Genomic DNA, 72,089 nt, shown 5'->3' with positions numbered 1-72,089 from the left:
TCTTACATATTTTCCATATGTATGTACATAATTACAAAAGTCATTAAGAAATGAAACAAATGGTGGATTTTGTGCCTCAACAATGTTTTAAACTTCAAGGAAAAGAAAATTTTAAAATATAACAGTACATTTTGATTTCATATTAAGTGTTCAGTACCTCAGGAGGACAATGTGAGAATGTGTTGCTTAAAAGAAATTATAGGGTGATATATTGGGAATAGAAATATAATAAATAGATTTATGGCAACTCCTTACAATATGTTTTTTCCCTAAATGCTCACAACAAATACCAACCAATGGTGTTTAAATTGTTTATTATTGCTTAGCCTATGTTGTGGAAACCCCAAACAGAGCAACTAGCTCCATCAGGAGTAGCTCTGATCTTCCTAGAGGAGAGATATAATACTAGCCGCCCTCTAACTATCACCTACATCTTTGCTACTCAATGTGTGGTCCACGGACCAGCAGCATCACCTGGGATCTCATTAAAAACAGAAAATCTCAGGCATCATCGTAGACAGATCCCTAAGTGCTTCATATTCACATTGAAATCTGAGAAGTACTTACTTGTACCCATCATGGTTAATATCCCTGCCTGCACATCAAAATTAATTGGGGGCATTTAAAAAGTTTTGGTGTCTGGTCCTCACTCCAGAACAATTAAATCAGAATCTCTGAGTTTATAGCCAGACATCATTTTTTTTTTTTTTTAAATTATAGCTACAAGTTTAAGTTCTCTGAGAACTGAGACCAGGTCTATTTAATCTGTTTATTCCATAACATCTGAAACACATTCTTCCTTATTAGCATGTTCAAGAACATTTTTTTAAACTTACATTATACTTCAAATTTATTTTACTCAAATCAAACTCCAAATTTTATTCTTTTTTTTTCCCACCTAACTTTCCTATCCCCATCCCAAAGTCCTGATAGTTTATGTGGATACACATACACATACATACTAACATGTGTTCGTTTCTACTCCTTGTATTTTTAGATGAAATGATTTGGAGCAAACTCCTTAACTAGCCAGAGGGTCATCTATCTCTAACCCAGTGGTTTTGTTTTTCTTAACCTCCAGTTCAGAACGTCTATGAACGTATTTTTATCTGTGGATTATTTTTATGTGAAACTTACAAAGAAACATTTATTTGCATTAGTTCCTTTCTCTATATAGCATAAATTCTTTCTGTATATATGGTGTCTACAGAGAATGGCAGTAACTAAAAATGGTAACTATGTATTGGGAGTGAAATAGTGACCAGAGAGCAAATTATCTGTAATAATAATATCGGAATTTGTCCAGAGAGGACCAAGTTTATAGTGAAAATGGATTGGGAGTGTTGCAGGCAAGTGGATGAGTGGGACACCCAGCTCATGTGAAGATCCAAGTGTTGGAACAGACAGTCTGGACTCCTGATGACACCCCGTAAGAGTTCGTCAAACTGGTACAACCAGAAGTGACTGCAATCCTTGCTTCCAGTCAATAACCAGAAGAAATGGGCATTTTAACACCTGTCCTTCAGTTTCTAGTTTTATTTTTGTTTGTGTCCTTGTTGATTGTGGATAAGAAGAAGAACATTTTAAGGATGCTTCATTTCTGCTTTTTATTCTCCTCCCTAAAAATCAAGCTTTGGGTCAAGAAAATTTTAAAGAATCAGCAGTAGTGATTTAGGGATTCAAACCCTAAAAAAGAAACACTGAAAATCCTATATTTAATTATGATATTGGCATGTAAGTATTACACTCAGTAAATTGTGTAATGATATATTAATTATATGTAGTAATGTTCTCTGCCCCCCCAAAAAAATTTAACTTGGACCATAATAAAATTCAGTATGAGTAATAGATGAATGGAATTGCATCCTCTGTAAATCCACTTTTTTTCAGATTTGTGCTATTGTTTTCAAAAAATAGGGAATAAATATTTTAAGACAGCAAACTATTTCTTTTATTGTGTTTTGGTGTTCCCAAAAGAGGGAGCGTGACTGCCCTCTTTTCTACATCTCAGTGGCTGATCACGTACAAGCTGCATTTTCTAGGCTCCCTACATGCCAGGCTTCTGGTTAGCTGCTGTCAACAAGAAGCACTAGCAGGAGACTAGAGGGTAGGACGAAGGGAGAAGCCCCCACCTCTGTTCTGCTCAGGTGCGTCTCAAGCAGTGACTATATCCCTTACTGCAATGGCCCCAGCTTCTGGGCTCAGGTGACACCCGTATCCTTTCTGTGTCCATCAAGCCTTAGGTGTGGAGATAGCTGTCTGCCATTACTCATCTCTAGCTTACCTGTGTGCCCCTGTTTGGATCTTCAGCTCTTCCTTGTATGGAGTTACACGGCATGGCCAGTGCCTTCCTGACTGTATGCCGTCTGACACACCAGTAGCGTGAGACGGAATGAGAACACTGGCTTTGGAACCTGTCTCTGTTTTATATAGGCTTTCAGATACTGGACATGTTATGTACTTTTTTCTGATAATGTGTCCTTTAGTTATTATGCTTATGTTTGTATTTTTTTTTTCCTTCCCTTAACTCCTCACAGCATTTATTATAGCTGAGATTGTAAGTTTGTGGCTCTTCTTTCTCTAAAATCTCCTGGGAGATACTAAAGAGCATCTGACAGTAGTTCCATTAGGAGCCAATTTTGAGTACTAAACACATACTAGATCCTATGCTAAATATTGTGCATGTATTATCTCTTTACACTTCACAAGAAAACATAATGCTGATATTAATTATTCCTACTTAACAGATGACAAAAATGGAGGTTCAGAGAGTTTAAGTGAGTTTCCCAATATCACACAGCCAGCTCTGATCCTACCCCAGACCCTGTGCCTTACAGAGACTACTTCCCTCATTTAATCTTAGGAAACTCAGATATCTCTGAAGGTTTTACAATTCTCATCTTTGACTGTATAAATGTTTTGGGAGTTCTGCTGTTATTAACTGGTAACATCAATTGTGAATTATTTTCTAAGAGCCATTATCATAGTTGGATCTGATGCAAACTAGATTGGTTTTACATCATTTTCCAATATATACTGCACTTTGAATTATGAATTATAAACAAATATCCACAAGACTATATTCTGTATCTTTTGCAGTAAGGATATTAACAATTAGAATATATTCTACAGCAAAACCCACAATGATTAAATGTGACACAGCAGTAAAATGTCAATGAAAGTGATAACTGAGAAAAACAACTGTGGTGGTTAATCATATGTGTCAACTTGACTGGGCTAAGTGATGCCCATATAGCTGGTAAATGTTATTTCTGAGGGTGTATCTGGGAGATCAGCATTTGAATCAGCAGAGGAGTATGGAAATCTGTCCTCCGATGGGAGGGCACTGTCCAATTCATGGAGGATCTGAACAGAACAACAACAACAACAAAAAATACCTCTCTAAAACTCCATTTCTTCATCTGTTAAGTAAGAATAGTTTAGCATCAGCTTTACATTTGCTTGTGAAGTGTAAAAAGATAATGCATGCAAAGAATTTAGCATAGGACCTAGCATAAGTTTAGTACTCAGAATCAGCTCTTGTCACAACTGCTTTCAAATGTTCGTTAATGTCGCCCATGAGATTTTAGGGAAAGTAGAGCCACAAACTTACAATATCAGCTGTAATAAATGCTGTGAGAAATTAAGGGAAGGAAAAACTATTCAAACATAGGTACAATATCTAAAGGACACATTATCGGAAACAAAAAGATTGAGGAAGTACAAATTCTCTCTCCCTTTCTTCTTGAGCTGGGACATTCATCTCTGCTGACCTGGAACGTTAGAACTTCTGGTTCTTAGGTCTTTGGACTCCCCACCCCACCCCCTAACCTCAGACTGAATTCCATCATCATATTTCCTTGTTCTTCAGCTTGCAGATAGCATATTGTAGGATTTCTCAGTCCCATAATCACATAAGCCAATTCCATAATAAAAATAATATATATAGTATTTGTTTTATTTCATAGGAGAATCCTAACTAATTCAGCAACCAAAACAAAAAGCAATTAACAAGATGCAAATCTACTCTTTTATCATATGTTTAACTACCTAGTATAAGCATCAAGTAGTGCTGGTTTATTTAATTTGGTAACTGTGGTAGGGATGTCAGACTAGATTTGCTCTAAAGTCGACTACTTTTTGTTGGGCTCCTTTGTGCAGAGTAATTGTCGGTGTGCCTGTATCCAGAGACGTGGCTGTGTAGACTCATAGTTCTTATTTATTGACATTTGCTTTAAACCTACCCAGCTCACCCATATTGTTATTGTGCTCTTCCTTCCCAGTTATTATAATTATATAATATAATTATAATGTGTTACATCGGGAGTGACACAGGGAAGAATGAACTATTCTAGCCCCACAACTATTGGATGTCCTGACTCCAACATTCTCCATTGCTACGTCCTTTCCTCGAGAGTGAGTCTATTCAGAAAAACCAAAGCTGGCTGGCTGGAGGATTAGAGGCTGCTTCCGCTTTCTTGCCACTCGGGCCTGAACCAGCTGAGTGTCCCTTTGATATCACTGTAATCCATCTTATTTAAGGTGGAGCATTTGATTTCTTCACCATCAGGCCTCCCTTCCACTTCAGGAAATAATCCTCTTTCAGTCTCCTACTCATTCAAATAAAAATGCCATCTCATATTAATAACATCTTTCCTGAAGAAGCTCAAATCATTTTTCAGATATTTCTCTAATCCTCACAGCATTCCTATAAGGTAGGTAATGTCCATACAACAACTCTTCTTAACCAAGTCAGAATGATTATGCAAGGGTATTAGGTGCCATAGGTATTACTGAGCTGACTTTCATTTCCTCCAAAAATATATTTACTGGGGATTGAAGCAGTGCATTTATTTGAAAAAATATATATATTTGGGTTTAAGGATAAAACTTTGACTTGGAATAATGACTGTGTTGTCCATACTATTTTGACACTGATACAGATACATTGCTTCTAACAAGATACAATATAACTAATTTGAATACAGTGAGTATAAATTTCTAAGTTGGCAGGTTGAAAATATTCAGAACATAATTTATGGATTTCATGTAAGAATATTTTTGGTATAACCATTACATTAAAAAATCATCTTTTTGAAAAAGTTATGATTATTATAAGAGAAAATGAAATTAAAGACATTTAGATTGTTTAGTTTAAAGATAACATTTCTATGTGGTGGCTTAATAATTTGATCTTTATTCATAATACATGTATTTACTAACACTAAATAAAAGGATGTGGTTTAAAATTACACTACAAATATTTGAATTGGCTAAAGAAAAATTATCAATTAAGTAGAACATTTTAAGCATGTCCAATATATATCGTTAGGTAATACCTAGAAGTTAAACAAAAGATACCCTCTCACCACTAGTATAGTATAAAGATAATAGTAGATAACGCATGTAGCACTGCTATGGATTAGTGTCCTCAGCATATTAAATCATTTCTTCTCCAAAACAACAACTATTAATATCATCCCCTGTCCAGATGAGAAAACCAAGGCACAGGTTCCATCACTCACCTCAGGTGGTAGACTGGGATTTGAATCTGTGCTGTCTAGCTCTTAGATTCTTCTTCTGTGTGTAAGTATATATAGAAGAGTACTCTATATATACCATTCTATATATAGGAGACTAATCTTCTATATATACTTATACACCTAAAATCTAAGCCTATCTGTAAGGAATTTTTTTTTTTTTTAAATGAAGAAATGTGAAGAGGTTGTTATGAAGTGTGAACAATTGTTACAATTTCAGGATATCCTTCCTTCTTAAAGAAAACTAGATAAATACAATGTGTATATTATTGTTCAAAGTTGGTGATACTTTCTTAAATGTCCCTTAAAGTGCCATACTCATAGAGTTTCTATTGATGGACAGCTCTCTCCCTCCTCTTGACTCCAGTAAGTGATATAACTGTATTCTCAAAAGGTGGATTAGAGGTTTGGATGGTTGAATGAATAGGATTCAAAACAAACTAATAAAAACTCCAATTGTCTTCTGTGCCACAATACAGAAAATAAAAATTTCTATGAAAGCCAATTTAGAATAGAAGTAGTAATATTGTAAGTCCCCTTTAAAATAATACATCAGTCAGTTAAGATTTTAAAAAAGCACAATGTACCAAATTTAAAATTAAAAATAGAAATATATGTTGACTCACCTATGATTAAAATATAATTTACTTTAATAAAATTAAAATGACAGAAGTACATATATACCAAGTACTGTCTTAGCTCTTCATATGTATGATATGATTTAACTTTAAAAAATTCCCATAAAAGTAGACACAATCATTATGTCCATATTTCAGGTAAGGTAACTGAGGCTAAGAGAAAGAACGCAAATATATCAAGCACATAGAATCAGTAAGTGACAGAGGCAGGATTCACAATAAGTTTATCTAATTCCTAACTTTTAACAACTATATTATGACATAAATGCTCATAAATTTCTGAAGTTACTAAATATTCAATGTAAAGCCACTTAATAGCATTTCAAAAATAGGAACTCCATTCAGGCATTACTATTAATAATTACTTCATTTAAAATAGCTGAATCTCACTCATAAACATAAATTTAAACACTTTAACAAAATATTAACAAAACCATTATAATATTAAAAAAATACATCATGCCCAAGTTTTTTTTTCCCAGAAAGAAATATAGAAATATGTTAACATAGTGACATATAGAAAATATATTAGTTACATTCCATACAGATAGATTAGAGATGGGAAAATATGTGCATATGTCAGTAAGTACTGAAAGATATTCAGTAAGATTTGATATCTATTCATGATTAAATCTGCTTAAAAATCTAAAAGTGGAAGAGTACCTACCTAAAGGATATTTATAAAAATGCTATAGCAAACATTGTATTTAATAGTAAAATGTTTAAATGTATTTCCACCAAACTCAGGATTAAGATACAGCTGCATGCACTGAATAACTTACTCAGAGTAACAAGTCAAGAAACAAAAATAAGCATAAGGATTAGAAAGAAAGAAATAAAAGTTGTAGTTTAAGGTGAAATAACTGTTACTTCCCAAAACGTAAATATCTGCTGTATAATATAATAAAATGGATAAGGAAGCATAACAAAGTGGCTGGGCATAAGGATAAATACAGATATAAAAATAAAGTATATTTGTATAGACTATTGGCAATAAATAACACAATTTATAAAATAGCATTTAAAATAGCAACAATATATACAGTATTTAGAGATGTAGTTGATAAAAATCTCAAAAGACTGTTTCTGAAACTTGGCAAGATGCTTTTAAAATTTATGGAAGAGCAAAGACTCAAAATAGCTGAGACATTTTTGAAGACAAAAAAAGTGTCCATCAGCCATCAAGACCTATTCTAAACTGGGGTAGTTGTAGCAATTAAGGTGACTTGATAAGTAAAATAGATGAACTAGAACAGAATTAAAAGTCCAAAAGCACACTAAGACAAATGAAGTTGTGTTAGATTACTATATAGATCAAGGACGAAACAATGGATTTTTCATAAAAGATGCTTGGACAACTAACTATCTCTATGGAAAAACCAAAATTGGATCCTTACCTCATACCACATACCAAAATCAATTTCAGATGAACTAAAGACTTAAATCTGAATGGTAAAACTTCAAAAAAAAAAAATAGGATAAAATATGCAATGATAGCTTTATGACAGGGTAGGAAAAGAATTCTTCAATATAATACAAGAATCACAAACCAATAAAGGAAGGGAATGATCAAGTTGACTATATGAAAATTAATACTCTATTAACCAAAAGATAATAGAGATGAATTAAAAAACTTACTCATAGTTTGGGAAAAGATATTTTAATTTTAAAACATATAACCATATAATATATATATTTCCTATATATGAAATTTATAGTCAAAAATTTAAAAAAGCCAATGGAAAACAGAGAAATGATAGGAAGAGGCATTTCTCAAAAGAGGGAAACCCTAAGGCCCGTAAAAATGAGATGAACATCATTGGTAATAAGGGTATATATGCTAAAATCACAATGGCATGCCACATTAGGAAAAACTCAAAAGTCTTTCATAACAACTGCTGCTGAAGATGTGTCACAATAGAAACTTGTAAACTGTTTGTGGAAATGTTCATTTTCAGAAAACAAATTTGGAAAACAATTTGATGTTATCTTAGAAATTTGTATTTGTACCTCATGACTCGGCATTTCCATATTAGGAATGTGCCTATATTTCTGTGTTTCATTACCACTTACCATGATCTACAATAAGAACATGCATTATACATATACATATAAAACACACAAAAAAGTTTTGGTAAGTAATATTTATTCTTACTATGTGTTATAAACTGTGATATTTTCTATCCTATTCAAAATCACTTTTTTTTTAAAATAATGATTTTAACTCAATGAACTGATTTTATAACCCACTACTAGTCATAGTTCACAGTTTGAAAAATACTGTTCTAAAGAAACTCTGGCACATGGTATTCCGGGATATATATTATACACACACACACACACACACACACACACACATTGTTTTTAGTAACAAAGGTAGAAATAAGTCAAGTGTCCATTAAAGAAGAGCAAATACGTATATTGCCCTATATTCAGAATGTTCACCGTACCAAGGGCAATACTGTAACAACATTTTTTTCTTTTCTTTTCTTTCTTTGCTCTTATTATTATTTTTAACTGGCACACAATAATTGTACATATTTTGGTGGTACAGTGTGATATTTCAATACATATATACATGTAAAGATGACATCAGGGGAATTAGCATATCTATCGCCTGAAATAATCATTTATTTGTGTTGAAACAGTCAGAATTTACTCTTTCAGCTACTTGAAAATATATAATACATTGTTGTTAATTGTAGTAACCCTAGAGTGCTTTTTTTCTTCTATCTCCTCAAACTCTGGCAATGGCCTCTCTGCTCAGAACCAGCTGCACTGACAGGACCAAAATCAGCCAAAAAAATGAATAATACTGGCCTGCATGTCTACAGGTACTTTAATTTCTACCTAACTTCTGGGAAGTTTGGATAAATTCCAAATTCCCCTCGGAAGACCAAGTCGTTATTTATAGATTTCAAGTAGATCTGGACATTATCAGGCTACAGCCAGTGGTCCTGAAGCTCCTCCACAGCTCAGAAGCTTCTCACACTGCTCTGTTGGCCTTAACCTTGTCACCAACTCAGGGTGGTCCAGATTCCTCTAGGAGTGAGACCTGCCAAAGCAAGTGGATCCTAGGAAATGCATGCTTGCCTTGGTATATTCCACTCCACCTTGATGACTTACCTCTAATTCTTCTAATATTCTGTGACTTTAGTTATTTTTTCTTTTAAAAATCAATGCCTCTCTGCTTTGAGACAGATTATGAATACTTCTTTTAAAAATGACTGAAATAAGATATAATCTTTATGCCCTACCATTGTGTCATGTGAGATCTACAGATGACAGAGTGGTGAGGTTTTTCTTATTGGAGAAAGTTTCTCTGATGTGCTCAGCTAAACTAGTGGCCTTTCCTGTGAAAATAGGGAAGGCTAAAAGCATCTAATCAACAAAGAGAAGCATAAGAAACACTAACTACTTATGCTGTTATTACCAAAAGAAATTTAAGAAGGTTTTGGGGATAAGGATATTAGAGGATGAAAAATGTAGAGTATCACTGAGTAGCTAACAACAATGACAATAATAATATTCACTAATTTAGCATCAAAGGGTAGGAAAAAAAGAATATGTCCATTAACATTTCAAGCCCCCGTCTCTCCATAGTTGAACACTGGGGCATGAATGATCAGGGCTGGCTGAAACCACCTGTTGAAGGAAAGAGTTGAATATATCTGTATGAGTAACCAGGAGGTATATCTGAGATGTCAGGAGTAAGGGACGCCAAGGCTAGAAGTCACTCATTCAATACCCATTAATGAATGCCTGCTGTAGGCCAGGTACTGTGCTAGGCTCTGGGGATAGCAGGACAAACCCTGTGCCCATGAGAAGTGGAACAGAAGAAATAGGCTCTCAAAGCATGATTACAACACAAGGGCTAACTATACAGATGTGTACAGCTTATGATGGGAACAATACTCAGACTGCAGTGAGGTGGCTAGAGACAGGTACCAGGAGAGATGATGGATGTCTGAGCTGAGTTTTAAAGGAGAAATATCATAAGCTCTTTCCCTTGGATGATTCAGGTTAATCTTGGAAGAGAGGCCTGTGAATGTAAACAATTAAACCACACATACACCTAGATTGGATGGCTCAACCAACAATCACCCCTGGCTCTGGCTGCCAGAATCCTAGAGCCATTCCTCCTATGAGTTTATTTCCAGTGTTCTCATCACGTATTTATGCAGCTTGTCCTAAGTCAACTGAAATGGGGATTTTGTGATCTATTCTGAATATATACACCCTTTTCACATGGTTTGTTTTTCTTATGTGTTTTCAACATAAATTGATTTTTTTCTATAATCTTGAACTAAGGTTGCTAGCATGTTTATACTGTGTCTGGCTTTAGATAGTGTCAAAATATAGTCACAGGCATGGTGGGTTGGGAAAAACGGGGGAGAAAGTATGTCAGCGTAAGCAAAATTCCTAAACCGCTGGTCTGGCAGACTTCCCGTGGAGAGCAAATAGCACATAACCATCCCATCTGATTAGAACTTCTCATAGGGGCCCTCCATGTCCCCTGCCCCTCCTCTAAATGAGGACTCTAAAATGTTAGCTTTTCCATGAAAACTGCCATGGTAGAGCAATCCTGAAGCCTGCTTTTAAAAGTGCCCCAATTTCAGTAGGCACTTGTGGCTGATACAGAGGGTCTAGTGATCCATCATAGATAATCTACTGAGTTTCTTTCATTAGCTAAGCCAGACTTATTTGACCTTCCAGTGCAGAAGTACCATTCCTTATCTTCAGATCCTAGGGAGACTTTCTGGTTCACTGAAAAACTTTAACTTCAACCAAATAATATCTCTTCTCTATTAATTACTATAAAACTGAATTATCCATTCTGGATTTAGAATCTAAAGCTTAGACAGGTTATTTTTGCTTGTCTGTTGCTGACTCTAGGAAACTTGGTCTTTGAGCTTGCTCCAGCCAAGGCTGCATAAAGCAGACACAACTCCAATTGCTCCACAGAGAACTGATTCCCATCATTGGGAAGAAAAATAAAAATGCTAGTCAGAGCCAGGAAAATTATATTTTGAATTCTGCCCTTTACTCTTGGAAAAAAAATACAATGCTCACTTTGCTGGTAAAACAATTTGGCATCTACTCTGTATCTGAAACTGAATACGTGCAAACTTGTATTATTATATAGTGTACACTGAATTTCACAATTAAACATTAACAATCTGGAGCTTATTTTTCAGAACAATGTATATGTTATATCTATTAATTTATAATAGAATATTTCTGTATTTTTAATAGTTTAAAGCCAGTCTGTGTTGTCTAACATTGTAAGTGATTTTTAGATGTAATACTAAGAGCTATGAATATGCATAATTCATTTAGGATATGAAAAAAAAAAACTATTACTATATTATTTTAAAATACCAATTTACTAAACAAAACCCATTTTTCAAGAAGCAATTTGTAAAATTCTTTAAACTAATGAAAAATATCATTCCTATTAAGTAAAAAATAGAGTTGAAAATGCATAGAAAAATATCAGATAACTTAAGCTGTGCTATTCTGCTACCTTTACTCTCAATCACAGAAATGAGTAACATCTTCAATACCAGATGCATGGGCTGCTGGTGTGTTTAAATAATACCAACCTAACATATTGGTCATAATAAATAAGGAAAGGCAAAGTACTTCAAACTAGCCCTACTTGCTTTATACCGCATGGATAAGTTAGGCACTGGAGGGCTCATTTGCAAATGTTTAGTCTATCAGAAGCATCGTTAGGTTGCCCTTCTCAGCAGCATGCAGAGTAAACTAACTAACACACCCGGGCTGCAGGTGTTGATTAGACATTTGTGCTCAAAATGAGAATCACCAAACACTGCTCCTGCTAAATTGGCCCTTTTTTACTCTAGATATAGAGTTAATGAATTCTGTAGGGACTAAGAGAATTCGCAAAATTTAAATTTAAGTAAAAAAATACAAGTAGGAAAAAGGTGGAAAAATTAACTAAAAAAATACTGAAAATTCAGGAACCAGATATTCACATTTAGGCAAGCTATCATTAGTTTTATGCCAATAGATTAATATGTGAAATTAAAAATTAGATTAAAACTCAACATTCTTATTAATTATTATCTAAATTAGTATGCCACGATGACGTTTTTATCTTCTTAAGAAGTTTGCATTATGAGATTTGCATCTACTCCTATAGAACCATGAAGCATAACAGATTTCCATTGTGGAATACTTGTAAAATATTTTCCCCAAATTACTTTGTTTTTCAGTAACAAACTCATTGTCCAAAGATCTTAGCTTTCCAGTTTTGATGAGTAAACACAGTAGTAGATGGCATTTTAATTATAATGGAAGAAAAGATAAAACAGCTGATACTTGCATACAACTGCCCATGACTAATACTATTCACCATGGAATAACGGTTTAGGATTTTGCTTGAGCCCATATATGCAAATATTCACAATGGAAAAAGATTGGGATGAATATTTTAGAATTGTCTCAGGATGAAAAGTTTGGGAGACCTTACTGTAGACTATTTACAAAAAATAAAACAAAACATGATAAATGAGAAATAGTCAGCTGTGAAATCCTTATTTATTGCTCTCTGGTATGCCTCTATATTACCTCTGGCTCCTGCCCAAGGCAGAGTGTTTTTGCCAAGGCCAAACATGCATACTCATACCGACCAATTATTGAGTGCTTTTCACAGGTAGAAAGTTTTCCCAATGCAATCTGAAGTAAACTGAAAAAGAGAATTTGCCTTTCCCTTCTTACACACTGTCCCAAATTTGTCTCTCTCTTCCTCCTAAACCATGGCATTCTTGATTGCTCTCTACCTAGATTGATTACTTTCCGCATAGCTATAGGATCTCCTCAAGTCTAAGTTAAAGGCCAACCCCCATAATTTGGGGATCAAATAAGATTTTGTGGAGAATTCTTATCCCTTTATCCTTTGGGGAGAGGCTTGTGCCCAACAGAATTGGCACCCTGATTTCCAGAACTGTTAGAGAACCATTGTCTGTTTTCTTATCTTCAATGTGAGCAACTGTTTTTGCTTTTATTAGCTTCTTCTTCATCCTTTTGACCAGAATGAAGAGCAGTAGCAGGTTGAAATTCAGCAACCCACAAAACAATACATGCAGAGTGACTGAATATGCTTAAAATAAAAGAAAGCAAAGCCCATTCAATGGAGATAACAAGGATGGAGCTAAAAATGGAGATGAATAGACATAGATATGAGACAGATACAAAAAATGTTAGCAGTGATTCTTTTTTGATCAGAGAAAAGTGAGTGGTTTATATTTTCTTCTCGGTTTTTTGTGTATGTTCTATGAAACAAATGTGTTTCTTCTATAGACAGGTAGAGTAATGTGAATGGATGTTGTTTTACACATGAGAGTAAAAGGTAGGAGATGTAGTAGATGTTACAGAGAACATATTTCAGAGAAATGATTTCTATAAAAAAAAAAATACCCAGGCACAAAGCCAAAAAATCAAGTAAGAAACAAGGTTATGAGGCAATCTAGTTTGGGGACTCCTGTTTTTTCTATTTAATTTGTTTTAAAAAATATGCCCAAGAGTAAGAAGCATTTTTACATTGAGAATGTTAAGATATGGGTCCAATTTCAAAGCAGTGTGTGCACGTGGCTGGCTGTGAGTAATAATATACATATACTAACCTCATGGGCATAGAAAGAAATCAGTTGCACGCTTTTGTACAGCACTTCAACACTTGTAGAAAGGTGTAGGTAAACAAGGCATTATCATTATAATTATGTGCTACAATTGCCAAGGCAGCCTCAGATAAATTGGATTTAGATCTAGACTTTTCTGCTTAATGTCTTGTTTTAGAGAAAATTTTTTATTCTGTTTATATACCTGCTTTTTCAACTCTAAAATGAGAATAGGGATAGGATTAAATAAGAGATATATATGTAAAGTGCCTGCCTTAACAGGTGTCAAAATAAGCAGATTTTCTGTTATTATTGCCATTAATTATTCTGGATAGGAAAGATCAGTGAATAATTAAGATCTTTTTCCTTTATCAAAATGGTATTTTTGTAGAATAATTGATGGATAGCAGACTTTGTGTACAGTATGGAATAGTGCATTCTAAACTTACACTGGCAATGCAGCTGTCTAGAGACATAATTTTTTCTACTTTTGTCTGTTTGACATTTTACTATTCTTCAGGGAGGAAACACTTCACCAGGGATTCCATTGTTCCTGGGAATGCAGTTTCCAGTGGTATTTTTTAGCAACTCAAAGATCAGGCATGTGTATAAAACCCACCATCAATAACAGAGCTGGTACTACACAGGAAGTCCTTAAGATTTACAGTCTTCAGCTCTTGGAGTGTTTCTAATCATGTGGCTCATTTAATACTTCATGATTCAATTCATCTTAATAAGCATAAAAAAGTATAAACATAAAACAAAATTAGTTATTTTCCACTCCTGATTAAACACTCTTGTCCTCTTAAGGGACAAGCCAAAATCTGTGGGTGAGGAATATCCTAGTTTAGCTATGTGTACCCAGAAGCTTCCAGGTAGCTCCTGGGATATTGTTACTACAAGCCCAAGATGACACGCTCTTTGGGTGGTATGCGTTCATTTACCACTGTGCCCAATGTTAGGAGGCTGTGTATACAATGAAAATGAGCAAACAGGAGTTTGTATGCTTTGTTTATTCAACACTTGGTAAAGTTCTGATATACAATGATAACTACTTCATAGAATAATTAAGGGATATGATATGTATAATGCACTTAGCATATATCTAGCACATATTGGGTGTTTCATAAACATGGATTCCCTTTTTCCCAATTTCTCAGTCTCTCCAATATCCCATCATCTAGGTATTAAGGGTTCAGAGAATTTCAAGGGATCTCATTGTAGGTTATATGTGCCTCATCAAGGACAGATATTAATTTTTTTATAGATTCTAATTATCTTTTTAAACTCTTATCATTTCATCTATATTGTCCATCTCTTTTACTATTTTATTTAATTAATATTGATAATGGTTAATGTCCTTGCCTGCTAATTCTAGTATCTCCATAATCTGTGGGTCTGCTTTTATTTCTCTTGATTATTGGTTCAGATAGTGTTATTTTCTCACCAGAGGGGGTGGTGCTTTCCTCTGTTAGACATGTAGAACTGTGGTCCTGGTCCTCAACCCCTAGGCTGCAGACTGGTATTGGTCCGTGGCCTGTTAGGAACCGGGCCACACAGCAGGAAGTGAGTGGCTGGTGAGCCAGTGAAGCTTCATCTGTATTTACAGCTGCTCCCCATGGCTCACATCACTACCTGGGCTCTGCCTCCTGTCAGATCAGCCGTAGCATTAGATTCTCATAGGAGTGCCAACCGTGCTATAAACTGTGCATGCGAGGGATCTGGGTTCTAGCTCCTTATGCAAATCTAATGCCTGATGATCTGAGGTGGGGCTGAGGCGGTGATGCTAGAGCTGGGGAGAAGCTGCAAGTACAGATTATCATTGGCAGAGAGGTTTGACTGCACAATAAAAGTAATGCGCTTGAATCAACCCAAAATCATCATCCCCCACTCCCAGTCCATGGAAAAACTGTCTTCCATGAAACCAGTCCTTGGTGCCCAAAAGGTTGTGGACCACTGAAGAGAACTTAGACATGTCAATACCAAGGACTGAGCCTGGTGTGGGCTGAATTGAAGATTGAGATAAACTTCGCGCATATCTGCTTGACTCCTGCTCCTCAGATGTGGCCTTCCAGACTTGCAATTGAAAGTCTGGAAGAGCCTTGTCCACTGAGCCCTGGAAGGCTATTGGAGAGTAAGCCATGCCTTCAGAGGTTTGAGTTTAGCTCTTTAGCCCACTACCTTATGGAGTTTTGAATTTTTGCAGTCAGTGAGGAGCCTGGTTCATTTTTATGGAAGGACACCTCAGTGTGATGCTGTTTTCTTATCACTGCAAAACTGCAGAAGAGTCCTTCATTCTCCCATCCCACCCAGAACACAGCAGGTGTTTCTTGGGGAAAGCTGGCTTTGGGGCTGAGGGTCCTTTAGAGTCCTCTCCATTGTACCAACCCACAGGACCATCAAAAGCTCTATTGTTTTGTCTACGTTTGCCTAGGCCAAGCCTCATCTTTGAGTCACACCTTAAGTCTGCAAATTCCCTTAGGAAATAAAATAGCTGTAAGCTCTCAACTCACTTAGTAAGGGCTCTTTCCTCTTGGAATTTTATTTCTCTAGTCCTTTTTGCTTCCATAGTTTTCCATTGTCTTTAAAAATATGCTTTTACCATAATGTATGCATTTTCCCCTAGTTGTTGACATGGCTTAATCCATCATACCTGAAAATGGAAATCTCAAAGTTGGAGTGTATATTAAAGTAATGGTTTGCTTGTCTAGCATTCTTTGTAGAGCCTATCTCTAAAGACTGTTGTGTACTTCCTGCAGAAAAGGAAAGGAGACCTAAAGGAGGAGACCTGGAACTGAGCTTCTTGGAAGAAGCTATGGCCAGAATTTAGGATTAGTTTCAGAGGAATATGCTTATCAGGGTGAGTACCTGAAGAGTGACTTAGGAGGGAGTTCAGAAGGTTAGTTTCTTGGGCCACTGTTATACCCCAGCACAGCAAATTCAATAGGTATTCAAATCAATAGATATGCATTGGATTGGTAATAATCTGTAATTTATCAACTGGCAAACTTACATTTAAACACATTCCAAATCTAAGTTTTATTACCCATGGACATCATACTGAATTTTATATTACAGTAAGTCTAGAAGTAGATTGATTTAAAAATAGAGGAGCACAAAATAAGACCTTGATGTGAGAGCTAGTCCTTCCAAAACTTCACTGTTGCTGGTTGATTAATCTGTGCCTTATAGTTTTTTTCCCAAATATAAAATAGAAACAATAATGGTACCTGCCTCTTGTGGTTATTTTGATAACTAAATTATATATAAATGCTTAGAAAGGTCTCTACAAAATAGCAAATTGCTACATGTACTTACTGTCATTATTATCATCAATATTAGCATCACCAAAAATTAAAGAGAAGTAATCACCAGAATTTGGTTCACTAGCCTCAGAAGACTTGGGTTATGACCTATTGTCTCAGTCCATTTTCTGTTGGTATTATAAAATACCTGAGGCTGGGCAATTTATAAAGGAAAGATATTTATTTAGCTTACCAATCCATTTCCATGATAACTAATCATTCCCTCCAGAGCTAACCCCGTCCCTCAAGAAAGACATTAATCCATTTTAATGAGCTAATCACCTCTTAAAGGCAACACCTTTGACCACTGCCACTTTGGGGACCAAGCCTCAATGTGAGTTTTGGTGGGAACGAACCACATTCAAACCATAGCATCTATCTATGCTTCTCCATTTGTTACCTTTAGCAAATTCTTTAATTATATACTTTTATATTCCCATCAGAAAGAATGCACATAATCATTTATTCTCTCATTTCTACAATAAAAAGTGGTCATTTCTATAATGAAAAAATCTGTATGCTATTCAAAATACTGATGAATAGATTTGTCTTTCAAGGACTGGTAATTTTTCTTTACTTATTCCAATGAAATGTTCATGTACAGTTGTAAGGGCACTAAAATATTGGCAGAATGGGTCATATACATCAAACATGACACACAAGGACCATACAAATTTCTTTAGTATACAAAAATCTCACCAACTATAGGGCTTGTCCTACTACTTAGGGAAACATGAGTTATTGAAATGAAAATTGTTTTAGTAATCTCAGTGACAATATTTAAAAATTACACTTAAATTACCAACAATTTTTTATATATATTAAGAAAAAATTTATAAAAATAAACTTAATTCTTGATGTTATTTCTTCAGTTTCTAAGACATATTTTAGGCACATGTGTTATCAAGCTGTTGAATCAGGAATTTTATCCTTGAGTTCAATTGTTCTTGAGTTGTTGTTCTTAAGTTCTCTAAATTCCAATAGAAAAAAATACATAGAGAGAGCAGTGAAAAGTATATGTCTGGTAGTGTCAGTAGTTTATTCCAGGAACATAACTGGAAACCCAAAGGCAGGGAGGCATCATTTGTTGCCTTAGCAAGCAACAAATGATGCCTCCCAAAGACAAATCTACATATATATTTTCAAATGAGCTATTATAGGTAGAAGATGTCCTTATCTTAGGTTTAGCATGCTTATAGCAAATCAAAGAATCAGGCAAACAAACTGGTATATACTGTAGCAGCTTACAGGTGATTTTATCTGGTTCACAGGTATGTATCTGCATAGCTGAGTTAAAAAAAAAAAATACTGGGTGGACAACAATTCTCATTGGTGTGAAGCAATCATGCTCAATTATTCTGAAGCCAATTCACTTTAAGCCTAATACTGAGACCTAAAACCATCTTCTTACATATCTCACTATTTAGATTAACATGAATTTATTTTATAGGAACAATAATAGTTTGTTTTAGGAACTTTCTACAAATCAGTTTAACTCTGATATCCATAGACATAAGAAGATTATCATATACGAGAATAGGGGGCATTATTGTGTAGTTTAAAAGTCCTAAAATATAATAGAAAAGAATTATTACAACACACATCAAAATAAAAGCTCATCTCAACTTTATGACTACTTAAAAATAAGCTAAAAATGGATTTAATTCTTCCCAGTATGAATTAAATGACTTCAAGTCAGGACATCTTAACAAAACGTGAGTTATACCCAGAATCACAATTCACATTTTCACTGTTCTCATTAAAAGTCACTTTATTAAAAAAAAATTAAAGGTGTGTATTATTTCTTTCCTTTCCATTAAGAGTAATAATATCTATCAAATGATTTAAAATGTTTCGAAGATTTAGATCTTTTAAAATAGACTCTTCTTTTTATGTAGAAGAACTTTAAAGTTATAAGTCAAAGAAAAACATCTCAACAAAGGTCTGAAATGTAAATGTGGTATTTTAAAGGTAGCTCCGCATTTAAGACAGGGTAAAAAAGCTTATATTAAGAGATGTAAAAGGAATCTACATATTGAATGACCCACTTATCCAAATGTCCTCTCCTCTACAAAAATAATCATGTTCTCTGCTGGGCATTGCAGTGTAGCAACATGCTAAGCTCACCAGTCAACAACAGAGAATGAAAAAGGAAAACTTCATCCTCAGTATGCCAGGAAAGAGACAAGTGTCATGTAAATTCTCACACTTTTCCAAAATCGGTGGTAAGAAACAAGTACGCCGTGGACTTTTAATGCAAAAAAGACCAAGGGAGGAAAGAAGATATTCATAATTTCCAGCTGGAATGAACATTTGAAATGATCTAAAATCAGTTATTTCACACAGATACATATTCACACTCAGGAATATATAAGCATTCCTGATGATATCCTTTGTCAGTCATGGATTATTTCAGCTTCTCTCATGACTGTCTATTCCATAATCAAAAAAATCATTCATGGCCAAATGTGTTCACACAGTTAACTCCAGTGATGGAATATGGACAAATGAAACCCACAGTTAACACCAAAGCTATATGTGAAACAATGCTTCAATTTTCTAACTGTCCAAAAACAGAAAACTGACTGACTTGGATTTCTCTTGTTTTCTGTAACCCTTCATTTTACATTTCCTGGGCAAGATAAAAAGCAGATGAGAGAGAGACAGAGAGAGAGAGAGAGAGAGAGATATCTTGGCTGTTTAGACAACCCTTAAATCAGAATAATTGTAACATTCTTAAATCCAGTACTCGAGGAAAAGAACTATATACACTTAAAAGAGGAAACACATTTTTGAGCCTCAGTAAGCCATACCAATAGATAATTAAATATGATTTTGAAAATTAATGGGTCAGAATCAAATCTTTTGTAAGTAGGTCATATAAGATGAAAATCCAACTTCATTCTTGCTCACTGTAACAGTAACCTTTTGCTCCCCCTGGATCCCAGAAGGCAACAAAATGATTCAACCTTACTAAAATTTCACCTCCAGTAATCCATTATATCTTAACTTACACATTAAGATTTTAAAACCTCCATCTGGTGGACATAACTTGACCTCCTTTGATTTATAGGCAACCTGTTTTCACAGGTAAGCAAATTCATTTTTCCTTTGACCACCTGGCTGAGGCAGGAACAGCTGAGGCAAGCCTGCTCTCTAGTGAGCTATTACTGCACTACCAACGTGCCATTAGGAGGGAGGAATGTAGGGTGATTTAATGCCTATGAAATTAGAGCTTCAGGTGCTCTTGGAAACTAGAGTCTCACTAATTGACTCCTTATCCCTAATCAATTGGGTGATCTGAAACAATAGCTACGCCAGCAGTGGGGTATTCATTCTCCTTGCCTGGATCGTAGGGATTTAGTGGTGCTCGTGGTTACTAAGTGAGGGGCATAGGGAAAATTTCAGTCATAGCAAAGGTTAAGGTAGATGATATTATAGGCCAGGGTTTCTCAAAGTCTCAACCATTTGCATCAGTGTCATCTGGCCTTGAGAGTGGAGAGCATGTCCCTTGAATGATGCAGCTTCCCGGGGCCCACTCCTTATTCTTCCTGTCATTGACAATTCTAAAATTGATTTTATAAACATCTCTATATATCCTGCCTTCCCCTTAATATCAAAATGTACCAATTATATAAGGGTATAAAAGGAGAACACTAGGAGACATTCAGGAAATTGGCATTTCTTTCTATTTTCATTTGTGTGACCAATTTTAATATAAATGTGAGGACATACAATTTTGCCGAATGGATGAATAGTGACAATGTCCAACTTTTTAAAAATTTTCTTTAAATATTTTGTTATATTTTTAATTTCAATATGTTTAGGGAGTACAAATGCAGTTTTGTTACATAGATATATTATATAGCAGTGAGGTCCAGGCTTTTAGTGTACTCATCACCCAAATACTGTACATTGTATCCAATAGGCAACTTTTCATCCCTCATACTCTCCCTCACTCCCACCTTTGAATTCTTTGATCTTTGTGATTCCACTCTGTATGATCATGCATAACTGGGGTTTAGCTCCCATTTATAAGTGAGAACATGAAGTATTTAAGGTTCTTTCTGTTCCTGATTTACTTCACTTAGGATAATGGTCTCTAGTTCCATCCAAGTGGCTGCAAAAAATATTTCATTCTTTCTTATGGCTGAATAGTATGCCATGGTGTGTGTGTATACATAATATACACACATATGTGTATATATACATATATACACACTTATATACATTCACACACATATATATACACACACACCCCACATTTTCTTTATCCACTCATCAGCTGGTAGACACTTAGGTTGATTTCATATCCTTTCTAAACAGTGTCCAACTTTACCTGAACCCTGTGTTCTTGGAAAATAGTTATGGTTAAGATATCTTCCCACCATTTCCCCCCTCCAAATACTCTCACACTTTTGTGTTCCCAGAAATGACTAACAGGGCGCACTCTGGTGCATCTGGTCTATCATATTCCCACCTCCGCCCCTTCCCAGTGGCTTTGATAAGACTCATCACCCTTCTGCGTGACTCCCTTGCAACTCTGGATGATTCTCTTATCTACCTGCCTCCATAAAACCCCAGCTCCTTTCCCTTTTCTTTTCTTTTTTTTTTTTTTTGAGACTTTCCTCATTAATAAACATTCTTTCTATTGCAATGAGCTAAATAAAATCATCTCTTTAATTGCCCTGTGCATTTTATCCTTCATAATAGTGAGTCCAATAATTATTCTTACAAATATCTATTTGTAAGGGAACACATGGGTGATTACACAAGGAAGAGTCATAGATTTAGCAAAAGTAAGAGCCAAGCAGTACATTGTACTTGTGACTATGCTACTGCTATGATTTTAACTGTGGCGTGTATAGACAGACTGACATATTTTCAAAAGTCATTTTTGGCAACAGTATAAAAATGGTTTGAAGAGATGAAACAACATCCGAGAAACCAAGGAGAAAGCTATTTGAATTTCTTAACTAAAACAAAGATGATAACATTAAAGAGAAAGAGAGCTCCTTTACAGAGATTTAAGAGTTAGAAACTCAAGGATTTTATGAACCATTGAATATGGGAACGAGAAAAAGGTAAAGTCAGGATGAAAAATAAGATGATGTAATATGACAAAATAGAATATAATAACAAAGTTTGCCAAGTAAAATGAGTAAGTAAATTAGAATAATAGAAACATAAGTATAGGAAAAATAGCAGGAAGTCTAGAGGGAGGTTGATAAACAAAATGCATACTTTAGAACATATACATTTGGCTCAAATTTGGTTCTGAGTTTTCTGGCAGCCAGTGCAAAGAAGGGAACAAAATCAGCTTCTGAGACAAATTTGTTTTCTCAAGAGTAGTAAAATTGCTCAGGAAACTAAGTATTGAATGACTGAGAGGTTTTTTCCAAACATGTTAAGTTTGAAACTCTGAAGTAATTTAGACAGAATATTAGCTTAAAAAAAATAAAGAATTTTTGTTTCAACTTAATAGTTTAACATGCTGACAACTTAAAATTGCCATGAGGATTGGATAGATGGAAGCCAGAATTCCTGTTATGACAGAGAGAAGAAGCTGGAAAAGGAATATTTTTGAGTGCTGTACTTATTTTTAAATTTGACTTTACCAATTTATAGTTGAAGCAGATGATTTTTAGCACTTAAAAAAATGTAAGTTTCTTTCTGATTATGTTTTTTAACCTGGGGAAATTGCCTAATAAATATTTAGAATATAACCTACTCCAAAAAAATAATAAAAATAGAACCAGAACTTTGTTTTCTTTTTTATTATTACCATTTTATGATTCCTATTACTTTCACAGGTTACAAAAAATGTAATATGTGAATTTAATCAAATTTTTGGCAAAGAGCATATGCAGGGGGTCATTTTAGGAGGTATATTAATCATTTTAAAACTGTACATTTTATGAACCTCATTGTAGCACATTATACTAAAAGGATTAAATATGTCTGTCATTAGAAGGAATAGAAAATTTTGCTGTATTGACAAGTTGTAGCCTAATGAAAGAATTGATAGAGTGAAAGTAAATTATTGTAACCCTTTTGTGATACATTGTTATGTGGATTACATTTTTATCTATGAAATCAAATGGTTTTTAAAAATCAGAATGATCTTTCTCTTAATTATTTAAAAATAGTTTGAAATAGAAAGAGACAGAGGTAGGAAAAAGTTAACTGTTCCATATTGAACACATGCTATGTGCCAGGTAGGATGTAGGGAATTACAGGGTTTGGGGGCTTTAAATAAGGAAGTCTAAACGGTAAATTCCCACCACATACAGGTGAGGAAACTCAAGCTCAGAGAGCACCAACACTTTTCATTAGGTTCAACTATTAGCAACCTTAACAGCTGGGATTGAAACTCAGGTGTCCTAACCTCAAACCAGTGTTCTTAACTCTCCTATGTAAGAAAAACATCAAAATGTTCCTTTTCCTTTTTTCCACCCCAAAATAACAGGAATGGGGATTTCATAGGAAAGAAAAAACTTACCAAGGCAAAACTATACCAAAAATTTACCAATGTTAAAATCCAAACTTATCTTAGAAATATTAAATTTCATATTGCAATATGACAAAGGAGAGTAAAAGCAAAGAAAGATTTGGAACTGATGAATTTATCTGACAAAAATTTACTGAGTTCGAGTCATCTTTTTCAGGCCAAAAGAGCACCGAGATCGAAATAAATACATGACAATATCCCTGCACTCAATTTTGAGTTTAAAGACAAAATTGTTCTGGGTATAAAAAAATCAAGGCAGTATCTTCTTTTCGACCATGAGTACCCAAACCTAACTTCTGCATGTGAAATGGAGACATGATCTCTTACAAAACTTATGGATTTAATCTTTTCTAAAAAATGCTTTTAGCATGAGAAATGTTAGAATTATGTGGAGGTTAAGAGGGTGGGTTTGGAGTCAGTCAACTGACACCTCGAGTCCACCGCCTCCTGGTTGTTACTCAAGCTTTAAGATACCTTTAAGATGTGGTCATCAGCCTTAAATGAGATGGGATGGCACAGTGGTTAGCAATGTGCCCTGCACATGATACAATTGGCCCTTGAACAATAAGAGTTTGAACTGCATGGGTCCACTTATAGACAGATTTTTTTCCACCCAAACTAGAATTGAAATTATAGTATTCATGGGATGTGAAATCTGCATATAGGGAGAGCTGGCTTTGTGTGTATACATACGAGGCTCTGCAGGGCCTACTATGCATCTGAATATGCACAGATTTGTGTTTAGGCGGGCAAGGGGGAGGCAAGGGCAGGAGAGGGGCATCCGGAACCAATCTCCTGTATATACTGAAGATGACTCTAGTCATTTTCTGATAAGCAGTAATATTATTACCAGTAGTAGTGGTTGTAGTATTAGCACCAATTCATCCGGTTCAAATGGAAAAGTTGCAAATGTTTCTCATTTGGCGCTAGAATAAAATCAAGACTCTGGGCTGCAAATTAGGCTTCCTATGTTTCCATTATTTCTTCTCTCATATCCATTTCTCACCTATAATTTTGCCCACTTCTTTACACTTTCCTCTAGAAAATATAAATCTATAAAATATATAATGTAACATATGTTTAATATATGATAGTAAATAATAATTGAATATAAAATGTAATATTGTTGGGGCTCAGAAAAGGATACCCTAAAATATGCCATTTTAGACTTCAAACTGAGAGACCTGCAGAGCAGTCAATTCAGAGAAGGGTCTGCCCTGACATTCCCCTATCTCCCTAAAGACAGGATCCTCCAGGAAATATTCAATTATTGTGAATCCTTCCTCATATATCTCATCAACAGGAGAAGACCGACACATACTGTAGGCAGGCAGACTGCAGTTCACACCACGCTCAGAGCCAGACGAATTTATCCCTGGCTACTGTCTGTTCTTCAGGTCCATTCACTTCCCCTAAGAATCATTCACTCTTCCTCTAAAATTGCCTACACTCCCCACTTCCCTCTCCTTTATGAAGAAGGTATATAAACTTCAACCACCTGGCCCTTCTTTAAGTTTCATACTTTATATTACTCCAGTGTGCTTGCATGTTAATCTGTCTATTGTCAGTTTGTTTTACAGACTCAAATTCTTGAACCTTCAGGGGGTGGAAGAGATCTTTTTACCCCTTCTATCTATCTGTCTGTCTGTCTACACACACACACACACACACACACACTCACACACACACATATATATATATTTTTTTCTCTTGAAATTTCATTTAAGTCTTGTGTTGTCATATATTTTCTAATTTATTTTGCCTTGCTTCTCTGGTTAGTTTATGAGTTCTTAGAGGACAAGTGCTGAAATCTTACTTTGGTGCAGAACTTTTTCATTCTACTTGCTACCTCGCATACTTGAGCAGTTAATTTTTCTTCTTTGCACTAAATATACATTCAAGTTTATTTTATTGTATGTTTTAAGATCACAGCATATGAAAACAGAGCAGAGCAATGATAATGTTTAAATATTAAAACCTGAAAGAGAAAAAGAAAGGCTGACATTTAGTTATTTTGGCATCATTTTCCTCCTACTTTTCTAGTCGCTATTTCTCCTTCCTCCTCACCCTCTCCCCCATTCCAAGGACCAGCACACCCTGACTCCATTTTAATTATGTGTGTGGTATTTTTAGCTTTTGAAAAAATGTTGCCTTATTTGGAACCCATAGCTGAGAAGAGACATAAGAAAAACCAAGGCTCAGAAATTAAGTCATCAGTCACTCAGCTATCAAGAGGCAGAATAGCAATTAATCTCTCTAAAAACTGAAAACTATTTCACTCTCTGTGCATTATTTTCTCTTAGCTATTTTTTTAAACACTAATGATTCATTTTGAAGATTTCATTTGTATTTTGAAAACTATTGGGTGTCTTAGATTGATGGTGTGATCTGTTTGTGTTTTCGCCATACTCAGAAAAAGGGTGAATGAGGCAGACGCCCAGATGCCTGTGTCACTGATCTTTGAGGGGGAGGTGTTCGAAGGCCAGATGTAACAAAGCCAGAATTCAATCAAACCAACAGAGAATAGTGACAGGACTTGTAATGATTCTGAAATTATAGCTGCAACTTATTGAAACTCTATTTTTTTTTTGTTTTGTATGTAGTAGATGTCTTAGAACAGGATGAACTAATTTTACAATTTAAGATCAAAAGCGGAAATAAAAAGAAACATGCAGCAAACAACAACAAAATAAAAGCAAAAGCACGTAATAGTCTCTTTATAACTCACCTTTAACTTTCTAGACTATAGTTACTTAATGAACTGCTTTTGCCTGCTATACTAAGTGCCAGGAAAAACTTCTAAAATTCTAGCATAATAAATGCCATTCAAAATTAGATGCACCTCATTCTCAGGTAAGGCAGAGAAATGCAGAGATTACCTGGAAGCTTTCTATTTTAAATTATCCCTTCATCAATCTCCAGTCTATACTGAGAAATACATTACCTTGAGTAAAAATAAGATTAAGTATATTTAAATAATTCAAAAATAATATGGTATTTGATTGAGTTAATACATAAATCTAGATTATTTAATGTTTTCTGAATGTTAGTTTGAAAATGTGTCTTTAATTTCTAATAATAATGTAACAATTTTAATATACAATTTGGAAAACAGAGATGAGAAATGTCTAGAGCTACATCACTCTAAATTGACACAGATATGAACATGGCTGTGTTTTATTACTTTTCTTTTGTTTGATAGTTGAGATTACAGAGTACATGTAAATTTTTGATAGTTGACATAAATGTACATATTTAATTTTAACTCTGCTTTTTCATCTTGTAACAAGAACATATTTCCTTGTTACTATATAGCTTTTGTTAGCATCCGATGGCTAATTCCTGATACAGACTATCAAACAAATAAGTCATTGGATATATTTCTAAATATTCCACAAAAATCCCAAGCAGCTGTCCTTTGTAATACGTTTATGATGCCATTGTGATTATGGAAAAACATTAGGAAACAACATATTTTTATTTCTCCTTTATAAGAACATCTTTTTATGCAAGTCCATTTTACTTCTAAATTAAAAAACAAAACAAAACAGAATTCCATGTATTCTTACTGTTACATGTACGACATCTTTTTTAGATTTACACTATATTTTCATAGATAGGACAGGGATGGGTGGAATAAATGTCAACTCATACTTTCCAAAGAGAGTCTTTTCACTAAATACCATTCCTAATGTCCATTATCAGACTAAGACATCCAGCAACCACTAGCCAGATAACATCAAATTACCTTCATTCCTTCCTTTAAAAATTCTGTTGCATACTCTGAATCCTTCCTCCTTGGAAACGTTTTGTAGGTGGCTGTCTATTTGGTCAGAGTAAAGTAAAGCAGGCAAGACGTTCCAGAGATTATACAGCTACCTAATCTGCCCCCTACAGCTCCCTCCATGATGAGGAAAAGCCTCAGCACTAATTCTCTCCCCTAAAGTGTGACCACCATAAGAACTTCCTGTGGTTCCTCCTCAGTGACAAACAGTGCATTGAAATCTGTGAGTGGATAAAGAGAATGAGCAGGGGCTAGAGAGTTGAGGCACTGAACCCCAACTGTTAGTGTTAAAGTGTACTGTTTAGATATTGGTACTCAGAGAAGTTTTTCTTTATAAAAGATTATTCCTAACAGGATAAAAAAAATTAAAATAGTTTCCCTACAAGTAATGACTTGGGGAAGAGCGATTACATAAATGTAGAATGTATAAATGAAATATACAGTTTAGCCCAGATTTGATAAGGCTTCAGGCTTCTTGGGGGGTCGTCCCTGAATCTGGGGCAAGGAGATTGTGTCTAATCGAAATTCTATAACATATTCCACCTTGTAGGGTGCTGTGCGCAAGGCCAGCTTTAGGCTATGTCGGTTCTTGGGTGAGAGTTGTCAGGGAACCGGCTCTATTCTGGGAGATTTTCTCTCCCCAGTTAAATACTAGTGCCCTCCTTTCCTCTTTTGTAATCCCCAGGTCAAAACTAAAATGTGAATGGCTGATGACAGTTTAAAGTGTGACACCTCCCAGGGGGAAGTGAATTTGAATAGGCATGGAAGCTTTGAGCTACTGGGGGAAGTTCTGATGGAGAAATCCCAAGTATCAGGAGAGGCTCTTTTTCTACTACAAGTAGATACAGGAGGATTGGGGAAGTTCAGAGTCTTCCCAGTACATCTGACACACAAACTTCCACTGTTTTTATTTAAGGCCCAAATCTTTTAAGTATACACTGTTTGGCAAAGACATTTCTTTTGATGGGGAAGAGGTCTGGTCAATGATTTACAATCCTCTGGGCTTTGAGACAGAACACAGCCTATTTTGTCCTTTTTTTTTTTTTTTTTTTGGCCCAGATTTGTGTAGAAATTGACACAAAGAACATTAGGTTTAAGACACAGACCTCTTTATGAATGCTACTACTATTTGTAACTTGGGCAGGTCAGTTAGCTTTTCTGAGCCTGAGCTCTGTTTTATTTTCATTTGGTTTTTGCTTGTTTGTTTTTTGTTTTGGTAAAACATAAACAATTCTTACCTTCCACATTTGTTATGTGATTTTTAGACACAATAGGCATATGTTTCCTTGTGTATTGCCTGGCTCTAAGCAGGCACTCAATCAGTAACATCTCTTCTTTTTTCTTGGTTACATGCTTCTAAGGTACTTACGGTTATTGGGTCAGGAGCTTTAAAAGCAATAGCTATTCATAGTTTTAGCTGGTGTGTATGTGTGTGTTTTGCCATCAAGATGCATTTAATGGTGATGCTATTCTGGAAAATTGAATACAAAAACTGCTTTAAATGATTATTGCACCATTTTCTTTATTAACCCTCATTCCTGTGTCCATTTGAGTAATTTAAGATGTCTGTATCCACATTAATGATTATAACACTCCCATGGTGTTTGGAAGAGATAACAGTCTATAGTAGCCAGAATTTATATGAAGGATAGGATCAGGATTTGTCTGAGCAGATTTTATCTTAAATATTTAAAGACTAGCAGTAACCATTAATTTTAGTGTGAATCAAGAGACTGCAGTTTAGCATACAACTTCAAAAACTGATCACTAAGTACCATATGACTTTAAAGGAAAAATAAGATACTAAAAATCTTGATTTTTTTCAACCTCAAGAAATTAGTCCAGAAAGTATTGTAGAAGTGACATTTTTCAATGATTTTCTGCATTGTTGATCTTTTTTCAACCCTCTTTTTTCCCCAAATAGATGTCAAACATTAATATAACCTTAAAATTAGAATGGATGATAATAATAACTAGTGTTACTAGCACAACAATTCTTAATCCCAATGATGTATTGCAATCACCAGTTCAGGAAGCTAATTTAAAAACGCACATTCCTGGCCATCATTCCAGACTATAAATTGTTATCTTCAAGGTGGGAAACAGGTATCTCTATTAAACACACACACACTTCATAGGTAATTCTTATTAGTAGCCAGCTATGAAAACATTATTGTAGAACATATATTAGCATGCAAATACTAATACAATGAGCTGTTCCCCAATTATTCTTGTACAGAGGAACAATCCAGAGGAATAGAGGAAGATGAGAAAGAAATTGACACTCGTTGAACGTTCTATAAGTCACATGTAGGGCTAAACATTTTTGCCCATGTAAACATGACTGCAAATTAGTACCATTGTATCTATTTTACAGTTGGAAAGCCTGGCTTAGAGGGGTTAAGTCACTTTGCCTGGTTATGACATTTACACATTTATTCAGTGATGGAGCCTGTGCAGGAGCTCAGATCTATCTGGAAGTTGCTGTTCTTTCTCCCAGACCACACTGCCAAACATGAGTGATGTGACCTTGCTGCATTAGACTTTGTTGAAACTCTTTTAACCTCTCCTCTGTTAACTGCTTTTCTCCTTATGCAAACTGTACAGCCAGAATACAATGACTTCTGTTACTATTCTAACACATGAAAAAATTCTTACTATGTGGAAGGTACTGGGCAAATGGCAGAGAGTAATACAAAGAGCCAGGAGAAAAATACCCTGCCTTTAATTGCCTATAATCTCATTGCGATTATGACAAATCTACAAGGAAGAATTAAGAAACAAAGAAAGAAGCAAATGAAAAGCATTATGCATGTGGGAAAAAAATATTACATCTCATCAAGTGTATATAATTTGTGACTTATTATTAAGGACACATATTGTTTGTGCCATTGAGAAAGAAAAAAAAAAAACATACAATTTAAGTTTAACAGCCTACCCTAGTTAGTCCTGCAAATGCAGGACTGGGTCCTAGCAGCTTCTTGTTGCTTTGAAATTTCTTTCATCCATTCTCAGGGATTTGGCCGTGCTCCTGCCATCAGCTGCATGGCTTGGCATGTGATAGCAATCCTTCTGCACACATCTCAATAATAAAACAACCTGGCATCATCTACTTGTGGGTATTTTCCTTTCTTGCGTCCTGTAAAGCACTTGATTGTTACTTTGAAATACTTGCTCCGCTAATATAAAATTCATGGCCCTCTGCTCTGTTTCTGTGCTTTCTGCATACGCAATAACGTGTGTTTCAACGGTGAAGCACGGTGTCGTCCTTTCAAGGCATTTTAAATGGCAATTAACCTTAACTTGTTTAGTGCCAACTAGGTGAGTAACTCGACTGAAGAATTGAAAAGAATAACAGTTATGACCACGCCAGCACACGCTCAGGCAGAGACCCGGACCTTACAATGCTGCCGGGTGGGCAGCAATTCTAAGAAGTGATCAACTGTAACGTGCATCTGGATTTCAGAGGCATTAAAACATGAAAAATCACACATCTAAAATCAATTAAAAATGAAACTAAAGCATAATTAGGGTTTTTGAATGGGATGATAGGGGAAAGCATTATAGAGGGGTTGATCTTGAGTTCATCAGGATGGGGAGGGTAAATGGGTGCAGAACAGAAGGGAGAGAATTGCAGGTGAGGAGAGCGGTGGGAGCAGAGGTGCAGTGGAGAGAAAGCATAAGGACTGTTTGGCAGGCAAGTCACAGACATGATGAGGCAGCATGGCACTTAAAACACTCCTACATATTAGCATCTAGATGCTCTCACTATTTTCAGCTGTATATTTGGTGCTTTCTACCACCTATAAAATAAAGTACAGAATCTTCAGACCAGAATCCAAGACCTTCCAGAAATTGGCCTCAACCTACCACTTCCTTCTCCTCTCTTCTTCAGCCAGTGCTTCGTGCTTCGCTCTCATGTTGCCAGAGTGTCCTCTTATCTGAATACAGGTCCTCTGATTTAAATACACCAGCCTCTTTCAATGTACAATTATGGCAGGAATGGGCATTTCATGAGCAGTAATCTTTTCCATATGACAACTACACAGAATTCGCCTGGTGGTGTACGCTTGCCAGGGCCATTTGCAAAAGCAGGTGCTGTTTAGCTGTTTGTAACTGCCTGTTAGATTCGTGGTCAGCCTGAAGAAGAGCCACCCTGTTACTGATTGCTTCATGCAAAAAGAAGGAGCAGAGCCATTAGAGGCTACCAGTGTGACACAGGTGTTGAATTACTTTTCTCAGTGTGTTATATTCCGTGCTTTTCCACTACTGAGAAAGACAGCTAGATGGTTAGCTCGAGTGTGCACTGTACATGTTTATGTGCTATTATTCATGAGGTTAAAGACAATCTTAGCCAAGTCATGGTTTGTCTCACTTTAGTGAAGCATTTCTTTGAAAAATTTCAGGTACCATAATTGCATTTTAAAGATACATAATAAATTGCTATTAGGCTCTGGTTAGGAGGTTTGCTGAGGTGTGAACTGACCATTTTGTTCCTTTCTCTTTTATCAATAGTTGCTTCAAACCCCACTGTCTTCAGAAGACAAAAAGATGCACTGGCATATCAAAGGCTGTAGGTTTATTACTATACATTATGAATAATTTAATGCAGTAACAACATAACACACTGATAAAAGCCAACAAGTAATATTCTATTCATAGCTGACTGGATAATCAAAGCCATTGTAGGTGCTTTTTCTAATACTAATTTAAAATTTGCATTATGGCTTTTGCCTTCTCTAAACGATAACCTCCTATTTGATGAGGTATACTGCACACCCTTTAAAGTCCTTTACAATTGGGTTCAAAAGTACACTTTCTCTATATGCAACAGAAGGAAAATAATTCATAAAGAGTAATTTTGCCTTAACTATTTCACTTTTTCTTTATTCCATTGAGCCAGTACCTGAAATTCTAGTGTTTACAGGTTTTCTATAAAGTTCGACAATGATCATACTGACTTTAGAAAAAACTATATATAACATCATAGGGTCATAAAACAGTTACCATTAGATCATTGTGATTTGACAATCTTCACATATATCATGTATTTATCATAAAACTGTGTGGCCATACTTTGCAGACTGAAAACTATCCTTGATTGTGGTTTTCACTGATATATGGGTTAAATTCAAATTTTTTATCCTTCTCTACGGAGTCTGACTACTAGAAGAATTGAATGGCTTTCCCCATTGCTCTTAGATGTTTTGCTTTGTCTTTATAACTAGAGAAACACAATATTTATAACCTTTGGCAACAGAATAGAATCCTACTGGAGAAAACTGGACCAAACCCCTTTAGGATCTTTGAATGGATTCTTTGAATCACTGGTTGTCACTTTTCTTTTAACATATGAGAATCATTGCTGTCTGTGGTAGACAAAAGGGGGAAAGCTCAAGGTCACTTTCTGTTTGGGGAGTGATTTAGATCCTCAGAAAGACATGTTACATTTTTGTTAAGGATTTTGGTAACATTTAGCACGTTAATCATGAGGGACTGATTTAGGCATTAGGAAAAAAGACATCTCATATCCTTTTTCTCAGCCAGAGCATGTGCTTGATCAAGAACAGAATCACTGAACTTGAATCAGCAATCACACAAAACAAGTGTGAGAAAGGCTAAGAGAAGTTTTCTGAGAGAATTCTCTTGGGACTACTTTGCAGGTAGAGGAAGAATGGAGATTACAAAGACAGTTTCTCCTAAGGGTGAGGGCTTGGATGCAAATTGCTCCTACCCTATCTCTGCAGGTTCTGCAAGCCTCACCTCCAGCTGAGAAATTACTAGTACCTTTTAGTAGAGCCCAGGCCGTTTTATCTGATCACCATACATTCTTATCTGATGCTTTAAATCTGTATGTCAGTCAGTGACGGCATCAGAGAGCTATGCCATCTTTTAAGTAATCAAAGCAGAGAATCTCTGAAATCAGGTGATAAAATATACAAGTAATGAGATTGATTTCATTCTGCTTCTTTCAGAGCAGCCGAATCATAAAAGGCTGCACAGAAAGAAAACCTAAACCTTTTCTGAAATAGCTTGGGTTGGGAGGTATTCATTTTCATTTAAATGTAGACATTTGCTCAAAAATATTTGAAGACGGTTAATAGAAAATAGATTTGCCGATGGTAGAACTTATCTGGGTGCTATTCGGTATGTTATCCACCAGACCAGCAACGAAGTAATTACAATTGCTCTTTTTCATTTTCATTTTTCTTAAGAAAACCTTCAAGTTAAAATTTGTCCTTAAATATAGATAGTTACACTCTTTGGATCAGTTTTCTCTGACAATGAAATCTAAAGCTTATTTATAAACCATCAAATGTCTCGATAAAATATTTTAACTCTATTTAACTTTTTGAAGCAAGAAATTACAATTTATTTATCCAATAAGTATTTTTGGGACTCTGCTTTATGCAAGGTCCTAAGTTAGTCCCAGAGGATAAACCAGAAATGGAGAGGACCATGTCCTTCAAGTCTAGGAATGCATGATCTAATAAGGCTCTTAATGTCTTCATACTATTCTCTATTTTATTTTGTGTGAAAAAAACCCCATTAAAATAGAATTTAAGTTCAGTAAGTTCCATCTAACAAAAAGTGTCACCTGCTGTCCTATGGGAACAAAAGAGAAGTGACATTTATTTAAAACCTCCTGCATGCCATTCACTATGCCAGGTACTTTACAAGCACAACCTCATTTAAAAAAAAAAAAAAAATAATATCTTTTAAAACAATTTCAAATTTATAGGAAAGCTGAAAAATATACTGCAAGTACATTGAGAAACTTGTTCAAATTTTGCTCACTTTCCCAGTGGTGACCTTTGGCAAAAGATCTAAATCTAGCATTATATATTGCATTCACTTGTTATGTCTGCTTAACCTTCTTCAATCTGGAACAGTTCCTCTGCCTCTCCTCGACTTTCACAACCTCGACATTTGTGCAAGTTGCAGGCCAGTCATTTTGTAGAATGTCCGTCACTTTGGTTTTGCCCAATATTTTCTCATGATTAGATTTAAATTATGCACTCTGGGCTGACACCACAGTGAAATAATGGTATGTACTTCTCACTGAATCCGGTCGGTGGTATATCATGTCAATTTGTTCCATTACTGACATTTTCTTTTAAGTAAACTTTGTTTATTTTCTCATTATAACAGGAATATATTTTCCTTACTAAACTTGAATATTGAAAATAATGCACAAGAAGAAAGTTAATTATGGCTTTTCTGCCCCATAACTGCTCCGATAGATTGGCATAAAACCATCCTACTGTGTTTTTTTTTGTTTTTGTTTGTTTGTTTTCTGAGGCAGACTCTCTGCCAAGGCTAGAGTGCCGTGGCGTCAGCCTAGCTCACTGCAACCTCAAACTCCAGGGCTTAAGTGATCTTCCTGCTTCAGCCTCCCGAGTAGCTGGGACTAAAAGTGTGCGCCACCACGCCTGGCTAATTTTTTCTATTTTTAGTGGAGATGAGTCTTGCTCTTGCTCAGGCTGGTCTTGAACTCCTGAGCTCAAGCTATCCTCCCGCCTCGGCCTCCCAGAGTGCTAGGATTACAAGCATGAGCCACTGTGCCTGCCCCTATCCTACTGTTTTCTGTTCACATATAAGCAGTGATCTTGCTTTTATGTATCACATTATATCTTCTAATTCCCACAACCAACCATATGAAGACCTTTTTTAAAACCCCATTTGCTAATAAAGACATTTGTCCAAGGTCACACACACAGGGAATGTGAGTCTTTTTGACATCAAATCACATGTTTTATTATTTATTGATTTATAAAATACATATGTACAGTAGGGAAATACAAGCATCACGTAATTTCTGAATAGGCGACTTTGCTTTGTTAAATGTACCACATACGAAGCTCTCTTCCTCCTCATCTGCCCACCCGTCTCCATCACCCACTTCCATTTCTTCACATTGCGCTCTTTCTCCTAGAATGAGTTTCAAACTCTGTTTCCTTTCCCTCTTCAACACTTGCACTTCCTTTAGCAGGAGGCAGAAATGAGTTCTACAATATCCCTGGGCAACACAAAGTTTCATGCTGTGTATGCCTGGGTTTATTATATTAAGAGATGTTGGTTATTTTCCTGACTGTGTATTCATAGAAAGTGAGGATGGTGAGAGTTGGAGAGTGCTGTGTGTGTGAAAGGCTCGGGGAGGTGTAAGGGGCTTGGGTGGGGCGAGTGGACCAGGTAAGGCACCAGGTAGGACACTTCTGATCAAACAAGCAGCTCGTGTAGGGGTGGTGGTGATTATGATGCATCCATCAGTGTGGTACAATCTGGACTAATGGAGAAGCACAGAGAAATCATTCTCTCTCCTTCTCTCTCTCTCTCTGTTTCCATTCATTTGTTGAATCATTCATCCATTCATCAAATACCAAGCATTACAATTGGAGGCACTGTCACAAGAGTTGGGAGGGGTCAACTGTACTAGCAATTCTCATTAAATGCTTCAGCTGGGCCAGGGCTATCTAGTTTTCCCCTGAACACATCTGCCTCATTTCATCAATTATTTTATAACTTGTCTATTTCTTGTAAATGTTTGAATTTTTAACTCTTTGAACCATCGCCATTTTCCCCCCAATAAAAAGGTGGACATAGACTGCCCAGACTACATAGACTACAATACATAAATGGTTCAAAAAATATTTTAAAAAGTTATGAGAAAAAGCCAACAGTCCACAAATCCTTAAAATATCTAAATTACCATTTGGAGATCCAGACTTTATAATTAAGTTATCTGCCAAAGATAATCATATTAAAGAATATGAGACTCATGTTTTCAACATAAATAAAAATGGCTTATGAGTGACAAGGCATGCTTTTGTTTATCATTTTTCTGTATTCAGATTTAGTCATGAAACTCGGAGTAGAATGTAGATATTTGTCATTTTAAATAGGTTGGGCTTGAACTTAGTTGAAAAGGACATAAAATTGATTTTTCTGATAAGAGTTTCACAGCTTAAATTAAATAATGATTATAAGTGATTATGACAAATAACCATAGTACATTTTTTTAACATTTTGGTTTCCTCATCTCAACAGAAACAGTGGGTTAGACAGAGCACTGGAGGAGGAGTCAGAAGCCCTGGGTTCGAATTCTGGCAATGACATGAATCCCCGAGCCTTTCTGGGACTCCACTGTTTTATCTATAAAATGCAGGATTCCCATGCCCTGTCCTACAGAAGTGGTGTGAGCATCGAGTAAAGGAATTAAAGAGAACCTATGAGTAAATGATAACCAACTGCATAAGGCTAGTGTTTGGTATTTTATACACAAAATCCAATAAAATGAAATAATCAGGAGTTTTAAAATTTTCAGTTTTTAATGTTTCTTCAAGTTTATTAACATCCTCTTAAACACCCAGCATATCAGGTTAGGTATGTTGCATCTTATAAAAAAAAAAAAAAAAAAAAAAACAATGTGCTAAATATAGTAGGAAGAAATCACATAAGCCTCTCTTCCCAACAGCCTAAACTATATTTTGTACCTACTAACACACAAGGTTAATAGAAATTGATGCTAGATTTCAATGCACTCCCCAAACTAGTGTTGTCAGTAAAAAGCTGTGCTTTCTACTGGTGCGATGCAAAAAAAAAAAAAAAAAAATCACCCCATTCATTATTCTGGACAGATCAGAAACCTCTCTTGGGAAGCCTTTAAAAAATCTACTGCAAAGAATAAAGCTATAATATACTGTCAGCAACAATTTGCCTTGGCAGGGGATGGACAATATGATCTAACAGTCCCTTTTATTTCTAATTTCTATGATTCTGTTTTTTCAAGCCTTATATAGTTCCCTTAACCCAATTCTGTTACATACTGAGCCAGAATCTCCCAGTGTTTAAGCTGCTCTCCAGGGTTAGCAGGAACTTTGGGAAAACACATTAACGCTTTGTTCAGCAGTTTAACTCTTTTGTGACTCATGTGTTCTGAACTAAGCCTCTGTATTTAGATGCAAAGTATGATAATTCTTATGAGTTGATGCAGTGTTTTTCTGCAGAGTCAAAATCAGCAAAGATTTAGAACTATAGCTCAACTGCCCTGATTTTTAACTCTTAGTGGTTGTGAATCTCAGGCACTCTCTTTTATCTTGAACATGGCTACAGGTCTATCTACCTACAACTCAGATCTTGCTTAAAAACTCTTCAGCTTCTTTAGTGTCTACCAGAGGAAGTCTAAATTCATTAAGATGATCATTTCCATCACAATGGCTCTATGCTTTGGAAGACATTACCTATTGTGCACCTCTTTGCCTCAGGCACAGTTCCCTGAGTTGATAGGACAGTGAAACAGGACGGGCTCATATTCCTACCTCCTGTGGCTTATCTCTAATGGAGAACCAAATGACCAATATGATACATCCGTAAAATATAGCATACTAGATAGCCATGAATGCTAAAAAGAAAAATAAGGAAGGAAACGAGAGTAGGAAATGTACCGAATAAAGTCCAGTTTTCTCTAGAGTGGCCAGGGAAGTCTTGTCATTACCATACTCAGCAACTGCACCATTTTCACTTTTCTCTGAGAAATCTCCACTTAGAGGAAGAGCCACTGTCTTATGCATCTTTGTGTCTTGAATGTCGGGGAATGCTTAATAAATATTCTTTAATTATATGATACACTACGATCCATACACTTATGTTTTTAAGGCTCATCTACATCTGAATCTACTCTTTAAGTTAAATTGGAGGCTCATTCTTGGCCAGTTGATTCCTAAAATAGGCACAAAATATAAGCTGTGTGAAGGCAGGATATTGTCCGTTTTGTTCACAACAGAATTCCAAGTGCATGGAAGTAAGTCACAGTAGAGGCTCAATTATTTTTTTGAATAAATAAAGGAAATGCATGGGCAGATGAAAATCCAGGTGTGTGTTCAAAAGAAGAGGAGAGGAAACTTTTCCCCTTAGCAGTTATAAGCTGTGCTACTAATTCACAGAATCTGAAAGCTTCTGAAAGAGTATCTATTATTTTGTCTTTTTGCATCTGATAAGGTAGTAAATTCTTTTATTCCATAGACAGACTGGAACAACAAACGCTACTATAAAAATCCAGCATGCATGTAATATGTTTCCTTTCAGAAGTCCTGGAAAACAATGGACTTTCGGCTTAAATTAAAAAACAAACAAACAAAAAACCCCCACAGGCTCTTGTTGACAATTAAAACAGCATCCTTCTACCTAATTACTTGGAATACAAAAATCCCAGTGGAAGGGAGAGGGGTCAGAACTTAATACTTTTAGTGGTCATTATTGCTTTTTTAAAAATTAATATCAATGAATTTCAGATGGTTTCCTCTAGAGGAGGTTTTCCATGGGATGATAACAGGAGAGGAATGGGAAGGGAGAAAGTAGTCTGAGAGCTCTGGAGCAGGAGAGGGGGGTGGAGAATTTTTCTTGCCTATTTCACGTTGTTACCTAGTTCGGATCCTGTTTAAATTACTTATTGGCAAAGATTTATTAAAATGGAAATATCCATTGGAAGCTTTTGCAGAGCTTTCTAAACTGCATGGCTTAAAAACACAACAAATGGAATCTAGAAAAATAATGGTTAGTAAGCCCTTTAATAAGAAAAAAGAATTCCAAGTCAGAAGACCTGGGTTCAAGACCCATCTCCACCTTTTTCTAGTTATATTCTTTCTTAAAAACTTTTTTCTTTTATTGATACATAATATTTTACATATTTATGGGGTACATGTAAGTGCTGCTGCAGTAATAGAACATGTAACGATCAGGTTGGTGTATCTGGGTGGAAGAATATTGATGCAAACACAAGTCACGGGCCAAAAACTAAAGTGGACATCTCTCTCATGTGCTGAGCATGCAGGAAGCAAACATGAGGAACATCACCTTACAATATGCACCTGTTTGCTGCCTATATATGATTTCCATTGGAATACCTTTATCTTATAATAACTTAGAAATTATGCACAGTTCAGGCTATGTTGATTTTTCTTCCTGTTATGGACTGAATTTTTATATTACTCCCTAAATTCATAGGTTGAACTCTTATCTCCCAATGTGATGGTATTGGGAAGTGGGACCTCTGGGAGGTGATTAGGTCATGAGGATGGAGCCCTCCTGAATGGGATTAGTGCCTTTATAAAAGAAATCCCAGGTAGCTGCCTTGCCTCTTCTGCCATATGAGGACACAAGGAGAAGATGGCCACCTATGAACCACATAGAGGCCCTCACCACACACCCAATCTATCACTGTGATCTTGGATTACCCAGCCTCCAGGACTGTGGGAAATAAATGTTTGTTGTTTAAGCCATCAGGTCTATAGTATTTTCATTATTGCAGCTCAAATAGTCTCAGACAGCCTCTAATAATATATAGCTCTAGTTTTCCTGGCATTATCTAGGATTGGATTTCTTGAAAGTGATTCTGAGACGCTGGATGTATGTTCAAAATTAATTTGGTTGCACAGATGATAATTTTGAAAATATTACACAATAAAATTGCTCGGTTGAGATGTCTAAATATTTATAGTGTTTCAATTTGTAAATTCAAAACTGTGGTTTTGGGCTGGGCACAGTGGCTCACGCCTATAATCCTAGTGCTCTGGGAGGCCAAGGTGGGAGAATCGCTTGAGGTCAGGAGTTCGAGACCCATGTGAGCAAGAGTGAGACCTTGTCTCTACTAAAAATAGAAAAAATTAACCAGACGTGTTGGGATGTGCCTATAGTCCCAGCTACTCAGGAGGCTGAGACAGGAGGATTGCTTGAGCCCAGGAATTTGAGGCTGCTGTGAGATAGGATGATGCCACGGCACTCTAGTAGTCTGGGTGACAGAGCAAGACTCCTTTGTCTTAAAAGAAAAAAAAAAAAAGAAGAAAAGGAAAACTTTGGTTTTGCATACTAACTTGCAAGAAAGAAATATATGTATCATGGCTATGTCAGCTGGTTAGTGTTGAAGTCATTATTTTCAACTAGTGTCCAAAACTTATAGCCCCGCAACTTACTGTCTGAATTAACATACTTTTACTATTTTAGGAAACTCTTATCCAGAGAGGTGAAACTGCGAATAACTTTATTGTTCATTTCAGAAATTTCCTGAAAGTACAGAACTAATTACACTAGATAGCTCAATGAGGCTCATCCAATCTACAAGACTCACTTTGAGAACCTTGCCTTGCTGTGTCTATCAACCTTAAACTATTAGGTCAGGTACTTGACCAATCTTCATCAAGCTCCTGTTCAGAATCTCATAGACATTCTGCCTTTCCCTCCTTTCTCCAAGATGCTACTAAGATTCTGTAAATGTAGTAATCAATAAGCAATAAACACAGCTTTGCTTCATCAACAGGTTGTTTCTGTGAGCTATATTCAAGGAGCTGGCATTTGACAAACTTCAGGAGATTTGAAAGGATTAGCAGGATTCTTTTTTCAGCTTGCGGAATTATTCTAAAAAAATCTAACATCTTTCAAACTGAATTCTGAGAACCAGAAGTCAAATTATTATCTACATGAAGTGGGGCTTTTAATACTTATACTTCTCCTCAATACACTGACTCAATGTTTACCTTCCTATAGAAGATAAATACTTGACAAAGTTTGCACAGCAAAATTAGCTAATCACTTTTGCAGACCACATGACCTTTGGTAATATTCATTGAACTGTGCTATGTTCGCAAATGCAATTGATGTGTGTTTTGGATTCTCAATATGTGAGACGTTTTTTTCCCTTTGTGAGAATTAAAACCCAAGAAGCATGGACCAAAACAAGAGTGTTTTTTCCTAACTTCCTTGCACAAGTTTAACTCCTCTCACCCGAAATGGGTGTTACACATGTAATAAATAGTGAACAGACTTTCATTATCTATCTATCAATCATTCACATTTTAAAAGAATCCTTCATGTGTGTATTTTAAAGTGATGTACTAAAAAATGGAAATTATGCTTTCAGATAAAAGCAGTTCTAAAAATATATTAAATGTAGATTTAAATTTAGATAATGTAACAGTAGATTTTACTGAAGAGGGAGAGGATTTGAAAGTGAAGGACGGCAGAAGAAGGTCTATAGTCATAAGTCATACCAGATTTGTATTTGACAAGGTATTGAGTCTATGCGTGGAGATCTGGAGATCTGATCCAGTCCCTGATGTCAGACATGTGGTATTGAGTGTGGCTGGTGTTTCAAAACTATGTGATAAGCTAGTTTTTAAGCCACTGTCTATTCTCTCTTGTTTCTGTAGCTTTCCCTCCTCTTATCCCCAGCAACATCTACTGACAGTTAATTTCAACCAAAGAACCAGAAGAATTTCCACCTGGGACTTCTCATTCTTATCTAATCTTGATTCAATGGGTGGACAGAGTTAAGAGGACAAGAAACTAAAAGAGGGAATGACACCTAGGAGCACACATGAGGATTTTTAGCAACGACCAATAAAACTCCTAAATAGATATTGGTGGGAAAATGTTTTAAAGTCTGTAAGCAGCTGACCACTAAGTTAAAACTAGTAACAGCTTCACTGCAAAAGCGGACCAAGCTGATCCTAGCAAGGTGTTGGTAAACATTTTCAACCTGGCACAGGAAAAAGGGCTTTAGTCCCCCATCATTCCACAAAAAGTGATACGAAAAAAAGTTGCTTTAATCATCTAAATAGTATGTCAAACAGAAATGTTTGCCTAGACCCCAAATCACTAACTTCATTAGCTGCATAATCGAGGTCAAAAAGAAAATCAAAACAATTATTGAAATAAAAGAAAAACTAAACTTATTGTTCCTATCTCTCCCCAGTGCCTTAAGTCATTATTCTTATGCTAAGTTAGACGTTCTACCAAGATTATTAACTGTTTCAAGCCATTAAAATGCTATTTATTATACTGCTACAATGACACACCTTTTGAAAATTCTCATTTGCTACAGAACTGTCATGGCCATATAACAGAACACACTCCCACTGTGTTCAGACTGCCATGTCATCCCTGAAATCAAATTCCCGAATATGTCCTTTTGCAGTGTCTCAAATTTTAGATATTGGTCAAAAGAGTAAAGGTTAGAAGGTCCCAGAAGAAGTAGAAATAGAGGCCAATATAGGTTAAATATTGTGCTTTAGTAGTCATATTAGTAGCACTGCCACGTCCTCCCATTATCTGCATGTGAATATATTTAATAATTGTAAAGACTGACAAGACACCCTCTCTATTCAGAGTGTCTAGTGCAGACTTCCATTAGATTGACAGTTGCAAATGTTATTTTTGGGACCAGTTCCAAGCCTCACTCTCACACAGGAGCCCATGCAAAGTTTAGCAAGATCATCATGTACCAGAATGTGACCATCTTCAGGTAACTATTTTAAAACTGAAAGTATTTTTGTTTATTTAATATTTAGACAGGTTAAATATTTAAAAGTCTGTGTCTATATACATGTGGCATAATAGGTTCCCCTCTTAGGAAAAAATTTATTTTAAATGTCAGAAATCTCAAGGAACTTCATATTCTGAGTTCTACTTTAACTGCATGTTGAGTGAAACAAAAATATTGACTACACTGTATATCAGCAATGTTTTAGGTAGATTTGTATCTTATGGATCATAACATCTATATGCAATAGTGGTATTGCATGGAGACAAACTATTTAGCTTTCAGAATACACTTGTTGGGATGGATCCATATGTGTACTAAATCTGATACTCCTCTAAATATCTACAACTCACAGGTTGGAAACAACAGGTTTAAAGAACAGTAAGTGTTGAGAATCAGACACACCTGAGTTTCACACCTCACGAGTATGATGCATACACACACGCATGCACACACACAGGACACGTATGTATCACCTTGGGCAAGTCACTTATTTAAACTCAGTTTGCTAATTTCTAATAGTGTTTTAGAATGAATTAAATAATATTACTTAGGTAAAGCATGTGCCACACTGCTTGGCATATTGCAGGAACTCAGTATCTCTTAGCTCCTATCCTTTGTCTTTTAAATGTTTGAAATTTTTAGATTCCCATTATATGTATGAAAGCCGAGATTGACTCAAAATAGAAATCAGAGAACAAATTTTCACTCCCCGGAAAGACTCACAGTAAGGTTACACAGCAAACTGTGCTACTGTATTTACTATATTGTTGCCCAGTCTGCAAATGTCTCACATCTGATCAGAAGCCTCTCCTTTGAATAGGGGTGAATGTCTGTCTAGGTAACCTAGGTAAGGGATACTTTGCTCTGGGAGAATTCATCTAATTGGAAGTATGATTTAAAACATGCTGATGTTTATTAGAGGCCTGAAAAGGTAAATGGCTTTGTGAATACGGGATCACTACTATAATAATCTGTTGGGGTCCTTATAAGATTTTTTGATGGTTTACAAGGTAAGGCGAGTATATACTGAAAACATCCAATCATGAAGTCTCACAAAATTGTCCCACTAGTTGTAATTACTGCTTCATCCTCCACCTCCCTGTGCTTTTTAACGTGGTAGAAGATATTTTTTAAGCAACAGCATGTGGCTGAGTGGCAGACACCACAGGCACTTTTGCCGGGAGTTTTGAAGCTTCCTGTATATTAGGACGCTGCTTCTGGGCTGGAATGTCCAGGCAATTGTTAAGTGCTGAGATTTTTATCTTCTATTCTTCTGGAACACTTCATCTCTGGGGCAATCAGTTTCTCTCTCTCTCTCTCTCTGTCTCTCTCTCTCTGTGTGTGTGTGTGTGTCTTTCCTCACCATATAGCACACGGGGTTATTGTCTATCGTAATAAATGAACAGTCTGGCAAATAAGCAGTTTACCCACCTTAGTCCTGGTATGTCCACTTTTAACACTTTTAATGTTTTATCTTTAATGTTTTACCCTATACAACAGTGAAAACAAAAGTCTCAGAAAACAATTACTAAAGAAATTGTACGCTATTTACCTGGTAGCATAGTAAAATTCAACAAATTTCTTACATATATACATAGAAAAGAAACCATTCGATTACATTTTAATTTGATTCACTTTGCAGCTTCAGTTTTGAGTATGCCTTTCATTTGGTAGCCATATATTATTGCTCTACCAGTTCTTTGAGAATATCATATTTAGTCATTAGAAGAACTGCCATTTACTGAGCACTTTCTTGAAGACAAGCACTGTGCCAAGCTGCCAAGCTCTGTTTACACATTCAAATTTCACAAGACTTCTAGGGTTAAGTACTACTTTTATTCCCATTTTACAGATAGAGAAATTAAAGCTTAGGGAAGTTAAGTAAGCTGCCTAAGGCCACTTAGGAAGTGGTATGTCAAAATTCAAACCCAGAGCTATGTATCTGAATTATTTTTTGACTTAAACTGTTTTAGAGATTTTCAACAGTGCATGTTTTCAATAGTTTTCAATAGTTCATGGTTTAAAAAAAAGGTTTGGAGATGGTATGATAAAGCATATTTTCTATAGTACAGTATTTGCTTGACAGCAGTTAAGAGAAAACTGAATCCCGGGTCAGGAAGTAACAATGGATAACATTCAACATACATTCTTTTGATTTTCTCAGTTCAATAACAAAAATCTTATTTCTTCAAGAAGATGCTGAGGTGTAGAAAGAGGAAAGAAGAGATTCTATGTGTTTATACATAAGAGCCCAATTTCAGAAGGGAATGTGTTAGGTTGCATTTGAGTAATAAGCATTTGAAATACCAAATAATTCAAGGTTTTTTTTTTTTTAAGAGGAAGAATAATATTTTCCATCTGAATCAAAAAATTACATGAGTCAGTTGACTAATTAATTCATATAAGTAATAAACCACTCGCATCTTTGACCTTAAAAGGTTCCCGGAAGGTAATGGGAACGTCAATACAGTCTTAACTCTCGTGGCACCAGCAGGCCTTTATGTATTCCAAAGAAACTTTCTTTCTGCTTTTCTTTCTCTTCTAAATTGAGCCCAGGAGGGCAGAGGTGAGTCTCTGATAAGATTCTTGGGAACCGCTGTTTGCAGAAAAATTAGGCGAGATTTTCAAATTGACAATTTTTAGATTGACAATTTCATTCCATGGCTCCTTCTGTGTTTCCGTGCTCCAGTTTTATTATCACTTAGAGTAAGTGTACTGGATATATACTTATCAACTCCTCATTTCCCCTGTGGACCACACTGTGCGTTACAAAATACAATTTCCATTTTGTCTGCTGATGGCCTAAATAAGGTACACACAAAACAACAAGGATAGGCTTCTTAATTTAGCAGGGTAAGATGTTCATATAACAGTGGCCCTGGGGGTTAGATTCGAGGAGAAAAAGAAATAGATTCTACCTCAGTGGAGTTGAATAATTTCTAAAAGATTTAGCACAAAAGAACTGGGCCAACCCACACTATGAACACTTAGAAAAATCTAACAATAATGTAATAATTTTTTCATATTCTTTAATACAGGGATCCGTGGCATACATGCAATTATATCTTATATGATATTTTAAGCACAACTATCATAGGAACAAAAGTTGTTAAAGAAATATTAATGGAATGAATATCATGGCAAGGTTGTATTAAAATATTTTGGACTATAAAATGTAACATATATGTCATGCATCATTTCATTTAATTCCTAACATTAGCATCATTTGTGTAAGTATAATAAATATTATGATAATATATATTAATATAAAATATATAAAAAATAAAACATCTGAATAATTAACTCCTATTTTTTAAAATGAATTTTCCCACTGGTGAACTCTTTCTCCATCTCAGTTCCTCTGAATACATGACCCTTTTCCAAGAACATGCAGTACATGTTGTAAGCTATAATTCTTATCATAATCATCACTGCTATTAGCATCAGCAAAATTTAAGATCATTATCAGCTAAGTCCTAGGGATCCAGAAAGTTACACAATATGGTTAGGTCTTAGCGAATTAATGGGACAGCAAGCGTATGTGGAAAAGATAGACAATATCATGCAAAACAACAAAAGAATCATGGCGACGATGGCTTGGAAATATCATAAGGCTTCATGGAGGAAGTGGAACTTGAGGGGTACGTTGAATTCTTAGGACATATGTAAGAACACAGGAATGAGAAAAATACTTCACTCATATACTTTAGGCAATATAGAGAGAACAAAAACATAATTTACTTAAGACCTTTGACGCTAAACAGATTTCATACAATGGGAGATGGTAGTGAAAGTGTAAAACATTTTATAAAGGGTGATGACTGTGGACCTAAATATGGTGGTTGGACTTTATGTTGGATGCAATGGAGGATCACTAAGGGTTTCTGAGTAGAGAGAATGATACTTGCAAGTTTTATATTTGGCAAATCCATTTATTAGTAGTCTGACCTTATAGAGGAAGCTATAGAGAACAGCTAGGACAATGAAGACTATGTGTTAAATGTAATATTCTGGTTACATATACTCAGCATTTTCTTGTCCGTATATTTCACATTTTCCTGTTTCTACATTTATGATCACATCAAACATTTGTCTAAACTTATAGAAACCAACATAAATGACAGTTTAATAGAGATATTCCAAGATGCTACATATCATATTGCCTAAAGAGAAGTAGAAATTGAGGGATAAATTATTCTAGATGACAGAGATTAGAGTATGGTGGGAGACCATTAGAAGAAGAGTAGGTTTGAGCTGGGTCTATAAAGGTGTTTATGTCCTTAGTTTTCTATTGTGCAGGTTAAAGAAGTAATGAATAACTTACATAGTTTAAATTTGACTTAAATGTATTGGTTTTGTATTGTCATTTATTTATCTCCCCAATTAGACACAAATCAATTTGCACTCTCTGAACAGTGCTTGACAATGAAGTGGGCTGAGGGTGTGCCCATGCTGGCTGGTAAAAACCAGTGTAAGTATAATGCATTGTTGATAATTGAGAAGGCCCTTGCACTGACTCAGTAAGAAATGATTGTATTATCTCAACTGTACTTGAGATATTTTCTATATGTCAATGAACACAATGAAAATTATTTTTTTATATCTACTACAACACAACTATTACAGAACCAGTCACTCTAGACACACTGACTATTAAATAAATTTCATAATAAATTGAGAGTAACACAAAACATAATTTATAATGTAAGTTATATCAGTATGACCTCCAACCTGACCAAAAATTAGTAATTTAAATTTATGGAAATAAATACAATTCAATAAATTAAAGGAAATTTCCTACATTTAAGTAGTATATGCATTTAAATCTCATTCTATGTGCTAACATTTTAAAAAGTCTTAATCAATGAAATAATTATCTTATATCAGTTCGCCCATAGACTTGAATTCCCCTGGGCTTTTGAAAATCTAATTTTGCCACTTAAAGCATCTCATCCTCTCATTCATTTATTCATTCACTCATCCATTCAACAAATACTTATTACTGATCTATTAATAGTATATACCGGTCACCTAGGTGAACAGTGAGAAGTAAGTTTCTCATAGAACTTATATTTTAGTAAAAAAAGAAAGATAATCAATAAATATACCAAATGTATAAGAAGTCAATACACAAGATGCCAAATAGTGATAAAAGGGGGGGGCATGGGCAATATATATAACCTGAACTTTTGTACCCCCATAATGAGCTGAAATAAAATAAAATAAATAAATAAAGCGAGGTAAAGGCGATAGAAAGTGCTGGAATTGTTAGGAGGGGCTTGTGGACGCATAGTTTGTTTCTCAGAGAGTAGTTAGAAAAGGCACCATTGATAAAGCGCCACTGGAGTACAGAAAATCCTGAAGGAAGTGCTGATTCACACAGGAATAAAACTTGGAGGCCCATGACCTTACATTGAAAATTTCCCTCACATATTAGAAAACACCCCTTGTCCCCAAACAAACACAATACCTATTTGTGACTAAATTTTCCAAAGAGGCTATCTGTAGTTTCAAATGTCTTCTTGGTGTTTTGCCTCAAAGATACTTAGGAGATCTCAAAAATTCTGTTGAATGACTATTTAATTAATATTAAGTGCTTACTCTGGGTAAGACTCTTTCAGACATCTGCCATTTTATCTGCCCAACAAATATTTCTACAACTTCTCTTAGAAACATCTTAAGTTTCCTTTGGGAGTGAGCATCCCCCTTTCTAAAATGTGACCCAGGCCTGGTAAATCAGGATGGCCCATTTCCATGGCTCCTGAAATTGACTCAGAAAATGCTTATGGTACAAGACAGGTCAATCAGAATCACTAAGTATTAGCACAGATGCCGTTGGTGGAACTGTTGGGAACGGGTACTCCTTTTGCTGGATTTCCTTATCACTGGATAGGAACTTAGGATGTAAGCCTCAAGTTGCTGATGCTCCACTTGTTACTAGGAGAAAAGAAAGTATCCAAAATAAAAGAGAGGGAAGCAGATCCAAGAAATGGAAAGAAATCCTTGGCGATACTGTTTCATTTCAGCAGCTAGATCCAGCTATGCCTGAAGCCATTCCCTGTGGACTTTTCTTTACGAGATCCAACAGATTACCATATTTGCATGAACTATTAGATTTGCCTTTCTTGTACGTGCAACTAGAAGCCTCATAATTAACACAAAGAACCAGCCGGCTCAGTTCTACTTATGCAGTTTTTAAAAAGAAAGAAAAAAACATGACGCAGTAAGAATGGCTGTTTCACTACCTTCTGATTGGTCTGCTCTTACACATTTCTTTGTGATGATTATCATTTGGTTACCTTTGAGTAGCATAAAACACTCATGATTTCAGTTCAATAAATATTTTACGTGCACTTAAATATATAAGAAACTTAACTTGTACTTGAAATAGTCAAAGAAGAAATGTCAGGTTTCTTACTCTGAACACATAGTCTTCAGCTTTCCTGGCTCCCAAGTGTCTGAATTGTATAGCCAAAATATGGAAAAATACCGTATAAATTTTATGAGTGCTATTTCCCCCATTAGATACTAAATACATTGAAGCCATGAACTGTGCCATTTTTTTCCAAGCTTCCTCTGTAACACTTGTGTCTAGAATATTGATATTTACTGAATACAACACTTATGCTCTTCTTTGAGTACCATCAGTCTGCAAGTGTCTTCTTTGAGCAACTATTAGAACATGTATAATTCCCACCATTGTTACCCCTTATTCAATTAGTAACTTTATCTGTTAATTAGTGATTTTTTAATCCACATCTCGAAGAGCTTGAAATCCTCCTAAACAATATGTTTATAAGGATGCAATGATGGTTTTGAGATAAAACATTCTGCAATATGGTATAATATTTTTACCAAAAAAAAAGATTCTTACCAGAAAAACACAGAAATAAAATATAAATCAATATACTAAGATTATGAGATTGAGAACATACATATGTGTTTTCTCTTCCTTTTCACGTCTTATTGTCTCTATAATAAAATGATCTCAGCACTCACATGGCCTTCTGATTGCAGCAAGATTGCAAGACCTCTGCAGCTTTCCTACTGCAGAGCTATTTCCAACACCACACTGATCCTGAAGTGTTTGCCATCTCCTTAAAGCACCTGCTGTAACTCCCAGCAACGCTCTCCTTCCCACTTTAAAAACTAGATCTAAAACCCAATCATCAGGCTAAAAGTAGGAAACATGACAGTTTGAAGAAATGCAAAAATATATCTTATATTCTATTAAAATAGCAGGCATCGCTGGAACGGGCTATGCCTCTGCACTTGAGTTCAGGTAAATAAAGTAACATGGTCTATTTTTCATGAAGCAGCTGCATTAGCAAACTGCAAATCAGAGCTACTCCTCTGATTTCTCCATTTTTAAAAAATGCTCATTAAAATGTTTTCTAATTGCACCTCATCTTTTACTTATCTACCCATGATTTACAGATATACGGATATCAGACAGGTGAAATCTTCTCCCTAACCGCCCCCCAGTCCCCCACCCGGCCCCTGCCAATCCCTCTACGCCGCTGCAGGCCGATGCAGCAGCAAACACACAGATCTGTGCCCAGTCCTCGGTTTAGGCAGCTGAGCCCCAGCCGCCAGCAGCTTTTCCAGGCTGAAGCACGCATGCTTCCTTTGCTTCTGCGGGGAACAATGAGCAAGTGCATCTGTGGGAACTCTCCTGCCTGCTGGGTGCTCAGCTAGGAGTCCCAGAATATCAGACACAATTATATTCAAATGTAAGTACAAAAAGTCATTTTGACTCGAATATAAATTATTCTAGCTGCCATGTTGGATTACCCACACTAGTGCTCCTCTTCATTAGCAGTGATAATTGAGCAATGACGCTCTGTGTGCTTAAATAACAGTATGATTAATGGTGTATATACCTATCTTGCTTGTAAGCTCCCTACACAAAGGGAAGGGTTTATTTTTCTATATATATTTTTCATTATCATCATCACCTTCAAACACAAGACACTTGAACCACTGTGTTTGTAAAGCGCAGAGCCTGAAACTATTACAGTATCTCTTGACTCTTGATGGGCCCATCACTTTGGCCCTGTTGTCTTCTGGGCACCTTGTGATCCTTCATTAATGAATTAACCCAATTGAATCAGAGAGGAGAAACATAAATTGCTGCTCTTTCCTTTCTTACGTTACATATCATTTACATTCTTCTCACCTATCTTAATGTTAGTTCATAGGCTTCCTTTATCAGGATATGAGATTTCAAGTGAAGAGTCTGCGATTCTTTTTTCCTAAATTATTTTCAATTGCTACCATTAAAATGAGGTACCAAAATAATCAGCCAGAGACAGAGCTGAATTAGGAGTAGATATTTGCTCTTTTTTCCTTTAAACGCATTCCTGTATATGTCTAACAGTGCAGTTCTACAAAGACTATTCTGAGCATCTGGCCTATCTTGCATTAAATTCACCCAAAAGTTATAAAACGTATAATTAATGATGTGACCCTGTGCACAGCACACTGACTCCTTTGCTAACTTCAGTCTATACCTTCTAGATGAAAGTAAACAGAATAAGTTATAGGTATAATTAGCCTATGAGACTACTTGGAAGAAAAACATACAAAAAGTAAAATGTCACATTTTCTTTTCTCTCATATTTTATATTGTGAGAATTTTAAAAAATTGCTAACTGCAGTAACACTTGGAAAAAGCCATGCCTGGTGGGACTGCTTTTTTTTTTTTTTTTATGTTTATTAAAAGAAAAAGAGCCTTTGTTAATGTGCTTTCCTTATTACTTTAATTTTCTGTTGGCAGATCCCAGCTCTCAGCCCCCTGTAGACCTGCTGGTGCTGGAAAAGAGCTTTCTTCTTCGGTCCCCTGAGTAGGCCAGTGACAACTGAAAACATGCAGGTAAAACTAACACAGGATGCTTGCTTCAGAGCCAATTTTCCGTGGAGGCAAAGATGTGCAGGCGAGCGCACTTGTGCCGCTTGTTCCAAGGGGCTTCTCCGACAGAGCCCCCACCCCCCTTGCCTAAAACAGTCGAGATGATTAGGAAATCCTTTCGGGGGATTATTTCGTTCTCATTTTGTTTCACTTCCCCTTAGTCTTTTGAAAGTAGCATTTACATGCTCCCTGCTCAAATTTATAAGAAGAAAACAAAACTTACATAATTCAGAAAGTCAGTAAATTCTTATTTCTTTGGCAAAACAAATCACCTTATTTCCTTGATTCGACTCAGACCCCAATTAAAACACTCAGACATCCTAAGAAACACCAGAGCAGCGGGCATTTACAGAATGGCTGAATGGGAAAGCTAGAAAGAGCAGAAAAGAAAGCTTGCTCTGCAACAGGACTGTCCTTAAATATATTAATGGTATTAAAGATGTATCCTGTTATTCAGTCTTCATACAACATCCCTGTGAGGTCAAGCGCCTTCCCATTTTATGGTTGAAGAAATCAAGATTCAGAGATGATAAATAATTACCTCAAGTTACGTAGCTGGTAAGAGAAAGAGCCAGAATTAAAACTCAGGTCTGAGTTCAACGTCCAGGTTTTCTTTACGTATCTATGATATATTGAAAAACAACTAATATTATAAACAGTTTGTACCTAGCTAGCATATTTCTAGCAGCTAGAAATTAGGAGAAAAGCCAAATCTACATATTACAAAAATTCACTTTCATACCTCTAATTTAAAGAAAAATATCATCTTGTTGTTAGGAGAAAATTTCACTTCTCTCTTCATGGTAATTTAAATTTAACTAGTAGTTATCAGCCATCACACCTTGTCTAGCTTTAACTAAAATAAGAAATCAAGAATTGTGAAGATAATTTGAAGCTTAGAATAAAAGACTCAAACTGCATATGTTATCATTTATAAATTAAACAGGGCCACAAAAGAATGCGATGAAATTGGGGACAACATCTAACAGTAGAAATAGTTGTTTGATTATGCTTTTATTCAAATCTAAAATGATGCAATATAGGTAAAACACAAATACAGCCTCCTCCAGTTTGGGTGAAACATTTGATAACACTTCCTATCCTGGGATAGTCCTGGCAGACATGAGGGTGTGCGCGAGTCCCCATCAGAAAGCAGCCTATTTTCCATCATTGCACACGCACTCTCACACAGACACTCAAACAAAACAGCAAAGAAACCTCATTGTACATGCCACTAGTGCAGAAACTTAGGCATTTGAAGATGTGGATGAGAAACCAAACGCTCCCACTTACTATCATAGCAGTGTGACTTCCGTCAAATCCATCCCCTCTGTGAGCCTTGTCGGTAAATTTAGTAAGTACATCATCATAACGCCAATCTCACACACTCGGATGGTCCTAAGGGGGCTCAGAGAAGGTAAAGCTCACGAGCACATTCTCTATTCGTAAAAACTATTCAAATACAATTACTATTGTCACAGTTGTTATTTAGTTCTGAAACTCCTGCTATGATATTGTTGCTGAAACAGCTGGCTACTAGGCAGAACACCTCTCATCCCCTAATCCACTGGTCCGGAACAGTTTTCCTCCATACAGAGTAGGTTTTCGTGATTGGATGATTGCCCTGCATGGCTGGCAACTAACTCAATTACTGTATTTTGAGAAATCAGCCATAAATTGGAGGTTTCTTATATAGAAAGTATATAATGAATGAAAGCATACGTCAAACTTAAGAGAGGTGCAGTGATACTCTGACTTCTAATAAAGATTAAACAAAATCAGGTGGAAGGAAAGACATTTAGATAAAAAAATATTTTAGGGTAGACAAATGGAAAGTCTAAAACAGCACTATTTTAATAATTATAGCAATTACATGAATATTCTCTCATCAGATTTTAGAATGAGCTGGCTTCCTTTAAAAACAATCAACAACTGTGAATTCTTTTATTCTTTTCTCTTTTTCTAAAAAAATAGTCTTTTTTCTCCTTCTTGAAAAGAGTCATAAATACTGAGTTCTATTCAAGAGAATCTCGGGCTTCAAGTCTTTCTGATTCCCCTACACAAACATAATATATTAAAGTGCTTTAAGTTAGGGAACTCTTTTGTATTGAATTTACAGATCTGTTTTCAACTAATTTCTTTCCTCCCAATGCTGTCCAGAAATGGTTATTTTTTAAGCTGTTTAAAAGAGATTCTGAAATTTTAAGTCTTTTTTTTTTTTTTTTCCTTGAGCAGGCTGGAAAAGATGTGAGAATTCAGACTGAGCCATAGCTCCATCTCCTGGAAGTGCATATCACTAGCAATGACTAAAGGCCAGAGGCATTCTAGACATTTCCTCACTGAAACATTCAGACTGTGTGCAAAAGACCTTTTGTGTCTCACTCACTAAGGAAGATTGTTCTTCACTCAATCTGAATGAGAAGAGCAGACGTCTTAGAAAACCTTCAGTTCCTGGGAGAAATGCCTTAGCCTGAACACAACAGAAAGTAAGCCCATGGTTCGTGATAAGCCCGTCACACTAATACAGGTACCATGAGGTCAGACTAGCCTATAGCCAGATGAGAAAGCTCTTATTGACATACTAAAACCACAGATTATTTTATTAAGCTCATATTTTGGAAGAACGTAAAACTTCATTTAGTGCCACTTTTCCTTTTAAATGTAAAATTACAGCTTGCCCATAATACTTGGAATCTGGTTAATTATTTTCCATATTTTGTTTTGCTATTGAGCATCTGCTTTTCTATTTTTGTGTTAAAAAATAAGGTGTGGTTATGGAAACTTCATTTCTAATTTAGCATATTTATGTATTTATATCAAGTTCTAACGTATCAGCTTGCTCACATACTTTAAAAATTTCTCTTTATGCATAATTTCCTTTATTTGTAATTACTAAGTATTAGGGAAACAAGTAAAATCTTTGAGAAATAACTGAGGTTAATTCATAAGTGTTTTGCTTTACTGATTATCACATAGCTTATTTTATAATAAAACTGAAATAGTTACTGTCTGTATTGTCCATTTTACTTAAAAAACAAGAAAATGGATTTTATTGCTTCCAATTATTTGTTTCCCTGTTTCTCTTTAAGATAACTTGAGGCTATGTAAAGTTTGAGGGGCTCAAGTTATTTCCAAATATATAATAGATACTCCTATCCTTTTCAGTCCTATCTCCTATACCACTAATACTTTTATTGGCACATTTGGGATTTAGAAGAATGTAAGCAATGCTAATCAATACCGGTAAGCTGTTTACTTACAGTTTACTCCAAAGATTTAAGTAAGCAAGGTCAGTGAGCAATTGAGATTTCCTGTTTTACTCTCCTTGTGTTTCTCTTTTTCCATACTGATATAGACTCTATAGAAGCTGGATATCCACTTGCCTTCAGTCTATTCTGTGTTCTTTAAAATTGTGCTTAATAGAGATTGAGCTCAGCTTAGTATATAATTAGTGTCTGATTTGGAAACAGAAAAAAAAAAGCTATATGACTATTAATAGTGCATGAACTGAAGCCAGCACTTTGATATTAATAAAATAAACACAATACATATTAAAGCACAAAATCCAATTTATTCAATGTGATTGAGAATATGGCCCTCTGGCGAGATGAATATTGTGGGAAAACTAAAAATCAGTATATGAGTCGTATACTACCTAATTTTCAAAGAATTAAATATGTATACGTTACAGTTAACATTAAAATTAGCTTGACTGTGATGTAATACGACTTTGATGCTTCAGAAAGAATATTTAGGCCTCAGGATCATTACGAGCAACACCAAGTGTCACGGTAAAGTTGTAAGGAACTAGAAGATAGAAGAGATTATACTAATTTTGTCCTGGAATCAGGACATATTCCTTTAAAAGAATTTCTGGATTTTTGTTTCTGTGCTTATTATGTGTCTCTTTTTTATAAAAGTTAAGTGAAGAAAATGTGTGTCTGAGTCTTCTTATTTCTTTGGGGCTACATGGCTTTTGGGATAAAATGGGAAATTGCTTCATAGTGAAAGTTTATAGTGAAGTCTCCTCATCTCATGTGTGGCTTTGCTTGATTAACATGCTTCATTCAATGACCATAAAGGAGCACACATTTTAAATGAGAGTTTTCTGTGGGCTTTTTGATGATTGGCTTGCAGCCAAAGCACTTATCCCGCTATTCAGGATACATTGTAGAAAACCATATAACTGCACCTAAGAGTCTTTAATTGCTAATTGTTCCTAATAACTGTTTAGTATATAATGCAAACAATAATACATGATGTCAGTTTGAATTTCAAGGTTGTTATTCAATCCCAAGTTTCTGCTGTGTTATGTTCTCTTCCTGTGGTTAATGATGTCTGAAAAACCCTCAGTGGAGTCACAATCTTGGCTTGGGCAAGGAGCAAGGTCTGAATTAAAAGAATAACAACAAAAAAATAGAAAATAGAGGTTTGAGTAATAGCCTGCTATAAGTCGGACTGCAACATCGAGTACTGTATGGAATGAAATGACTGGCTACTTCTGTGCTTCCAATTACAATACACATCTCAGTAACCATTCGGAGAGTAACTGCACTATGGATTACCAGTAGAATTTGGAATCCTCTTCTACATTGTCACTTGCATCCAAAGAGTTCCCTTATGCTCTAGGAATCACTTTCTCTAGGTCTTATTCTTAAAGGACTGAGACAAGCTTTCGTTATCCAAGGAACTCTCACACAGATGCTCACTGATCTCACTTCTACTCATACTGGCTCAAGCAAGAACATGGAAGCTGTCTTATAACGGGCAATGGAAAAAATGTGATGGGGCCAAGTTCTGGCTAGCTAATAATCCTTCAAGTACTTCTCCCTCTGTTCTGTCTGCAATTTCAGTAAGAGTTCCAGCACTTGGGGTTTAAATGTCCTTTAGCCTTTTAGAAGCTGGCATCTAATTGCTTCTTCATGTTGCCAAATGACTGTTTTCTTCATTGACTTGATTTCTGCCAGACTCTGGAATAGACAGTAAGCAGGATAAGAGAGACGGGGGACGTATAAAACTCACTTAGAGAAGGAGTAGAGCAGAGCTGGGAGTCAGGGAGCAAGTAGGAGAAAAGAAAAGCTAAGAAACAAATTGAAGAACTGTAGACTGAGCAAAAGAGCAAGGAAACAAGACCAGACTGGAGTGATGTGAGGCATAAAAGGTCTGCTTGTGTCTGAGAAATATTTAATGGAAGCATCTATATGTGCGTGTGTGTGCTATCTGTGTACGTTGATACAGGTAAAACAATACTCCCTCCGTCCCCACCTCCATTAGTCCCAAAAAGCACAATATGGTATTTGATGCATCACTCCCATTCTACATTATTCCTTATTATGTAATTTTGGTAGATTGCAAAACCATGGCAATCCTTCGCTTGTCCTTGTTTCCATGCCTTTTTGCTCTGGAATTTAGAAGCTCCTTCCATAAACACATAGAGTTTAGTTCCCTTTCCCTTGAATCAGAACTGCCTTGTGACTTGCTTTGGCACAGAATATGATGGAAGTGATGTTGTGCCTTTTTCCATGCTTCTACTAGCTTTCTTAGAATCCTGCCCAGCTGCTGTATGAATAAGCTCAGCTAACCTGCTGGAGGATGAGAGACCATGTGGAACCCAGATGACTTCTCCTAGCAAAATTGATCCTAGACTAGCCAGCTCCCAATTGACCTGACTGCTGACTGAATATGCTGGAATGAATCCAACTGAAAGCAGAACTCACTAGCTGAGCCCTGCCCAACAGACTTAAGGGTTAAATGAATATGCATTAAGTCGTTAAATTTTAAGGTGATTAATTGCACATCCAAGGCTAACTGTAGCAATAACCAACATATATATCTTGAGTAGCTTAATAATTTTTGTGTAGTTATAAGTACATTATTAAATCTGTATTTGGAATTTACACTTTTCTTACAATTGTCTTATATGAATTTCCCAAGAATCTTACATGAACACCTGGATATCTTAATCATATTTGGTGTTTAAGATACAGGATAGTTTGAAAGGTAACAATTAGTAATTCTTGCATTGTTTTAAATTTTCATTAAGAGTATGTCTATAGCACAGCATAAAGTCAATTATTAATTTATTTGTTCAATATAGACAACTGTTTCATAAAATAGAAGGCCTTTTGGTCTTGAATCCCAGCAGGTATTTTAAGACTTGGATTTTGGGAAAATGATACAATTGTAGAAAAGAGATCCCAATACGGATTTTAACTCTAGTAAATTTCTACCCACCCTCATTCACAGAAGGACCAAAACTTCTGAGAGAAATATTTAGATTGTTCATCTATTATAATAGCACACAAATCTATCCTCATCTCAACCGTGTTCTTCGTAACACCTGAATAATTTAAGGATTCACTAACTACTTAAAAACATATTAGGTCAACCAACACCAGGGAGTGAAGCAGTTTATTCATCATTGGGAAGCCTCTTCACCCCAATGCCTCTGATAATATACAGAGATGGTAATGACACTACTTAATTCTGTCATGCACAATTAATTTAAATTTTTTCTCTGTGATTAAAATGGAAATGACTCAAAACTTAGAATTGCTGTTAAATAAAGGGTTACAAATTCCACCCGAGTTTCAGAAATTATACATATGCTTATGAGCAGAAACTCGGTGGAGTTTCTTTCAGTTGAAATAATGAAGAAAAAATGGTTCTACATGCAAAGATTAATAATAAATGGATGAAATTGTACTAAATTTTAAAGGTTTCTGTTTCAATCAGGATCTAGGCAGGAAATAGATGGCATACTCATATTGAGTAATTGAGGAGCATAAAGGCAGGACTTAGAAAGGTGTGGGCAAGAGCCTCATTGAAGTGTACTGAGATTACTAGGAGTAGGGAGCATTATCGAACCCCTAGGCCTAATGGAGTAGAGACAGGGAGCAGTTGCTGAGCCCCAAAATAGCAGTTTAGAGAAGGTCACCTAAGATGAGCTGCAGAGTCCTCAGGCAGCCACCATGAGGTGACCTATCAGGGACGGAGCCAGATGCCGTGGCCTCACTCCTTTCCATCCTCTCATCTGCCAGAGGCTCAAATTAGTTAAACCCTTTGAGAAACCGAGGACAATGGTAACCATCAATTCCATTCATGCAGTCCAGCCCCCTAAGACCTCTAGCAGAATGGACAAGGGTGGCGAATGGCGGAGAGTGGCCCAGGGGGACAGATGGACGTTGTCTAGCACTGTGCCTTCACAAAGGACATTTCAAATGAGTTTTTAATTCTTTGAGAATAGTGGCATATCTAACTTAGGGAACTATTAATACTAGCAGATATGTTTTCATTTATAATTGTGTAGCAAAGAGAATTATTAAAAATTAGAAATGGCTGGAAACATGAAAAACTGGGATCCAAATTTTATCTATAGTCAATTCTCAATTCTTGTAGAGATGTATTTTTATTATCACCTCATGAGTTCACTGCATTTTCCTCATCATTTTCTCAACTTTTACAAGTATTAAAGTAAAAAAAAAATCATTTTTTTCCACTATAGAAATCTACAAATTATTCAAATCCCTAAAAGGAAACGAGTCAAACCATTTTTTATGTCATTTTGGTTCTGCCTGTAACAAGTAATAACCTCAGGCAAGCTGAGAGATTCTTTTTTGCATGTTTTCTTTTCTTTTTTTTTTTTTTTTTTTTGAGACGAAGTCTCACTCTGTTGCCCCAGCTAGAGTGCATGGTCTCATCATAGCTCACTGCAGCCTCAAACTCCCAGGATCAAGCAATCCTCCTGCCCCAGCCTCCGAAGTAGCTGGGACTATGGGCGTGTGCTGGCACACTCAGCTGATTTTTTAATTTGTTGTAGAGATGATGGGGCAGGTAGTGTCTCATTATGTTCCTCAGGCTGGTCTTGAACTCTGAGCTCAGGCAATCCTCAAACCTTAGCCTCCCAGAGTGCTAGGATTATAGGCATGAGGATAGATACTTTTTGGCCTAAATTTCTTCATCCACATAGTAATAGTCCCTACCTCAAAGGATTGTTGTGAAGGTTAAAAAAATTCTTCAAGTAAAGTACTTAAAGCAATGACTGCACAGCCTAAACACTCCAAAAGTGTTATCTAATAGTAATAGTAATGCAGGAAGATTGATTCCACTTTTTACTATTTGATTAGGGTTGGTTGTTTGTTTGTTACCATGAAGATCCCACTGGCTCTCGCTATTTGGTAAGACTTAATATGACTTGGATTCAGGCCACATGAAGTACCTTCCCTAAACCCTTAGCCAGGCATGAGTCAGTTAGGCAATAAGCTTAAGAAAGAAAGACAGATCTGTTTAATCTGGGGCTTTACATGATTTTAAGAACAGATTTTACTACTTAGCATGGTTTGGCAAGCAGAATAGAATGATCCAGGGCCGTGTGTGGAAGCTGACTTCCCCCGAGGCAGAGCACACAAGGGGTCTGATTCTTTTCTTTAAAGCATCCACAAATAGTAAAAAGACCCACCCACTGGAATTAAAACATATTCCCAATCAGAATGCAGGATTTGTGGATTTTAAACTCAGTGCTTTAACTATTCCCTGGGCACACTGGTACCGTATCAGGGCTTCCTCTAAATCCCCTCCTCGGGCCACGCACCATCCCAGCTCATTTCAGATGCTCTCTGACTCCTACAGACAAAACACCTTCCCTAACAAAAATAGATTGTTAGCTTTCTTTGTTTGGAGGCAATCAAACACCATAAGAAGTAAAAGAAATGTGCTAAAGACAGATAATCAGCTAATTGAAGCTTTTTCCACCAAATAACAGAAGCAACTGAAAGAATATTGATTGAGGGAGAGAAATGAGGATAAGCATACAAGTACTTCATTGGAATTAGAATTCTACATTTGATGGCTATTGTGAGAACGTATCAACTTGTTTTTGGATCATCAGTACTTCTCTCCAAAATCAGCGATAATTGAGGGTCCTCTGTGGAATTGTCACTCAGGTATTAATGTGACTTTTTTACATTCTTTGCAAGTCTCTTTTGAGCTGCAGTCATCTGTTCCAAGAGAGAAAACCACAAACCACCTTTGTTCCTCGTTAATTTTTGCACTTTGCCATCTACTCCGTCACTGAAAATATTGGTGCCTTCTGACTGATAAATGGATTTGATGAAATCATTGAGAACTTTACTATTGCCATTATCAGAGGCAGGTCTTTCAAACTGTCTAAAAGACGGAGGGCACAAGGAAGAAGAGAGACATGTCATGAGAGCTGGGGAGAAAAGCTAAGAGAAATCATTGTAAAAAAGATAAGCAACAGGATGTATAGATTCCAGCAAAGAAGAGCACGGAACAGGAAGGTGGGCAAATGGGATGGTGAAAGGAAGACAGAAATTTTGAGGTATTCAAGTCTGAAGAAATCCACAGTCACCACTAATCTTTGCTGAATAATAAGAATGCCATAACATAGCAGCACCACCTCCAATAACTTTCACTTGTATTGCACTTACTGTATGCCAGGTATTAATTGTTATTGTAATTCAATAACACACACACAGACACACACACACACACACATATATATATATATATATATATAAAATAATAATACAATCTTAACACATCTACAAGGTAGATACTATCCTTGCGTTACTCTACAGACAAGACAACTGAGGCACAGAGCAGTTAAGTAACTGGTTAAGGTCAGACAATCGACTGGGTCCAACCCTTAACCACACCTTCTACTGTCTTTGTAAGTGTTATAATATATTGTGAAATCAGGCAACAGTATTTGAGTGTGTAATGTGTATGAAACCACTAAAAGAAAACACACATACACACATGCACATAAATAGAAAAAGACCCTCAAAGACAATAACTTTATTATTTTAGATTGGGAATGTCATATGAAAATACGAGAAGTGACAACTATCACAAAGTCAAATACTGACACTTTCAGTGGGTGGCATGTCATGTCATATGGAAAGGAACACTCAACGTCAAGTTGGATTATACAGAGGATTACTATAGGAGGTGAATTTTAGAGTAAAATCTTGAAAATATTCTAGGAGAAGGAGAAATATTTTAGAAAGCTGCAACTGATAAAGTAGAAAGTCACATATAGAAAAAAGACCACATTCAGTAAGGAACTGAATGTTTATGGGTCCCTAAATCTCATATGTTGAAACCCTAACCCCCAAGGTGATGGTATTTGGAAGTGGGGTCTTTGGGATGTGATTAGGTTGTGTGGGTGGAGCCCTCATGAATTGGATTAGTGTTCCTGTAAAAGAAGCCTTGGAGAGCTCATCTGCCCTTTCCACCATGAGAGGACATAGCAAGAGGATGTCAAATCTTCTGGCACCTTGGTCTCGGACTTCCCACCCTCCAGAACTGTGAGATATAAATTTCCATTTTTTTTTATAAGCTACATGGTTTATGGTACTTTGTTAAAGCAGCCCAAACAGACTAAGACAATATAAAAAATGTAGTCCTGGGAGACCGTATCATGTATGGCCCAGCTTTTCCCTTTATTAGCCATTTAAATTTAGGCAAACAAGTTAACCTTTCTGAGACACAGTTTCCTCCTCTGTAACATGAAAATTCTTGTTATAGATGAGGTTAATACCTAACTCATAAGGTTTGTTGAGGGATTCAATGATGAATATAAAAACCTTAGACTCTCACCAGGGATAGTTGCTCAGTAAATAGGAGCTACCTATTACTAAAGGAAGAACAAATTGGCTTGGTGTATGGGGAGAACAGTATGAAAAATTTTGAGAAATAAGCCAGAATAATAGGTGTTCAATATGCATGTGTAATTTAATGAGTGAGTAGGAGCTCTAAGAGGTTTAATTACATTGGACTTAGGGGAGGGGTCTATCAAACTTGCTATATGAAAAGTTTAATCAAGTAGATGAGGATTCAGTGCTAACAACAGCAGAACAGTGATGGTGTCTGGATGGCACTCGAGAGATCATGATCCATCCTTACTGGCAATGGTACAGTTAATCTCCAATTAAACTTTCAGATGTTTTAAGTTTACATAAGAAAATTTATCAGTGATCTAGAACAGCAGTTTGTGCTTTATATTTCTACTGGCCCAAAGACTTCTCCCAGGTGGATTTAGGCTGGAAAGGGCCAGAGGGAGGCTGACCTGGCAGGGGCAGTAAGACCCTAATCTCACAGCAGCTTTCACTTTTAACTACTTCATATGGTTGCATCAGCCTTAATATTTCATTTGAAAATTGGTTCATCTGCTTAAAACATGGGAAGGACTGACTGACCTAGGACACTTTGAAACGCAGGTTTATAGTATCTTCGAAAACAAAGGACCACAAGGGTCATCTAGTCCAACCACCGATCTGAACTCTGAGTCCCTCTGTCTCCTCAGCAAGATGTCATATAACCATGCACCCTTTCAATCACTTATTCATTCAACAAACATGATGGAGCATGTTCCAGGCCCTGCACTAGAAGTTGAGGATGCAATGACAATATGGTTCTCTGCCTTCAGATGCTTATCATCTATGGTGAGACCAGACAAGTAAGGAGTCTTTCTTGCTGTGGTAAGTTCAGGGAAGGGGACTTAGTGTGTCCTGCTGGCACCCTGATGAGAGAAACCTAAGCAGGTCTTAGAAGGCTTCCTTGAGGAAATGGATTTTCCACTGAGACCTGAATGACTGAATAGGTTTTAGCGAGGGAAAGAGTATTTTAGGCTAAAGAAATAACATTATAAAAATGCTGGAGGGAGAAAAGCTTGGAATTTTTGAGGAACTGAAAGGAGATCAGTAAATCTGAAGGGAAGTGAGCAAGGAAAGAAAAGACAAAAGATGAGATCAGAGAAGTTAGGGAGGGACCACCCAAGGTACCGCATGCAGGGTGACCATATGTCCCAGGTAACCTGGGACAGTTCTCAGTTTATGCTTGCTGTCCCAATGTAGTTGATAAAATTGCTTACTCTGAAAAGTATCTCAGCTCACGTGATAAATTATATCATCACTCTACCTCTCGGGCACGTTAAAGACTGGGGACATAGGTAACCCAAGTCACTGAAGTGTTTTCTGGAGTGGGTATAAACATGGTAAGATTTGACTTGTAACAGAATCGTCTAGAGCTGCAATGTGGCAAATGAGTTGGAGTAGAGACAACAGAGGATTAAAACATTCAGTGATCTAGGTCAGATACTAGTTTTCAAAAAGGGGGATAGAGATGACTGGCCTGAAACATACTCAAGAAACAAAATTAATGGTGCTTATGAGTGATTAGTGAGATAGGACGAGAATTCTTCCCTGGTCTTGCATTTTAGCTGCTGATTGTGCTATTTACCAACACCGGAATTAGGGAGGAGGAACAGGTTTGTGATAAGATCCATGAGTTTGGTTTTTGACATGCAGGAGGGTTGCCAACAAGGCTGTTTACTCCCCCTAATGGGAGACGGTGATTACAGACATTCTCTCTATGCCCAGAACACAAGGAGGTATCAAACGAATTGTAGATGTACATTTGAGATACATTAGCATAAAAATCCGAACTGAAGCCATGGGAATGGTGATAATCAAAGTGGTGAGTGGAGAGTGAGATAAAAGATGACTAGGACAAAGCCTAAGGAAAAGTCCTATGTCCAGTGGTGCAGTAGAGGCTGAGCTAGACAAGGAGACTTAGGCCAAGGTTCCAGTGTGGGGGAACAGAAATGAGATAACATGAAAATTGACGATATCAGGGAGGGAGGGGAGTAAAGGGTAAAATATTTCTAAGAGCTCAAATAAGAATAAAAAAATAAGCAAATCAGCATCGTGGAAGTCATTCTTTTCCTTAACTGGAACAGCAGCAGTAGGAGCAGACGCTGGTTGGGGTAGGGTGAGGACAGAGTGCACGGTGAGGGCAAAGAGTGCACCCAGTGCTTTAGGAGGATGACGGTGGGAAGGAATTGAGAACTCAAGCTGCATTTGGAGGGAGACATGGAGTCAAGAAGTGAAAGCGTTCTCACGGACAGAAGGCTCGTGTTTTAAGGCTGTTGGGAAGAAGTCACTAGAAAGGGGAAAGCTGAAGACTCGTGGAATAGATGGGATAACCAGAAGTGCAAAGTTATTGAGCTCTCTGGGTGTGCAGTCAAAGAACAGGGGGGACGCTAGTTCCCAGAGCGCTCATGTGTGCTCTCATAGCACCTGGAACACACTGTCACACTAGCGGTTACACGGTACCAGCCACATGTTGGCTTGTTCAGCATCCTTCACTAGCACTAGGCTGCAGGCATTGGGAGAGCAGAAACTATGCTTTGGTATCATTAATAATATTCAAAAGAATAACTACAATCACCCTATTTAATTTTCTCAACAACATCATAGGTACTAAACCTGTCTCATTTCACCCTTCAGGAAACTAAGGCTTGTGGAAAGGTTAATTGACTTGCCTATGTTCATCCAACTTGTGAGGGAGTTGGGATTCCAATCCGGGACTGCCTGACTTCAAATTATGTGGTCTCGATTAGCACCCCTTGCCTTAGTCTTTTGTTTTCTTTTCTTCCTTCCTTCTTTTCTCTCTCTCTCTTTTTTTTTTTTTTTTTGCATAATTGCAACAACTAGCACAGTGTCTGTCACAAAAGTGACATGGTGACATTTAATGCACGTTTGTTGAAAGAACCACCACCAGATGAGGGATATTCAAGACAGAACCCACACTGTCCCTCACTAGGCTGTCTCACCACCTCTCACAGACAACACACCAAAAATTCAAGAATGTGTCATTTTAAACACTTTACAAAGCAAATCAAACTATGTTTCTTTCTGCAATGACACACATTTGGCATAAGGCTGATTTTTTTCAGGTAACATTTTAGGAACTGATTTTAAAGGGCTGAGATTTTTGCTCAGTGACATGACAAGGATAAAGTAAGAAGCACTGGCATTAGCTTTCTTGGTATTCTTCCCACTAGTGATATTGATAGCAAAACCCAAGCACATAGTGGTAATAATTCCCAATAATGGAATTCATAATCAAAGCAAAAAAATTTAAAACGAGAGAGAGAGATACTGAAATATCATAGCATGATCTTAGAGTTTATTTCACACTTCTCTCCATTTAATTTATGAAGAGAAAAATTACTGTGATAGATATAAGTTGGCAGTTGTGATCATTAACAGGGAGCTATTGCCCATGGGTATGTAATAAAATGTGGTACATATTGATTCCTTTTAACGTTAACTATTTTGAGGTTGTGATTGAAAATTACTGTTGAATTGCAGATAACACTAGCTGTGCTCCACAAACTATAAATATTGTAAACTGGTTATAAAAGCAGTTAAGGTATTATTATGTTTGTGCCATTAGATTTACTTTACTGACATAAACAGTTCAAAACAACACACATTTATATGTAATTTAAGTACTATCTATTCAACTTACTTTAACAAATAGCACCATACACAGTGCTTTATGCAAATGAAAGAATACAGGCTTCTTTCAACTTGACTGAACAACCATCTCTCTTCTATTAAAGTACTTTTCATATCATTTCTGTAGCACACTTTCAAAATTAACTTCTTTGTGTGTTAGAAGAATTGCTCCTCCAATGAGAAGAAAAGAGGAAGAAATCAAGCAAAAAGGAATGAAAGAAAGATATTGACCTTTATGTTCTGTGAAACAGATTAAATAAATTCAGAGTCAAGCACCAGAATGCTCCCAACCTTGTGGCAGACGATGTCTCCTGAGTAAGTGGATGAAACCTACATTAGCATCTTCCAAACAGCTGTTTCCCCGGCAGCATCAGTTTTAACGGGATGGCCCAGAGGAGACCCTTATGGAGTCATTTTAAAATTCTGGGTGGGCATCTAGCTCTGCCCAAAGCACCCTGTGAGGTTCTGAAACCATATCCAAAGTCATCTCTATTGTGATAGAATATATGCTATGAAGATTTCATGGGGAAAATATTGTTTATGATCTATTCTTTCTGAGTGTTTACAAACACTAAGTTCTCATGTGCACAGAGTAAATGAAAAAGGTTTCCTTAGCATGCGTTGAAAGCCAATGCACATCCTTAGGTCACATTTAACCCTTCAAACAGAGAGAAATACACTTTCATTCATTTTACACTCTGATGGCACTTGAAATATTGTCTCAGTCTTCTGGGTAAAATTTATAAGGCGATGATTTGGTTCCCCAATCTTCTCATCCTTGAACAGCCTGTCAAAGGTAGCCTGGGTATCTTCCTAAGTGGATTCTCATTTGAGAGATTCCAATGTGTCACTCATATTGCATACCAAACCCTGAAAATTGTTGCCAACTTATAGTGTGTTAACTTTTTCTTGGTTCAGGCAGTGGGGAATAAACTTATTTTTCTGTACAAAACCCCTCACTTCTGTTAGAGTTTGGCTTTTAAAAACACAGAATTGGGAAATTTGGACTTCTATAAATGAACACAAATGGTAATGTGTGGATATAATCCGTAACTCAAACTCTCTAAAAGAAAATGCTGAAAAATGATGGGAAACATAGGCATAGATAGAATAGCAAATACATTTTTTTTCTACAGTCAGAAAAGGGAGAGTCTATTGAATTATTCAATAATTCAAATGCAAGTTCCATAAGGGCAAGATCTCTGTTTGTCCTCTTCTCTGCAGCACTCCCTGAACCCAGCACTGGACACAGAGCGCCAGACACACAGTGCATATTTTGGAAAAAGGTATTGAAGAGAAAAATCAGTGTTTCCTAATTTTGAAAAAATGATACAAACTCAGCAATCCATAATTATTGTCTTTTGCATATGAATTTTTTTTGCATATGAGTACTACTGTAAAAGCCAACTTGTAGTGCGCAGCTTCATGGGATGGGTGCACGTGTATTTTGATACTTGACTATGACTGCAGTCGCCAACTGGAGGGCCTGTGGCTGTCTGCTTCCCGCCTCGTGCTATGTTCGACCGCTCAGTCCTCCTTTGCTCTCTGTTGGCTGTTCCATGCTGCTTGGCTTTTGAGCTAATGCTGACTTTCCTGCGTTATTACAAAGTATGTTCACTCCGTTCTTGAAGCATTTCTTTTGTCCCTATTCAGTCAGAATGCCCATCTTCAGTTGCCCACTTGGAAATTGCTTTGATAACCTGCTGTCAGCCATTCTCTTTACAGGACCAACCTATTGAAACTAAATTACCATAAGTATGACTTTCTTACAAGTGTACTGACAGTGCTTTGGGCCCTCATTAATGCAGATCATTTTGCCATTTAATTTTAAATGTAGCATACAGAGGAGAATTGCTGAGGAACTGGATATCATATCAGTGACAGGCCTGACCATAGCTCAGAGAGGTAGAATCCTTTGTAGGCTGCCATGCCCTGAGTTCTCAATTAGAATTTCATGGAAGAAAGCAGAATTGGGCCTATCACAGCCAGTCTCTCCTTTTCTCTTTAATGATGTTTTCCTACATGTTATATATTATTCTCTTCCTCCAACCCTCTGTCCCTTCTCACCTCATCATCCAACAGTAAAAAAAAAAAGGGATGTGAAACAAAACTTCTAGACTGTCGTCATTACACGTGGTTCCCTACCCAGTTTTCATTCAGCTTTCAGCTGCCTTGGATTCTCCCTGTCTAACAGGAACAGGATGATCTCCACGGTCCTTCAATGGTCAGAAGTCCTTAGCGTGGCGATACTACTTATCACAAGCTAGTTTATTTCTCATCTCAATTTATTCAACTACCTGTATATGTTTCTATCATCTATCTATTTATTCTCTGTGTTGTGTTGGATGCCAGACTGGGGAAGAGGATCACAAGATAACATAATACACTTTTTAAACATATAAGAAAAATATATGAATATATATATTATATATATCTAGAGAAAGAGAGAGAAAGAGAAAAAGAGAGAGCAATGAATGGCAAAGCAATGGAGGGACAGTCTGTTGCAGGGGAAGACGATGATTAAAATGAAGAAAATAAAAGTATCTTCTTTAATTGACATACCTGCTTATCTGTAAAAGCAGGTTTATTGTCTTAATACTTTAAAGGTGAAAAGAAAAATAAAAGAAAGATGATCTTGCCTCCTCTCAGATCTAATTGGGAGCATGAAGTCAAAGATTTGAGGTGTCTAGCCTCAAGAATGGTAAATGAAAGTTAACACATGAGAAATATTAAAAAGACAAAGCCATGATTAGCCAACATCAGTAGAGAAGGCAATACTAAATAAGAACACTTTTCAAATAATTGAAGGTAAGCTTCTTTAAGCACAAACAACCATTCTTTTCATTTTAACCACCTGTGATGGAAATTTTCTCTAAGTGCAAGGACGTGCCCCAATCTTCTTAAAAAGAGAACATAGAACATAATTTAACCTTTCCTTGCTGCCCTGGGGTTATCGCTATGAACATCAGCCACTGCACTTTGCTGTAATGTGAGGATGCCCTCTGGGACTCCTGAGTGCACAGATGACAGTCCAACTTGATATAAAGTGAGTGCAGTCTTCTGATCTTTTAGAATTTTAATTTGATTTTATTTTTTTTTAAAAACCATTTCAGGCTTTTAGATATTATTTGTTGCCACTATCAGATGGACCCCACTTATAGCACTGTGCCCCACTTGCATTTTGCTGTGAACTGACAAACCCTATCATCAGACTATATGAGTGTGTGCGTGCATAGAATACATATGTAATGTGTATATACTTTACATATATACATATATGTTTATATATAAAAAATTTGATTTGGGGAGGGGACGAAAATGGCTGTTGTATTAATCATCGTGCAGACCTTAATATGTATTTTTGTAGTACATACTTACTGTATTCAGAAAGCCTGGAATTTTCCCTACTCTTTCTGGTGCTTAACCACATCAGGGCTTCTCAAATAAAACAAGCCCTGGGATCACCTAGGGAGTCCTGCTTACAAAGCAGATGCTGATTCTATCAAGCTGGGTGGAGGCCTGAGAGTCTGCATTTGTAACAAGTACCCAGGACCACCCTTTCGATCGCGAGATTTGAGATTATTCAAGTAATTAGATAAGTGGTGTAGATCAGGAGTCAGCAAACTACAGCCTGTGGACCAAATCCAGCCCATTGCCTATCTTTACAGCAAGAATAAGTTTTACAATGTTAAACATTTGGAAAAAAAATAAAGAGAAGAATAATATTTTGTGACACATGAAAATTATATGAATTTTAGGTTTAGTGTGTATAAATGAAGTTTTTTTGGGACACAGCCACACTCACTCGTTTACATACCATGTGTAGCCGGTTCGGCACTGCTACAAGAGTTGAGCAGTTGCAACAGAGACAGTGTGGCCAGCAAAGCCTAAAACATTTACTATACTGCCCTTTACAGGAATAGTTTGCAACTCCTGATCTAGACAATAGTACTTCATTTCTGAACACCACTTTGTAATTTGCAAAGGGTGTTTACTTCCTTTGGTTCCGTTAGTAGTGAGGGCTAGAAAAGCAGCTGCAGGATCCACCTGTGCATCTGCGCCCGCTGCTGCCTACTCAAGGATGCCCCGGGGGAGGAGAAGTTTTCAAAGTCACACAGGTAGCATATAGGCTGGGAAAGGGCTGTTAGAGATGAGAAATCACTAGTCCCAAGTTACACGACTAACAACAGGTGCTGCCAGGACAGACCTCAAAGTCAAGTGCCTTTTCAATGCACCACAGGATACACCACAGGTTCGAATTGTTGCAGTGACATTTCAAAATATTTCTTCAACTAAGTTGCCTCAAAATTAATGTCATTTCAATCGTTTAGATGTAAATGATGGCCTTTTATTCTGATGGTAAGTCTTTTAAAATGATAAAGCAGGCCAAAATCCATCGCAACGAATATTTTCTTCCTAAGTTTTAATATCCATATAAAAATGGAAACAGCAGAATTCACATTCATTGAGAAATATCTATTCATCTTTTAGATTCAAATAAGATTTACTGGCTTTTTTCCCCAATGCTTATTTGATATAAAACAGATTCCATTAAAACTTTAAATTCCACTCCTTGGATTTAAAGGGCAGCTTTCAAAATAACAGTAAGTCTTGGGCTCATCATTTGTTATTGTTATGATGAAAGAAATTTCTACTGAAAATATTTGTTTAAATTGTCCTTTAATTATTTAAAAATATTTCTTAATGGTACATATGTTCTAGTACAATATTTTGTCTTCTATTTGATTTAAACACTATGGTTTTACAAATAAGAATGAACCATGGGAATACAATGATTTCTTTATTAAATTTATGGGAGTAGTTTTGTCTTTATGTCAGCAAGGAATGTTCTGGATTTACTTTCTTTCATTTCCCACCAGCAGAACTAAGAAAACAAGGGAATCCTTAACTTCAGAAAGGCAATATCATAGGCGAGGGAAATCCTCTTTTATTTCATGCAAATCTCTCTACTCTCTTATAAGGCTTCATATCGGATTTATCCTCTGTTGGATGACACATTAAAATTCCTTAGGCTGAAATGTGAATACATAGAAAACTGAAATCAGAGCACAAAAAGGCTAAGAGGTTGGCCGATCAAAATATATTAAAAAGTACAACTATTAGCAATGTGTTGACAGCCAGATTATTTGTTCGTGAAATTTTTTGTTGTTGGAAATGAGCTCTCTGGTTTTCAGCACTCTCCTCTGGAAGAGTGGTTCAGTGTTATCTTAGGGAACGAGTTTGTCACTTAAGTACAATCAAACAGTACATGTGAAGCCTGTTTGACTTGCTTTCTTGTATTGATATTCTTGCGCTTGAGACATTCTTGATATTTTGTTAGAATTTGACCTGGGTAACTGGCACCAACACTTCTGCATCTCAAAATCTGCTAGTGTTTGGCATAATCACTTTTCTAGAAGATATATATTTTATTTCTTCATAATTAACTTCCTGCTGTTTTTCAAATTTGCTCCTTTACTTCCTTGATAGAGAAAATGAAGGGCTAAATTTTTGGATTGTGGTCTTTCAAGATTTTTCCTACAATCCTTATGCCAAACAATTCAAAGTTCCCAGGGAGCTGTTTCCTTTGCCTGGAATATTTGCATCCCTCTTCTCTTTCACCCCATCCCATCCTTGCCCAGTCACTCGATGCCCCAAGTGGCAGAGACTGACAAGTGGTTTACTAAAGCATTTTCTTTTTCTTTCCGGGCACACAGCGAGATTACATTTCCCAGCCTTTCCAATTAACTGCTGCCATGTTACTAAGTTCTGGCCAATGGAATATGGAAAGAAATGATGTGCATTATTTTTAGGCCTACCCTGTCTCTGCTACATCCCCCCCACCCTTCTCCATCTATTTGTGTTCTCTTTCCATCCACTGGCTGAATAGAAGGACTCCTAGGACCTAAAGAAGGGCACCATTACAGCACGGAAGGAGCCTGTGTCCCTAAATCGTCACATAGAGGAAAGCTTCCCGGGAGACATGCCCTTCCAGGAATACCCACTTTGGACTGCTGTGCAAATAAGAAATAAAAATTATTGAGATAAGAAAGACAACAAGACTTTCATACCCCAAAACTTGGTGGCTTAAAACAACAAACATTTACT

This window comes from Eulemur rufifrons, chromosome 18 (genome assembly GCF_041146395.1).
Source record: "Eulemur rufifrons isolate Redbay chromosome 18, OSU_ERuf_1, whole genome shotgun sequence".
In the NCBI taxonomy this organism is placed as follows: domain Eukaryota; kingdom Metazoa; phylum Chordata; class Mammalia; order Primates; family Lemuridae; genus Eulemur; species Eulemur rufifrons.
The sequence above is the reverse complement of the archived record's forward strand: the minus strand, read 5'-3'. Positions refer to the sequence as shown.